Genomic DNA, 72,089 nt, shown 5'->3' with positions numbered 1-72,089 from the left:
CATTCGGGCTAGCCCTGTCCCCTCGCGTCTTTACGAAGGTCGTCGAGGCAGCCCTTGTTCCCCTCCGGGAACACGGGGTTCGCATTCTGAACTATCTCGACGACTGGCTGATTCTAGCTCACTCTCGAGATCAGCTTTGCGAACACAGGGACTTGGTACTCCGCCATGTAGCCCGTTTGGGCCTTCGGGTCAACTGGGAGAAGAGCAAACTTTGCCCCGCGCAGAGGATCTCTTTTCTCGGTATGGAGATCGACTCGGTCGCCATGTCCGCGCAGCTTACGAGCGAGCGCGCGCAGTCACTGCTGACTTGCCTGAGACAGTTCGAGGGCAAGAGTGCGGTTCCACTGAAACTTTTTCAGAGGCTCCTGGGGCATATGGCATCTGCAGCCGCGGCAACGCCGCTCGGATTGCTTCATATGAGACCGCTTCAGCTTTGGCTTCGCGACCGAGTCCCGAGGTGGGCATGGCAACACGGCACGCTCCGAGTACCAGTTACTCCGACCTGCCGTCAGACCTTCACCCCGTGGGGGAACCTCAGCTTTCTACGGGCAGGAGTGCCTCTGGAACGAGCTTCTCGGCATGTTGTTGTAACGACAGATGCCTCCACCACGGGCTGGGGTGCCATGTGCAATGGACGTGCTGCCGCGGGCTCCTGGATAGGACCCCACCGCTTATGGCACATCAATTGCCTCGAGTTGCTGGCTGTACAGCTCGCCCTGCGCCGCTTCCGAGCCGTGCTCTCGGGCCAGCATGTACTAGTCCGATCAGACAATACCGCGACTGTAGCGTACATCAACCGTCAAGGTGGTCTGCGCTCTCGCCGTATGTCGCAACTCGCCCGCCACCTCCTATTTTGGAGTCAGAAGCATCTGAGGTCGCTTCGTGCCATCTATATTCCAGGAGCTCTGAACTGTGCAGCCGACGAGCTCTCACGGTTTCAGCCCCTCCCGGGAGATTGGCGACTCCATCCCCAGTCGGTTCAGCTGATTTGGGACCAGTTCGGGGACGCACAGATAGATCTGTTTGCCTCTCACGACTCGACCCATTGCGCCCTGTATTATTCCCTGACCGAGGGCACGCTCGGCACGGATGCACTGGCGCACAGCTGGCCGCGGGTCCTTTCTCAGGGACGGGGCACCCTATGGCACCCTCGTCCCGATCTTTGGAACCTCCACGTGTGGCTCCTGGATGGGACGAGGCAGGTTTGAGTACCCTGCCACCAGCGGTGGCGGCTACCATCACTTCCGCCAGAGCGTCGTCCACGAGACACCTCTACGCGTTGAAGTGGAACCTCTTCGTCAGCTGGTGCTCTTCTCGCCGAGAAGAGCCCCGGAGTTGTTCGATCAGTGTTGTGCTTTCCTTTCTTCAAGAAGGGTTGGAGCGAAGGCTGTCTCCCTCCACCCTTAAGGTCTATGTCGCCGCTATTGCCGCACAGCATGACCTTATAGAAGGTAAGTCTTTGGGGAAGCTTGACCTGATCGTCAGGTTCCTGAGAGGAGCGAGGAGACTGAATCCTCCTCGCCCTCCTCTCGTACCCTCTTGGGACCTCGCAGTGGTCCTAACTGCCCTGCGCAGTGCTCCCTTTGAGCCTTTGCAGTCAGTCGAGCTAAACTTCCTATCTATGAAGACGGCGCTTCTGACTGCATTGGCCTCCGTTAAGAGGGTAGGGGACCTGCACGCATTCTCCGTTGACGAAGCATGCCTGGAATTCGGGCCGGCGTACTCTCACGTGATCCTGAGACCCCGGCTTGGATATGTGCCCAAGGTTCCTACCACTCCCTTTCGGGACCAGGTGGTGAACCTGCAAGCGCTGCCCCAGGAGGAGGTAGACCCAGCCTTGGCACTGCTCTGTCCAGTACGTGCTCTTCGCATCTATGTAGACAGAACGCAGTGTTTCAGGACCTCAGACCAGCTCTTTGTCTGTTATGGTGGGAAGCTGAAGGGAAAGGCTCTCTCCAAGCAAAGGTTGTCTCACTGGATAGTGGACGCCATTGCTTTGGCATACCAGCAGCAAGGTCGACCGTGCCCCCTTGGTGTGACTGCCCACTCCACCCGGAGTGTGGCATCCTCTTGGGCTCTAGCGCATGGCGCCTCGCTAACAGACATCTGCAGAGCTGCAGGCTGGGCGACACCTAACACATTCGCCAGATTCTACAATCTCCGAGTGGAGCCTGTGTCCTCTCATGTACTCGCTTCAACCAGCTAGTACCGGACCCGCTCAGGTGTCTTCGCTTGCTCGCCATTCCACTCTACGGACTGGATACGTGCGATATTCTCCTCAGGTGAGCTTCTCCGAAAGCCCTGAGTTCCTCCAGCACTCCTGACGTCGGCGCCAGTGTCTCTTGCCTGCGCGTCGGCTAGGTGCCTCCCGTGTGCATGGTACCTCCCGGAGCTACCCCCACATGTGTATTCCCACTGTAAGCCTCTCTGAGCATGTGTCTTTCCCTTGGCAAGCCACCTTGCCACCCCTGGGGTTGAAATATTCCACCTGCGGCTGGACACCCCAGTGATTCCCCATATGCATCCCTCGGGTCATATGTGTATTCTTAAGTCCCCCCCTCTGGGTTGGCAGTAATTGCATACTTCCCTAAAGTTCTGGGATATGCTCCCCAGTGTACCTTGGTATTCCTGTGTTAAATAGGAGTCCTTCGTCCGTGCTAGTCTCACGACAGGGATCTCAGATTTACGCAGGGCACTGGAAGACAGCTGAGAAATGGCGTGATTAGACTGGTATCCCCATTCGTCGTCATCCGACGGAACTCGGAGTGACAACGAAAGGGAACGTCTCGGTTACGGATGTAACCCTCGTTCCCTGAGTAGGGAACGGAGACGTTCCGTCTGTCTGCCACTTCCGCTGTGCCGCGGGGATCGCCTGAGCTCAGTCTTGCCGAAAACATGCCGGTTTGCTGCCAGCGAGCTCCTTAAATACCCACGAGGTGGGGCGGTGCTACGCTATGCAAATTCCGCAGACCCATGGCATTTCTTTGCCATTGGCTCGTTTTGTAGTACTCGAAGTCGATTGGCTTTCCAAGCGAAACCCCCATTCGTCGTCATCCGACGGAACGTCTCCGTTCCCTACTCAGGGAACGAGGGTTACATCCGTAACCGAGACGTTTTATGTTACATTTAATGTTGTTAAATTAATGTTTATTGCATTTTTTAAATTTCATGTGTTACCATGATGCTGTTTAGTGTTTGTGTGAATGACACTGTGCAGCTTCTTTATATTAGTATTAACTTTCGGAAGAGCTACTTGTGATGAGCTTTGATTTATCATGTGACTTTCACCATTGCTGTGATGATTGTTGTTTTTCAGTGTATTACAATGGTACAAAACAGATATCAGTACATAAATAGGTTGGTAAATTAACATTATATCAGATAATGAAATATGGTTTATTACTGTAAATTTTAAGTTAAGTCTGTAAAACCAATAACGTCTGTACCATATTTTTGACGGTAAAGTTCGGGCAACCACTGCTGCCGGTATTTTACCGTAAAAATGGCATTTTATTTTTTACAGTGTACGTTTTAGAAAGGGTTAGGTTTAAGGATATGGTTATGAATTGCATTTTCAGACAGGAATGTTGTCAAAATATGTTGACCCAGGACATGAGTCTAACTCTGTAAAATCAGAACGTGCTTCCATGTATCCCATTCTCTTTTTTTTCCCGTGATTTTTCTGTGATATTTCACTCTCTCCCTAAAATAAAAAGTCGAAAAACTGCTTTTTTTTTTCAGCAGAAATTCAGCTACTTTTGAATTGTGGAATGAGTAGTGGCTTACAAATAGCAGAAGACAATAACATCACATAATAGATGCAGTTATGAAATCATGGGCCACTGAAGCTATATTTATTTGGTGTCTTTTCTCAGCTAATTTGGATACATTAATAAGATTGTGATACATGTTATGGATTAATCTGCATATAATTGAGTTCACATTTTTGAATGATTGACACCCATAATAAATATACATTCAATTTAAAATCATCTTATAATTTCATTCGAATCTCAATGAAATGTGTAGTACATTTCCAATAATGCTTGTTTAACCTCCCATGTTTGTATTTTGTATTTTGTATTTTGCAGATTTGCTCTCTTCTCTGGGGGCAGATTACATTGAGTTCTTGCTCATTACAGATACATTTTCACTGCCTGTTTCGAGACGGTAACACAGGATAAATGACTCTGTTGATGGTGTTAAGCAACAATGGTAGGTTTACTCTTGTGGACTCTAAACACTTTAGGGTTGTGTGTCATTTGTCAAATGTTTGGAGAATGTTGCTGAAGCAACACTGCTTTACCATTACCATGAGGAGGGGGTGCAACATATTATCCAGATCTATTATCCGTATCTAAACATATCACATTCGCTAGTTTTCATGGTTAAATAATTAGCACAGAGAGGAGAAGGAAGTCAAAATGTGGTGTACAGCCTGTGATGGAGGAGAGAGTCCAGACCCAGCTTGGCTCTGAGACCCTCCCTTTTCCCGGGGCAACAGTAAGTCTGGATTTTTGGATGCTGTAAGAATTATTAGTAGTGAGGTAAGCAGCTGTCATGCATCTATTGTGTTGCAATTGGCCACAACATGCTTTTTCAATGACTCCGCAAGTCTTAGTATTACACAGGCTTCATAAAAGTTTGTTAGATTCATCCTGTCCTAAGAATGATCTTTGATAAATTGAGTTAAATGCTAACCAAGCCAAAATTTTATCAAATTATAATAAATGATTTTAGCAAATGACACCATTGTGAAAAGTTGAAGGAATGGACAAGTAATTGAGGTAGTGGCTATACTGTGCAGTGAGAAATGTGCATATATGGCCCTGTTCACACCTGGTACTAAGATGTGTTTTGGTCGATCGGATCACAAGTAGACGAGGGAGACCCATTCCTGTTTACACCTGGTGTCTTAATCCGTCTCTTTTGTCCACTTTCAACCACTTCTGTCCTGATTTCTTCGAGGGGAGGGTCTATGGGTGGAAAAATGTATGTTTTTTTTTCCAGATCTTTTGATCTAATGGACAAAATAAGCTTGCATAAATAACATACTGTATGAACGCGCCCGAAGACGACGGAAAAACATACGGAAGCATCAGCTTTAATTTCTGCTCTGATGGACACAAGATCCCTTGAACCATGTGAGTGTGTGTGTTAGAAATCAGGAATGGTGAGTGAACATTGTGCTTGGTATGTTTTTTGTCTTCAAACCAAATTTAGGCCTTCAGCTGACAAAGTTTAAATCCCATAATGGTTATGCATTCAGTCAGTAGGCAGAGAGCAGGCGGTCTTTTGAGGCTGTTCGGACGATTGGACCATATAAGCGACTACAGTATGAAAGCAATCCGGTCGAATATGTTTTCGGCCCTGTTAACACCTGGTATTAAGATGCGTTTTCATCAAGTGGGCGACACTAAATGCAGGTGTAAATGGGATTTTGAGCTTGTCCACTTTTGACGACTTCCAGAGGTAGTCGAAAACGCATCGACTGGATTGCTTTCACAGTGTAAACGCTTATGTAATCAAATGCATTCGAACAGCCACAAAAGACCGTCTACTCTTAATGTGTAAACAGAATGGGATGCGCACTAGCCAGACAATTTACACTTTATCGTCTAAAGACCCAAGTGGGGTTTGAAGATGAAAAACATACCAAGCACGATGTTCTCTCACCATTCCTGATTTCTAACACACACTCACAGCGTTCGGTGTGATCTTGCGGCTATTAGAGTAGAAACAGAAGTGGTTGAAAGTGGACAAAAGAGACGGATAAAAACAGCAGGTGTAAACGGGAATGTGTCTCCCTCGTCTACTTGCGATCCGACCGACTTAATACCAGGTGTAAACAGGGCCTTCGACTACCTCTAGAAGTTGTCAAAAGTCCCAGTTTACACCTCTGATTAGATCAGATTGATGAAAATGCATTTTAATACCAGCTGTAAACAGGGCCTAAGGGTAAAACGGCTAGTATTTCAGTTGCTCTTTATTTTCCATCCTTTGCGAGTTTTCCGATAAGTCTGAACAACATTTATGGGGGAGGCTTGCTCAAGTAATCGCATAAAGTAAAAATGTAAAGCAAAAACATAAATTAAGGAAATGAAATGACCCCTGCACACCCTGCACTGTCTGTCAAGATCAAGAAGTCTTTTAAAATACCAGGTTATATACACTTTGGCTAAAAAAGCTTTTGCCGTGAGTTATATTACAGCAAAGCCATAAAAATTGTTGACTGTAAGTTTCTATGATGTTCTGTGTCCCTGCAAAGATTATACTTTGTCTTTCGTGTTGCTTTTAGAAATGCTGTTGGACTTCTGGGACCTCTTTAAAAAATAATACCCACACCCCGGTACTGAGAGTGCACAGTACAACATTTCCAAAAACTGTCAAAGCTGTCACATTGCCAAATGGTGATTTGTTCTCTTGTTGGACCTTCTCATTTAATTTCAGCTTGTTAATTTCCCACATTCTTCAAAATACTCTGCAATCATTAGGGACGAGTCAATCATCTCCCCCAGAACACAGTTCAGCTCACATATAACATTAAGGACTAAACTATTACAAGGCTCTTTCTTCTTGTTATCACTTGTTGAATAAGACTTTATTCCATGTGTTCAAAAGAGCACGTAAAATACAGCCACCTCCAATAAAGCTACTATTTTAGTCCCACTGTTTTCTTGGAATGCACATTTTCTGGCTTCAAGATGAACTCCCTTTTGAGCTAAATCCCTTTTGAAAGGCAAGGTAAGATACAGTCCAGTCAGAAGAGCTCCATTGCATTGTGACTCATTCCACAGTGCTTTAAATAAACTCTATCAAGCAGATGTAACTGCTGAAAGCCCAATTAGGTTCACTTCAAAGCAGTGTTTTCAATACTTCCCGTTGGCATATCAAGTTGTGCCAGTGCTTTCATCTTGTCCTGTGTGCCCAACTGATCTCAGCTCATAGACAGAGTCAGGAAGTCATCGGGAACGCCTGTCGCATGAATGTTCCAGTGATGGAGTGAATGTGCTTAGTATCTCAGTAGCCTGGGAAGAGGATCCAAAGACCCCCAAATCTCAGATAAGCCCACTAAAGTCAAACCTGGTCTCATGAGAAATTGCATGAGGTGGTGATATCATATGAATTTGTATGATGTGATTTAAAGTCCCCCTGTAGTCAATGATTGTATCCCTTAAAACTCATTTTTGATCACCAAAATCCTTGGAATTTTTTTTTTGTCATGCCTTAAAATAGCTTGAATGTAACTCTATTCAACCTTGCCTCATTTAGTATATGTGGTTCTTTGAATATGCAAATTAGCCCCGCCTCCACTCACTCACACCAGCTCAGAGATCCACCCGTTGACAGTCACGTTGACCTGATTGGTCAAAAGAGCGATTTCAAACAGTGTTTTTGAGACTGTCTTTGGTTCACTGCAGTTTTAAGGAGAAAAAACACCACATAGACATAAACAACATTAAAAACTTTATTTTAACCACAGGGTGACTTTAAGTAAACGTAGAATATTTAGAAAAATAAAAAGTAAGCATGAAGATCCACTTCTCTCCCAATCTCTAAACCTAATCGTCAGTAGGGCATAAACCCAGAAAAGCATGAATGAGATTGTATGAATTCATACAAATTAGCCACTATGAGAGTGTGTTGAAAAGTCTTTATTATTGAAAACAAAAGGCTTATATGAACCTTTAAATGAAGCACAAATAGAAGCTTAGTTTATTTTACATGAAAAAAAATGTGATCAAATGTTTCAAAAAGTGGCCACCCCTTTCCCAAAGTATGATTTTAGGTATAAAAAAAAAACTGTTTGCATGTTTTAAGAAAACGAACAATTGAAACATGATATCGCTTCTCTTTCCAGACATGACTTTTTAACGCAAAAGCTTCCTTGGGTTACTTCAGGAGTAAAAGCCATGTGAAACTGCTGATGGAGTGTTTTCGTACTCCGCCGTCGCCGTCGCACGTCTCCGTCCATTAGTCGGGGCAGGGAGAGGGGAAATGATGCGGCCCGTCATTGTGTGTCGGCAGAGCCCGAGAGAGATTGCGGGGTCGGAGGAGGTGTTAGGGAGCCTCGCGGTGCTGCCGCAAAGGAAAGCGCCGGCTCCACAGGGGGTTCCCTCCTCCCCACGGGGCCGCGATAGGCTGGGTGGCAGGAGGGCCGTAGCTTCGGGGGGGGGGGGGGGGGGGAGGGTCCCTTCTGCCCTCTCGCTGACAGGATCTGGTCAGTGTCCTGCCGCTGAGGGTCACGGCCCAGCTTAGGAACACAAACTTATCTTCCGTGCATCTGCCGGGCCGCCTGCGCAGTCAGTCTGTCTCCTGCTCTCTCTTTCCTGCAGGGGGAGGTTGGGGGATACTTCGCTTGAGGAGAGTGACAGAGAGGGGGGACAGAATGGGAAAAACCAAGGATCTAGACCCTGCCAAGTCGCTGAGCTACATGGAAAACACGAGCTGCCTCCAGGGTAACAGGCCCACTTCTGAATTTCGACAAACAAAAATAACTCTGGCGACTGGATACGGCCATTCCTCAAGCGAAGTGCACTTTTTTCCCCCCGATCTGTCAGCCAGAAATCCCACAAGTTGAGCAAACTCATTCTGGAACCTGGACTGTCTTTGAGGACTGCTAATTTGCTCTACTGTTACAAGCGAGGAAGAAACTTAATAATACTGTTTTGCCCCAGTTATTTATCATTCCTCTCTCCACAGATGGAGATGACCTTTGAGTGACCAATGGTGAAGCTCAACCCTGGCCCTTTCAGTGACTTATTTCATCATTTGAGCGGCGTATGATTAAATTCTCATGACCTAATGCATTGTAGAATGCCTTGGAACTGAAGTTAATGTTTTCTTCTTTCTCTTTCTTTCTTTATTTTTTTTTATTTTTATTCAACTCCCACCCTTTCCTCAGCAGAGCAAGGGAACGCTGGCTGCGTCTGCCCAGGAGAAAATGACAACGTCATTAGAAGGGCTTGGATTGAGCGGAGAGTGAGAAAACAAATGATTGTAAGCATTGTTGATGGAGTGCAGTGAGTTCTACCTGCCAAAACCTTGTCTGCCTATAACCTGAACCCAGATGAGAGAATTAGGAGATGATGTATGGCCAAGAGCGCGCTATCTGATGGGAGGAGCGCTGTGAAAGGCATGCTGTGGGTCTCTTCTTTTTTAGGAAGCGGTTTTGGTTCAAACTGCTGGTTTTTGGGGTGAGTTTTTAACACACAATGTGAGATGCATAAGCCAGTGACATAATGCAAAAGTAAATTTTCATTAATTTTCACTGAGAGAGAGAGTAACAGAGAGAGAACAGAAAGAACCGTAAGTTGTGATGAAGAACACTGAAAAAGCTGAAAATATAAATTCTTGTTTATAAATGATTTTTATTTGATGATTTGATTAGCTAATTATGAATTGCTAATGATACTTGCTGAGCCAAACTAAGAACACAAGTGGGATTGGGTTATCGTTTGAATTTTAACGATTATGATTCTGCTTATCGATTCCGATTCTTATGGATCCCTAAAACTTAGATCATCATTCACATTGATTCTGTCTTATTGCGAAACATTTCATTGTAGCTGCCACTTACACAAGGAACAAAAATCCACTTACACAAGGAACTTTTGCCTTTGGTTTAAAAAACCATAGCAAAAACAACTAGCCTAACTAATTATTAAAGACACGTAAACACTCAGTAATTAAAAAGAACAAATAAACAAATCAGCAATCGCACAAATAAATACAACTGAACAAAGATACGAATGAAATAAACAGTGTTTTAAGATTTTCAGGTACAGAAGCTGTAATCAAATAAACCCATGTACTTACTATGTACTTATTATAGTAATTATAATTACTGGGTAATAACTAGGTACTAACCCTGAACCTACCCCTAACCCATGTACTTACCTTATATTAGCCAGTACTTTCTAGGTAAGTACACTGTAAGTACACGTAAGTACTGTACTGTAAAAGGAAGCGTTACCGAAATATATACATTACAAATATAGTTACAAAAGATATTCAGTCAAGAACAGCAAGTGGATTCTCTCTATTTCTTTTGTTGTTTGATTAACATTATTATATAGACGGTAGCAGGATTATTAGGCTGCTGTCACTTTAAGAGCTGCACGGATCCAATATACTGTCACACATGCGTTTTTTTGTCAGCTGTTTACATTCACTTTTGACATAACCGACTGCGTTTACGAAGATATTTTGACACATTTTTATGTGTATTTGTCCATTCAAGTGTAAAAACACACGGAAGAGAACTTTGTTCAAAACAGCGCACTATACAGTATGAGAGGCGGCTCTTGTGTGCTCTTGTTTTGTTTGTGTTACACATTACACATTAAAACATCCTTTTCTGTGTGCGCACTATGGGTGTGTGTACAGCACAGAAAACAGCACAGGTCTTCTTGCGCTTGAATGGTTTAAAATCAAAATAAAATACAAAGGAATCAATAAGAGGAACCAAAATTTTAACTTATTAATTAATATCTGATTCCTGACCTTAAGTATTCAAATGAAGAATTGGAAGAAATGGTAGAAATTTTTATGTTTCTCAAACCCTTCAGCTTCAATATTTAATGTGTTCTGACTTAACTAGGGAAATTCCTGTGCATGTCAACAGTAAGTAATGATTTGTTTTGAGTTTTCCAAGAAATAATTACGCTGGTACAACCAGGAAACACTGCAATTCAATTTTAAGAGGGAAACCTGTCATTAAAATGTAAACCGGTAAACCTCTTCTTTGGAAACTGACACCGCATGTTTCCGTTGAGGCGTATAGATCTTCACAGTATCACCAAATGCTACTTGTACTAATCTATAGTTTAATAGAATTAAGTAATGTCTTAACTGGACCATTGAAATAAAAAAGTAACCCAGTATTTAACCATTTTCAGCATCACATGCAGTGCACTGTCCTTGTCACCTGATGTCTGATCATATGGTGCATCATAAATGTTTTTAGCTGTCTAAAACTAGAGCGCACAGACTAACTGGTTAGTTTATGAGACCCATTGAAGTAAAAAACAAAGCAGAGCAGATGTTTTTTTTTGTGGTGTTCAGTCATAAGAAGGGTTAATAGTGTACAGTGGATGAGCAGTGAGTGATGTGCTACAGCTTTAACAGTGTCTTGTCAGAGGGGCTTTAGGAAATGTGGGGCAGTCTGTGGTTAGTGGTCTTTTTTGACACAGGTTGATCCTCTGCCATATCCAACTTGTATTTCACATCGTGAAACATGAAACAAATGACCTTTTCTACCCTGTTTGTGTCATTCCTGAGCCTCACAGACTCAAATCCAGCTTAATCACCCTCCAAATGTTTAATCAGTGTCATATATCATCAGGAGAGATATTATCAAATGTGTAGTTTTGTAAAATTAGACAATCATGTTCAAATGTTACGTGTGGACTTCAAGGAAAGAAAGTTAAAGTGGAATAGAAGTCAAAATAAAAAATGAAAACGCGGCAAAAATGGACAGAAATGCATTTTCAACCATAGAAATGATTAGAGATGATGTTAGGTAACCTTCGCTATCTCACGACCAATTTGTCCGAATTTGACGAGTGATTAAAAGATGGCTAATTCGTACGAATTCGTACGACCTCACTCGTACGAATTTGTACGATTTGTCTAAACCCACGTGATGGGTAGGTTTAGGGGCGGGGTCAGGGGTAGGTCATTCGTACGAATTCATACGAATTGGGCAACTCGTCAAATATGTACAATTTAGCAAAAATCATACTAATAATTATGCAATGCTACGTTCACACCGGACGCGAATAGCGCGTCAGGCGCGAGTGATTTCAATGTTAAGTCAATGCAAAGACGCGTTACGCGCGTAAAAAATTCCTGCGGCGCGAATGAGGCGTAGAGCGCGGCGCGGTAGACGCGAATACGCCTCATTCGCGCGTCAAGTTCGCGTGAATGGCGCGAATTGAGCGTCTGGCGCGTTACGCGCGAATGGTGCATTTTGTGCATTCGTTTGACGCGAATTCGCGTCTGCCGCTCGAGTTGAAAAATTTGAACTTCTGCGTCAATTCGCGCCGCGTTAACCAATCAGGAGCCTAGCTGCTTGCTGCTGTCACGTGGTGAAGTATCTGGATGCTTCAATAAATTATTTTCTAATTTGACGGTGGTTCTAATGTAGTTCTAATGCACAACAAAGCAAATATTTTATCACATAAAACTTGATTTCAATATAGGCCTATGAGACATATTCATTTTGTATTGAATGCTATTTATTCCATATCTAGATTAGGCCTATATGAAATATTATTATAATGTAAAGACAACCAACATTCGTGTCTGGACAGTGATGTGTGTGAGAGAGAAAAAAATCACAGGACAGATTAATCACTTTTGGAGGCTGGCTCCATTTATCATCAAAACAAAAATAAATGACAGATTAGGTGGATGAAGGCGAGGGTGATCCTCGCTCCGATGCGGGACAACAGGTCATCAAGCTGGGCGCGGGACAGGCGGAAATACCGCTGACAGCGGCCGTCATCCAGGCGCAGCTCCTGGAGCGAGCAAATGGTGAAACTCGCCACACTGGGTTCGCCTTTGAGGGTCTGGTGGACACAAATACGGCGACGATGACCCCTACGCCGCCGTTCTGCTCTCGTATTAAGAATATATGCTATTCAGAGCAAATACAGAGCGGTGACTCTCTCGATGAATGCTCGATCAACATAAAAAAAGATGGCCGCCAACGGGTTTCGATTCAGACGCGCGTAAATTTCGCTTCAAAGTTTTGTTTTTTAATGGATTCAAAGTGGTCAAGCGTATAACTAGACGCGGTAGGCGCGAATTTGACGCGCTATTCGCGTCCGGCGTGAACGTAGCATAATTCGTACGAGTGAGGTCGTACGAATAGGCCTATTTCACAAAAATGGCCGCCGAGACCGGAAGTAGGGTAAACTCTTTTCCGGTGAAAGCGCTAGCAGTTACAGTCGGAGGACAAATGCGGAGACTAAAAGCGGTTGCTTACCTTTTTATGTTTCAACCCAAAGAAGAAACAACCCTATTGATCACTTCACAGCTTTTCGTGTTTTGCGGGTTTTCATGGAACAACCGGGGAGAAGTTAAATCACGCCAGGCGCGTGTGAAGGAGGAAGCAGATGTTGAAATGGAGTGTTGATGCCGGTTCGGGACTGATGCCCTGACAAAACATGTTTATATTGCACTTGATTGTTACCCGATTTGCACGTCATGCACTTTTATTTATTATTATTACCTGTTGGCAAATTAAAATTGTTTGTAGAAGTTGTTTTCTGTAACTTTCTTTCCTTTTTACCCGGGTGCGCTTTGCCAGGCCTGCTGTTTACTTGTGCAAGCAAGGGCAGCTGGGACATTTATTAAACGTATAAAATACTTTCCAAACCGTTACATATAGTCTTATAAATTCAGACGTTTGTGGTTTAAAAAAATAAACATATTGGAATCATTTTTAAAGTTGTTTGAACACGGAGCAGTTTTTCCCGTGAGTGGGACTGGAAAACCCGGAGTGGATCAGGAGCGGAGTGATAACAGAACGCTTCTGTGCAGAGAGGAACGGGCTTTTGCTCCAGTCCAGGCTTTGATCACATCTCCCTAAGCGGGTGAACACCTCGTCCTTCCGACCCATTCGAACTAAAATTAAGACATTTATTACACTATTTGAGAAATATAAGCATATTTACGGCCTTAAAATAATGAAAAGGGTGATTAAGACATAAGGACAGGGGGAAACCTGATATTAACGGAAGTCCGTCGTAGCGACGGATAACTTTAATCCCTGTATATATTTTTTAGTGTATTACTGAATATAAAATTACATTATATATTAGTAAATCTATTCTCACATTTTAAAATATATGAAAATTACTTGTTTCTATGCAAAAAGTGACTTGAATGACATGTTTCATTCAATATATTGTAATATATTAACACCATATATTATTCTGTATGTTTTCAAATAGACTGTTAAACCATTTCATATATTGATCATTCATATAGGGAATATTTTCTTTTCATAAGGGGACCCCAGACAGTTAAATATTGTTTTGTAACATGATTTTTTTTTAAAACATGTAAAATCAATCACTTCATTTATGTTTTTAGTCTAAATATTTTTTTATTTGCCTTAATTTCATTATTAGACATACTAGCAACGTTAGGTCAAATTCACTGTAAAAATGTACAATTCTTAGTTTCATTCATGGTAACATGAAAAAGGAGCCATAATCTAGTAGTGGAAGATTGCTGCAATCTCCTGGACTAACACTTAATAACATGATTTTTTTTTAACAAAAGCCACTAGATTTAACTCATAGCCTACAATCAGACATCATTTCAATTTATTTATTTATTGTTTTTCGATATATTAACGTTAAATGTGAGCTTAGTCATCAAGTGTCATGCCAAAAATGAATGGAACTTTTTTTATGTAAGCACTAAGCAAACGTCAAGAATTTGTCCAATTTCGATCTTTTCACAACTCCCTGAAAACTATCACCAAAACGGACAACATCTGATATTCTTACTTTTGTCAGATAACGTTATATGAATGACTGGGAGAGAAAACAAGCTGTTCAAAGTCCATTTTGAAAATGAATGGCGATTCGGGCGGGCGGCGCGACCAGAAGTCTTTTTGCCGTCTGTGTCTGGCGTGATTTAACCTCTCCCCAGTTGTTCCATGAAAACACGTAAGACACGGAAAGCTGTGAAGTGATAAATAGGGTTGTTTCTTCTTTGGGTTGACATAAACACCATAAAAAAGGTAAGCAACTGGACTAAACCGCTTATAGTTTCCGCATTTGTCCTCCGACTGTAACTGCTAGCGCTTTCACCGGAAAAGAGTTTACCCTACTTCCGGTCTCGGGGGCCATCTTGTGAAATAGGCCTATTGTTACGAATTAGCCATCTTTTAATCACTCGTCAAATTCGGACGAATTGGTCGTGAGATCGGGTTGGATGTATATAATGTGGTAATATCTAAGTTAAATGATTTAAATCAATCCAATAATATGATTTAATATCACTGTTTACGTTCACTTATGACATAACCGACTGTGTTTACAAGAATATTTTGACATTTTTTAGTGTATTTGTCCATTCAAGTGCAAAAGTAACATATCTTATTACGCCATTGAAAGTATTTTTTAAGGGTTAGATCAGGTATAAATAACTTCTTAAAGGGATACTCCACCAGTTTTTCTTATTAAACTATGTTATTCCCTTAACTAAGACGAGTTGATACATACCTCTCTCGTCTCAGTGCGTGCACTATATCGCTCTGTATTGCCGCAAAACTATGTTAGCACTTAGCTTAGCCCATGCATTAAATATGGGCCAAGCAGAGAAGCGACCAAACACTTCCACGTTTTCCCTATGTAAACACAGTTACTCGAGTAGTGTAACTTGACCTGGGCTGGTGACACAAAATAAACCGTTGCGCTTTTCTAAGCGTTTAAAATTGATGACTATATTGTATGGCGGAATACCATAACAAGTGCTTTTGAGCACTTCGACTTGGCGCAATAATATCTTCACTCGTGAAAAGTCCCGGCTCCCGCTTCCTCTCCCCCTCCCTCTGACATTTCCGTCAATACAACCAACGTGACTTTTACTACCTGTGCTGTGCTATTAGCAAACTGCAGATCATTTGCAATGGCGGACTTTGTAGATGATTATGACTTCTTTGTAGAAGACCCAGAGCCATATCTGTTTGAACCCGAGTACACGGAGGAGGAATTAGCTCTTATGGACCGTGAGAGGCAAGAAAGATATGATCCAGAACAGACCGGAGCTGGCGAAAGACCACGGGCAAACAGCAATTGGTGGTGCAAGTGTGACTGTTGCGAATAGATGCCGACCGAAATTGAGATCCTGTGCTGTTTAGAATGCTAACTAAGCTAACTAGCTTCCAACAACCTGTTACTTCGTCAACTCCGCTCGAACTACTACTACCGGCGCATGTCACGTTGGTTGTATTGACGGAAATGTCAGAGGGAGGGGGAGAGGAAGCGGGAGCCGGGACTTTTCACGAGTGAAGATATTATTGCGCCAAGTCGAAGTGCTCAAAAGCACTTGTTATGGTATTCCGCCATACAATATAGTCATCAATTTTAAACGCTTAGAAAAGCGCAACGGTTTATTTTGTGTCACCAGCCCAGGTCAAGTTACACTACTCGAGTAACTGTGTTTACATAGGGAAAACGTGGAAGTGTTTGGTCGCTTCTCTGCTTGGCCCATATTTAATGCATGGGCTAAGCTAAGTGCTAACATAGTTTTGCGGCAATACAGAGCGATATAGTGCACGCACTGAGACGAGAGAGGTATGTATCAACTCGTCTTAGTTAATGGAATAACATAGTTTAATAAGAAAAACTGGTGGAGTATCCCTTTAAGGTAAAAATTGCCTTTTAATAATTTTAACTTTTAATACTTTTAATATAAAAGGTGATATAAGAGTTGATATAACCCCTGATATAAAAGGTGATAAGTAATTTACAAATACATGTCAATTAACTCTCATTAGAGTATTAGTAGATTGTGCCAGACTGATAGGGTTCGAGTTAGTAGAACGATGTTGACACGTATATCGAAGTTACTAATAGACTGTAGAACTGTCTGTTGAGAAGCATCAAAATAAAGTGTTAGCAGATATTACGCAGACAGTCTACTAAGACTCTAATGAGAGTTAGTTGACATGTTGGAAGTTACTTTTAGTTAGAAGAATGTCTAAAGTGCACTACTGATTCAGAATACTTTTCCTGCATGTACTGTATCTGCTAAGTTTTATGATGGTTCCATGGAAACAAAGCCATAACAAAAAAGTTTTTTCACAGTAACATCAACAAAAATTCAGTTTAACAGATCTCACATTGTTCGCTCACCGCATCAGTGTGTTTCATGAATTATTGTGGCCGTTAAACACGGCTTGATCTAATATGGGGAAGCTTTAATAAAAACGTCAAACCACTTCACGATTTATGAGTCATTGTGATGATCTATAACTCCACTCACACCTTGAACTTGTAGGCTAGGACTCCTTGTAAACTTGCTAACATTTAAAAAATATCTCAAAAACAAAGCACACTTTATTTCGATAGTCCACTTTAGACATTCTACTAACTATAAGTAACTTTGCAACTACATGTCAACTAACTCTCATTAGAGTATTAGTAGACTGTCTGCTTAATATCTGCTAACTCTTTATTGTGATGCTCCCCAACAGACATGATACTACCGACTGTAAGTAACTTTGCAACTACCCATGTAGTCTCAAAGTTACTTATAGTCAGTGGAATATCTAAAGTGGACTATTAAACTAAAGTGTTTCCAGAATGCATTCCCTAAACACTGCTTCTAAGCATCGTGATCTGGGGGAGAGGCTCAGATGAAATAGGGGGTGCTCGAGCTCAGCGTACATTCTGTCCTGGCTGCCTCTCTCAAGGCTAGTTGGGGCGTCTGCTGCGCGGTTTCCACCCCTGTCCGTTCAAGCAGGTGCCAGGCACGGTGAGAGGCTTCAGTCCTGCAGCGCTGACCCAGGACGCCCTCAGCCAGCCCGTGATGGATCCTCTCCTCCTCCAGAGACCTCCTCCTGAGCTGTAATGGGCTGGAGCCTCACATTCCTGTTTATCAGCGTTTGCGGTAAATGCATACATGTGCACAAACACAGCGAGATTAACACGGTGAGCTGATGGAAGTGTATACACTAAACCGCAGAGGCTCTCTGTAGAAAAAGGGTTGTAGAAATTATGGGGCATTTCATTAGCAGCCCCCAAGGATTCACATCAGATAATACTCTGCTTTAAAGTGCTGTAAAAGTAATAATAATGCATTTCAATGAAATTGTAAGTGACATATAGGGCCCTATCGTACACCTGTCGCAATGCAAGTGTTTTTTGCTAGTTTCAGCCCAACGCAGTTTTCATTTTCACGTCCTGCGCCACGTTGTTTAAAAAGCAAATGCATTTGCGCCCATCTGTGCGCCCATGTGCGTGCTAGTCTGAAAAAATGAGGTGTGTTCAGGAGCATTGTTGGCGCATTGCTATTTTGAGGCGACTGAAATAGACTGCGCCATTGACCAACTGAAACCTGGTCTAAAGTCAATGGCGCGATATATTTATTTTTTGTTATTTAAAGAGCGCATTAGTAATATGCGCCTATACTGTAGGCGGGTGCAAAACACACATACACTTTGTCCCGTATATGGTCTGCTCTTTAACCTCGCGCACAAGAAGATCCGTTTCCTCTCTGGAGAAGCGTTCAGTTTTTTTGATTGCAAATCCCGCCATGTAAATAGCGAATCCGCCATGGCGCGACCGCAACTGGCTTTTAAAGGGAATGGGATATGAGACTCTGATTGGTTTATTGCACGTTACACCCAAAACACACCCATTACTCTTTAAAGGGATACTTCACCTCTGGAAAGATTAATGTGTATTTAAAATGGGTCATTTATGTAGAAGAAATGTGAAATTATTTTTGAATTTGGAGCTTTCTAGACTGAGAAAAGCCAGAAAATGTATTTTTGGCTTATGTGGATGAAAGACAACAACTCCCAGAATGCACTTGCTTCGCTGCCCTAGGAGGCCACGCCTACCGGTAAACAGAGCGCAGTAGTTAAACAACAAGTCTAGGCTACTAGTGAGTCTCCGTGATGAGTCTGCACGAAAATGTGTTTCGAGATCGCCCAGAATGTCCGGGATTCGGCTTTTGCGTTCTACAGTCGCCATTCATCATGTTTTACTGTGGCGAGCAGACGAGGCTAGGGCCGCGGGAGGACGGCGCGAGGCCGGTGGCGTGATTACTGATGAGCGACACCTGTGTGACGCACTGGTCTCGTATCTCTCACGGAGGAGCGGGAATTTTCTTAGCAATGTTAAAACACACATCAACCGATCGTTTGTTTTTAGCGTTCATGTTAACACTACATTCAGATTCACCAATCGGAATGAATTCAGTTAGATTGAAACAAAAGGTGTGCAATGTAAACAATGAATGGCGACTGCAGAAAGCAAAAGCTGAATCCCTGACATTTTGTACGATCTCGACGGCCGGACATGTCCGGGAAAAAGAGGATGAATGGTAACCCCTATTACTCAGCTTTCTCCACAGAACAAGAGCCTGCTAGCTTAGCTTCCAAAGTGAGATCCCACTGACTGAGTAAGATCCCACCCTCTATGGGCGGGTTGAGAACATGCGGGACAGCTCCTACTACTGACTGTAGTCTTTAGCCTCTGGCCAAAAAATCCTCCGATGATGCAAAATGACGATTTTTGCGTCATCGGAGGATTTTTTTCAGACAAAAAATACATAAATCTCTTGTCTCGGGGGAAAATGAGGGGGGAAGCATGGTAATTTGAAAATACTACAGGTTTTCTACTAATACAAAGCTTAATGCTAAATCCTGAAGTATCGCTTTAAGAGAATAGGGACAACCCTTTTAGAGCATGCGCTGCGTCGTTAAACTAGCAAAAGCGGATTCGGACACGCCCGAAGTGCGCTTGCGCCGTGCGCTTTTGACCATGCCCTTAGTTCATTAAAATAGGGCCCAATGTGTTTTGTAGCACATTGCCAGGGATTTACTTCTGAGCTGTTTTTAGCATGTTGGCTATAAAGCTGATAGATGTTAAAAGGCAGTGACAAAAATACTCTACTCAAAACTGAAAAGCATAAAATAGTGCTAAGTGCAATTAAAAATGCTTTATTTTGCCCGATGTGTTTGCAATAATCTAATAAGCATGAACATATAGCACATTGTTAGCTTAGCATCATGCTAAGGCCAAGCTTTATTGAACTCATTTGTGATGCTCTTGTCTTTAGGCTATATCTACATTAATCCGGATACATTTGAACACTGCATTTCCTTTTCAAAACGCTCTCTGTCCACCCTAGCATTTTCAAGCATTTTCCAAAAGTTTCTCATTAACACTGAAACATCGCTAAATTCACCCGACTGCGCATGCGCAAAACCTCATAAAAAGCTCACTGAGATGATACAGATGAAACAGACAGACAAAGTTCTCATGCCATTCTTCTGGCAGGATCATTTTAGCAAAATATCTAAATTAATTCTCACTCCGTCTCTATATGTTTGGTCTAAAACGCAACCGCTCTCATGTTTTGCTGCAGGACAGCAGTTGCGAGAATTTTTTTGCAGGACTGCGATATGAAGAGTGTGCAAAGTAACATTTCTTTAGCAACGGTGTGAAAGTGAATAGTCAAGTCAAGTCATCTCCATTTATATAGCGCTTTTAACAATGGAGATTGTTTCAAAGCAGCTTTACAGAGATAAACATACAATTTACGGTAACAGAGATTGTTTTGGTTTTATAGCGATTTTGAATAATGTTATTTCCGGCTAAAGTTGGTTTTGATTGATTCACTTCCAGCAAAATTATCATATATAGCACATAACAGGAACAATAGCGGTCAAAACATACATATCTATCGGTTCAATAAGCGTCACATGACTAAACATGCGGCATCGTTTTCAAATACCTCAGTTTTCACAGTCCACACTACAATGCGAAAACGCCGTTGTCATATTTATCCACTTGGGAAAGCGTTTTCAAAAAGCTCAGTTTCCACAGAACAAAAATGCATCTGAGTGTGGACGGGAGGCAAAAACGTAAAGAAATAGAAATGTTTTCAAATCTAGTGTGAACAAGACCTTATAGTCGCTGCTTATGTTAGAGCGTTCAATATCGATCAGTTATGGGTCATTGACATGGTGCTTATGTTTTATCATATCTGTTAATTGATTAAAAAAATAGGCTACATGAAAATGCATATTACACATACAAAGACTTGAATACACCTCTTATATAATAAGCACTGCAACATTTTTAATAAAGTGCAACACACTCTAAAGACAATTTTACGATTTGCCAAATCTGTATGAATTTGTACAACCTGCTAATGTTCAGTGTTGGGGAGTTATTTTTTTATTAAAAAAAAAATAGATACAATGTACTTAACGTGTTCATATTGTATTGCAAAACACTTTTGCTGCAGTTGTAGTGGGATACGGGAAAGGTTAGGAACATGGAAATTATATTGTGATAAATGACGTGATGAATGATTTACCCGACAAGGCAAGATTAGTTCAGGTCGTAAAATGTTGTGGTGCATTATTATGGATTAATAAGTCACGTGTAAAAAATAAAAAACTTTTTAAAATTATATTTAAGAAATAAGATTAAGATATGCACACTCGGAGTGTAATAAAATATGTTTTTCTTTTTAAATTGCACAAATAAGTGATATTAATTAAGTACATGTACTTACTATAGGGTAAAGGTTAGAGTTTCGTGTTAGTTACTTATAATTAAGCTAATGTACTGTTATTACTACATGTACATAAAGTGTCACTAGAAACAGATATCATTTATGTCCATAGCATAAGCAGGACAAGTTAAAAAGTTTGAGCATTAAAAATGATGCATTAATAATGATGCTTACCTTAGAAATCAGCTCACGTTAGTGTCAAAGGACAGGTAACAGGTAAAGGACGGGGGCGTTTACGATCAAACAGCTTTCAACAGAGATTTGGAGTGAATGAATCATTGATCATTCACAGATTGTATTTGAGGGGAAAAGGTCATCATGGCATAAAAGTCAATGGAACGTATTGCTTGGATTTCTACAGAGCACATATTTTAAGACACTAAACCAACATGTTTGACACAGTTCTACACACACACACACACAGTACAGTCATCCCCGTGGCCGAGGAATGCACAGGTCTTCTTCCTCTCTACTTGCTGACTCATAATAAGCTCCTTCCTCTTGTATTGAAGGACTGCTGTTCTTGCATGGGATTTTCCTCACGGTTGTAGCTGCGGTTACAGTAAACTTGGAGTCGATACACTGACCTTCCCAATGAATCAGCTGCTACTGTTTTCACCTCAAACTTCCCCCATAAATCCTCCACCATGTTTCCTCTCAGCCACCCAAACGTGGCCCCATTCGTGGCCCTTTATTGTTTCATCCAGTGTCCCTATCCTGCCGTGCTTCATTTTACCTGAAATCAAAATATTCTCCAAATCGTTATTCTACTAAGGCTGGGTTGTGATCTTTTCCTTCAGAATGGGGGTCAGTGTGAGGTGTTTTTACTCTACAAGTGTAGAAGTCTCTTGAAAGCAGACGCCAGAATGTCTCTTCTAAATGTGATGACTTGAATAAACAGCCAATATGAAAACTGAAGTGGAGCGAGTGATATTAATGGAGCAGGCTTGTGGAACCACACGTGTACAAAGGGGTTTTCAATATTTTAGATGCCGTGAATCATAGGCGCCGATTGGTCGAGCAACCACAGAAAAACACGAAATAATCACCATTCATTTTAACCAATCAAAACAACCGATTTAGATTCTGGAACCTCTCTGATTGGTGGATCCTCACTGGGTCGTAATACAAGTCAAGTCACCTTCATTTTAATAGCGCTTTGAACAAAATAGATTGCGTATGTGATAATAGGAAATTACAGTAACAGAGATTGTTTGGGCTTTACAGCAGCTCTAGAATAAAGTTATTATCCAGCTAAAGTTAGTTTTGAGTGATTCACTTCCGTTGCGAAGATCATTAGTCATTAACTTCAGCCTTCTTATGATGTAACGAGTACATCAGGATTTATGGGAAGTGTTCCCGGTTCCGGCTGACCTAATTTATATAATACACACAGTTCTACCATTATACTTAGCGTTACAACACAACAACCTGACAGAAAAGCTTGTGCTTTCTGTATGTAATTATTATTATTATTTATATCAGTCTTTTATCACTTACTTATTCATTTATTATTTGAATCTTTTTTTCTGTAAACTTTCCACACACTCCCTTGCAAGCTTTCTTTGAGGTCGCTTGATGGTCATGAAGACAGTCGCCTATGTAGGCAACCCGACACCTCGGAACAATTGGCAACTTCAGTGTCTCCCACCAAACCGCGTCCTGCTCGTTCTCTTCAAATGAGTACAAATGAATGTTTTCATTTTGAGCTGAACAGTAAAGTATGTTATCACAGGCCCGCTCTCCTCCATACAAGAGAAGAGAAAACAAATACAGATTCAAACCGTTTTCAAAAAATGCCGTCCCATTATGACTAAATTGTTTGAATGTTCTAGTTGTGCGCAAGAGTGACGGTGTGATTAATTTGGTCAGCTCTCATCTGACAGCTTTATGACGTGCCTCGGTTACCGTCATTTCAAGAGGTCACAACATGATCATTAGATTAATAACTTACATCACGGGGAAATGATTGTTTCATTTATTCTGATGAATTATATTTGATCTAAACTCAGCTCCACTGCTAAAATATTTTTCTGTAATGTTCTGGATGCTGATTTTTTATTTATTTTTTGTCCATTTTTTGATGTAGTGTCTAATGAATGATCTGTAGTGCTTATATTATTGACTCGTGTGTGTGTGTGTGTGTGTGTGTTTGTGTGTGTGATCTGAAAGCACTGTTTGATTTTGAGTACAGGTGAAATGGTTTTGAGGCAATTGTTTGAGTTTGCCAGAAGAGAAATGTGTCTTAGCAATTGTGAAAAAATATTTCTAATATGGAATTATTAAATTCCAGAAGCTTTTGTTGCACAACCTCCTCGAGCTGTGAAGTTTTGCTTGCTGTTACACACACTCTGATTGTTATTATTTTCTGTAGGGGGCTTTATAATCAAATAAAAGTACTTCCAAAACTTAATTAAAATATGTTTTAAAGTAAAATATGAACCTTTAGGAGAAACTTGTCAGTTTGATTTTTTTTTAAATGATCTTACATTTTTTAAATAATCTAATTTCTGAGGAATTCAGACTCGTGCCAGGAACATGTCAGACTGTGTGTGTGTGTGGGGGGGAGGGGGGAGAGAGTCCCCATAAAGATAGTAAACCAGACTTGTGTGTGTGTTTAAAACGCGTCTGTCAAGTTCTTAGAAAAGTATTCTTCATATATATTCATTCATTCAGTTTCATGTAGTTTTGGGGGGGGGGAAATATACCATTGTCAAAAAAACAAAACTGTTTAATAACATGACTGTCATGTGTTGGAGCCATCAAGTAAAATTTACATTTACCTAATGATTTACCTTATTAAGTGTACACAAATTAATTATTATTTTCATAAATGTCTTTTTAAGATAAAATCCACATTTCAAGACAATTTCTAACCTTTACAAGCAGTCATGTGATTCTGCAGGAGTCCTCTTGTCATTTCCTTTTTTTAGTTTTAAAAACTGTATATGAACTGCATTTTTTCTTTTGTGCCGAAACATCATTGACCCATTTATTATTTTAATTTGTCTGGAAAGAGGATTTGCACACTTGTTCTTCAAATATTTTTCCAATACTTGGTATCCATCAACCCAAATTGTGTGTTCGGCTGAAGTGGGCTGATGTAAATCTCTCCAGTTTGAGGGCCGGGCCTGACCCGTACGGTTGGCCCCCATGAGCCTTTGTTTGGCAGACGCCTCCGCTCCTCCTTTCATCCTCCCTTGAGATAAATCCCTGGCTGGACCTTCATACATCACAGCGGAGCTGCTGCGTTTGATGTGGGGCTGCTGTGGCCCACGGGTGGGCTGGAGATGGACTTCCTCACAGTTCTCGCTCATCAATCCTGCGGTCTGACCGCTCATCTCCACCTCTGCCCTCTTGACCACGGAGAAGCAACAACAAGAACACTCAGCGTCAGACGGTGTGACGTTAGGGCAGAACAGGCTATCCGTCACTCCGATTTGGCTCCTGAAAGTATATAAATCTCCACCTAATTTGGTGACTTCCATTCATTTCCAACAAAACTGACTGACATTATGTGGCTCCTTCAATTATTTTTGTCACACCCAAAAGCAAATTTTGGTACAGTGTCCTTGTTACACGTGTTACATTTAGTAATGACTATAAATGATGCATAATTACATGCAACTAACCCTAAACCAAACCTTATAGTAAGTACATGTAGTTAATTATTATAACTTAAATGTATAATTACACTATAACAATGACACCTTAAAATAAAGTGTAACCAGTACCATTAGTTAATGTTAGATAATGCCTTACCATAACATTAACTAACAATGAATGATTGATCTGTTACAATATATTAATATCTGTTAATGATATGAATTAAAATATAACTGTTTATTGTTATTTTGCATCACCTCAGGTCCATTAAACAATATGATAACACTTTACGGTAACACTTTATTTTATAGTGTCCTTAGCGTTACATGTTACACATTACTGTAGTAACTACAAATTATGTATAATTATACAAGCAACTAACCCTAATCCTAACCCTATACTTGTAGTTAATTATTATTAGTCAGTACTGTATAATTACGCTGTTACAAGGAAACCTTTATTAAGGTTACACTTTATTTTAAGGTGTCATTGTTACAATGTAATTATATATTTAAGTACTGACTAATAATAATTTACAGCATGTACACTCACCTAAAGGATTATTAGGAACACCATACTAATACTGTGTTTGACCCCCTTTCGCCTTCAGAACTGCCTTAATTCTACGTGGCATTGATTCAACAAGGTGCCGAAAGCATTCTTTAGAAATGTTGGCCCATATTGATAGGATAGCATCTTGCAGTTGATGGAGATTTGTGGGATACACATCCAGGGCACGAAGCTCCCGTTCCACCACATCCCAAAGATGCTCTATTGCAGGGATGGGCAACTTCGGTCCTGGAGGGCCACTGTCCTACAGAGTTTAGCTCCAACCCTGAAAAAAAATCACCTGCCTGTAACTTTCTAGTGATCCTGAAGACCTTGATTAGCTTGTTCAGGTGTGTTTGATTTGGGTTGAAGCTAAACTCTGTAGGACAGTGGCCCTCCAGGACCGAAGTTGCCCATCCCTGCTCTATTGGGTTGAGATCTGGTGACTGTGGGGGCCATTTTAGTACAGTGAACTCATTGTCATGTTCAAGAAACCAATTTGAAATGATTCGAGCTTTGTGACATGGTGCATTATCCTGCTGGAAGTAGCCATCAGAGGATGGGTATGGCCATAAAGGGATGGACATGGTCAGAAACAATGCTCAGGTAGGCCGTAGCATTTAAACGATGCCCAATTGGCACTAAGGGGCCTAAAGTGTGCCAAGAAAACATCCCCCACACCATTACACCACCACCACCAGCCTGCACAGTGGTAACAAGGCATGATGGATTCCTGTTCTCATTCTGTTTACGCCAAATTCTGACTCTACCATCTGAATGTCTCAACAGTAATCGAGACTCATCAGACCAGGCAACATTTTTCCAGTCTTCAACTGTCCAATTTTGGTGAGCTCTTGCAAATTGTAGCCTCTTTTTCCTATTTGTAGTGGAGATGAGTGGTACCCGGTGGGGTCTTCTGCTGTTGTAGCCCATCCGCCTCAAGGTTGTGCGTGTTGTGGCTTCACAAATGCTTTGCTGCATACCTCGGTTGTAACGAGTGGTTATTTCAGTCAAAGTTGCTCTTCTATCAGCTTGAATCAGTCGGCCCATTCTCCTCTGACCTCTAGCATCAACAAGGCATTTTCTCCCACAGGACTGCCGCATACTGGATGTTTTTCCCTTTTCACACCATTCTTTGTAAACCCTAGAAATGGTTGTGCGTGAAAATCCCAGTAACTGAGCAGATTGTGAAATACTCAGACCGGCCCGTCTGGCACCAACAACCATGCCACGCTCAAAATTGCTTAAATCACCTTTCTTTCCCATTCTGACATTCAGTTTGGAGTTCAGGAGATTGTCTTGACCAGGACCACACCCCTAAATGCATTAAAGCAACTGCCATGTGATTGGTTGATTAGATAATTGCATTAATGAGAAATTGAACAGGTGTTCCTAATAATCCTTTAGGTGAGTGTATTTAGGATTAGGATTTGGTTGAGGGTTAATTGCATGTAATTATGCATAATTTACTGTTATTACTATGGTAAGCACATGTAACATTATGTAACAAGGATACTGTAAAATAAAGTGTTAGCCAAAATAAAGTGTAACACTTTATTTTATAGTGTCCTTGTTACACGTTACATAGTTACTGTAGTAAATACACATTATGCATACTTATACATGCAACTAAACCTAAACCTAACCCTAAATATGTAGTTATTATTACTCAGTACTTAAATGTATAATTACACTGTAACACAGACACCTTTAAATAAAGTGTAACCCACTTTACAATAAGGTTCCGTTTAACATTAGTTAATCTTAGCTAATTGGAACAATTACTTATACATTATTAAAATCAAAAGTTCCATCTGTTAATATTATTTCATTGATCTGTGCTACATTTGTTATTAACTATACTGTCAATAAAGATGAATAAATACTGTAACAAATGTATTGCTCATTGTTAGTTAATGTATTAACTAACGTTATGGACCTCATTGTAAAGTGTTACCAATAATATTAACAGATTTGATTTTAATAATGAAATTAAAATGTAAGAAATTAACATTAACTATTATAATAAATGCTTTGGAAGTATTGTTCATTATTAGTTCATGTTAACTACTGGGTAGTAACTGATTATATGTAATCTGGATTACATAATCAGATTCCTAAAATGAAATGCTTTTTTACTTTTTTTAAACTCGTAATCAGACTAATTACTTTTTTATTTATTACATGATTAATAAATATTCACAAAATAGCAGTAAATTATTCATAATTCAATGATTCTCCCTAATTCTCCTAAATTTCCTCCCTAAATAGGTTCAGAAAGTCTTCCAGTTTTGATTATTCTATTCAAATCAATGTCATAAACGAGTTAAAAGTAATCAAAAAGTAATCAGATTACATTGCCTAAAATGTGTAATGTGATGGATAACAATTTTCCTCATGTCAGCTGTAATCAGTAATGGATTACGATTAGTAGCCTAAGTAATTACAAATGTTAACAAACAAAACCTTAACCTTATTGTGAAAAGTTACCCACATTTCATACTTTACGTTTGAATAATAAACCGCAGTCGCATCACATGAGTCACATTTTACTCCCTGAACCCCTCTGATAAGAACAGACACACTCATAGTTCTGATAAAACACTTTCACTTTCCGTTATTCCAGCTTCATATTCCAAAACTATCAACAAAACATTAGTTCCCTTAACGTCTTTCTCATCCAATCAGCGTGAACGAAGCGGTGTCCACACCGTGTGCATCATGACTCACAATGAGGTGCCAAAATCACTCGAGGGGGAGGAAGCCCCACACAAACACAGGAAGTGCTGCATTTCACACACAGGGACAGAGAGTCTGAGGTCTGAGCTCTGCTCCACTGATTTAGGGATGAGATTAACCTGGCTGAGAGTTACTTTATTGTTGCCCGTGACAGCGCAGCCTCAAAACCCGCTGTGAAAAGTCCTGTTATTTTGGTGCATTATGAGACCGAGGAAGTAATAAAACAGCACAGAATGTGCAACCAATTGAGGATCTGTCAAATTAAGAGTGGAAAGTGAAAGTAGCCTGGGTCTTGTTTTATTGATGTTTCATGTAGATCTGTCGAACACAATTAGCCTTTCCGATTTTTCTCGTCCCCTTGAAAAACCGTGGCTGATTTCGCGCCAGGAAGACGTTACACGGCTTCTGTAAGCTTATGTATTTCTTCGCTTGAGTATCTGTCATTACCATAACATGGTTAACTCAGCATGTTAGAATAATGTCATTGACCTGAGTGCTTCTGACCGAGGAAGGTTATCAGCGGGGAAGAATTCAGAGCAGACGACAGAGACCACACACACCGATACTGAGCACGGATGTTATTCGCAATCTCATTCCAATATCTCCATTGATTTGGCCAAATTAGCAGAGTGGAAAATTATAAAAACAAGGCAATATGCCAATGTTGTTCTTTGTTAGATTTTTTGACACATTTTTTCTTCATATTATTGCGAAGGTCTCATTAATTGCCTTTTATTTATCTTGTCTGTGGTAATCTCTCTCTCTCTATCTCTTTATATATACACATTATATACACACAACAATATACACACGAGTAGTTGAAAAGTAACATGGACATGAACTTTTGTGTTCTGACATCAAGAATTTAGGGTAAAATGTAGGCTATATGTGCGATAAGACAATCCAGACAGCAACATAGTGTCGGCCCAGATCCGGCCCACATCTGGTACGTGTTGAATCCACATGTCCATAACTAACTTTAACTGGAAAATAACTTTATTCTAGAGCTGCCATAAAGCCAAAACAATCTCTACTTTAATTTCCTATTATCACTGTAAAGCCGTCTTGGAACAATCTACATTGTTAAAAGCGCTATATAAATGAAGACGACTTGACTTGACGTGTACCAGATGTGGCCCGGATCTGGGCCGACTCTATGTTGCTGTGCGGGAAATTATTTATAAATCATATTCCATGCAGTCTCCCAATTAATATGAGCTCATAAAACTGTTTAATTAAAACAATTTTGGGTTTACACTTGCATGATGTCAACTAACCCTAAACCAGATCCAACATAAAACACGCAGTATTCCCAAACAGCACCACACTCTTTTCACCTCATTTCCTCAATAATGTCCTCCTGTGAGCTAGAGAACTGATTGAGTCAGAATTCCAGAGTATCTGTTACAAACGGCAAATGAACTTGCATTTCTAATATTTCATCACTGGTTTATATCACCTCCCTCATTCATTTCATCACTGGAATCTGTCTCACGGCATTTCCAGGGAGAGATAAATCCTTTTAAGGGCGCTTAGAAGACACTCTGGCGCCACCCAGTGAAGACCTTGAAGAAATGATCAGAATTAATAAGCCATCCAATAGCTAGAACTGAACAAGCAAAAACATCCGTAACGCAACGTCACACACTATACATTTTTAATTTATTTTGTTTGTTGTGTTTGTTTTTCATCCACTAAATATGAATGCCATTTTTATCATGCAATATAGGCTACACTTACATGCTAATTTATTAGGTAGGCCTTCACTTTGCCAGTATCGGGTTGGACCACTTTTGCATTCAGAATTGCCTTAATTCTTTGTGGCACAGATTCAACAAGATACTGGAAACATTCCTCAGAGATTTTGGCTCATATTGTCATGAAAGCGTCACACAGTTGCTGCAGATTCATCGACTGCACATCTATAATTTGAATCTCCCGTTCCTTCACATCTCAGAGCTGCTCTACTGGATTGAGATCTGGTGAATGTGGAGGCCATTTGAGTTTAGTGACTCACTGTCATGTTCAAGAAACCAGTTTGACATGATTTGAGCTTTGTGACATAGTGTGTTTATCCTGCTGGAAGTAACTGTCAGATGATGGGAACACTCATGAAGAGATGGAGATGGTCAGCAACAATACTCAGGTCGGCTGCTCATTTAAACAATGATCAATTGGTACTAACTGGCCCAAAGTGTCCCGAGAAAATATCCTCCACACCATTACACCAGCAGCCTGAACGACTGATACAAGGCAGGACAGATCCATGCTTTCATGTTGTTTACGCCGAATTCTGACCCGACCATCTGAATGTCCCAGCAGAAATCAAGACTCATCAGTTTCCTGTTCTCAGCTGACAGGAGTGACACTGTGTCTTCTGCTGCTGTTGCTCTTCTGCTTCAAATATGGACGTGTTGTTCGTTCAGAGATGCTCTTCGGAAGACCTCGGTTGTAGCAAGTGCTTATTTGAGTTACTGTTGCCTTTCTCTGGCATCATCAAGGCATTTTCACCCACAGAACTGCCGCTCACTGGATATTTTCTCTTTTTCTGCCCATTCTCTGTAAACCCTAGAGATGGTTGTGTGTGAAAATCCCAGTAGATCAGCAGTTTCTGAAATACTCAGACCAGCCGCCCACCAACAACCATGCCACGCTCAGTCACTTAAATCACCTTTCTTCCCCATTCTGATGCGCAGCTTGAACTTCAGCAGATCATCTTGACCATGGCAGTGTCTGAAATCGCATACTCTCATGATGAGTAGGTACTTATTTTGAATAAGTAATTAATTCACGACCACTAAAAAAGTATGTTCTATAGTAGGCTATGAATGTGTGTATTATGAATGGAATCTGTACACACTACATTCGCCATGTTGTCATTATCATGTGAACTACCAGTGTCAGTTATGTCACTTCACTGTCATTCATATCCTGTGGCCTCTTGGGATATTAATGTATCTATCATATGCGCACTTCAGAATCTCACTGGATGAAGTAGGTCGTCTGGGTACTTTTTGCCAACTCTTTTATGAGCACTGTGAATTCAGACATACTTCTTTTGTCACATACTGTTTTTCTCATAGTAGAATATAGGGAAGTATGCGATTTCAGGCCTATATGCACTGAGTTGCTGCCATGTGATTGGATGCTTAGACATGGTATGGAATTAGTATGTAAAAAAAAAAAACTATAGAGGTCAATGGGGTCTGGTTACCGACACTCTTCAAAATATCTTATTTTGTGTTTAGCAGAAGAAAGAAATTCATTAGGTTTGGAACAACTTGAGGGTGAGTAAATGATGTCAGAATTTAATTTTTTGGATGAAGTATCCCTTTAATGACCAGTTGAACAGGTGTACCTAATAAAGTGGACGGTGAGTGTATAACCAGACATTTAACTTGATCAACACTAGATGGTGCTGGGATGTTGAAAATAACTGTTTTCAGTCTTTCAGTGCAGAAGTCAGTCAGTAAAAGTTTGTTCTTGATATAAATGTTGCCATCATGTGAAGTTTAGGTAGTTCATTTGGGTTGAAAGTGAAATAAAAAACTGGAGTTGGAGCTAAACTGTGCAGGACAGTGGCCCTCGAGTTTGGACATCCCTGGTCAGATTTTACAAGCTTACACTTGTGAAAAAGAAGTGTACTTAGTTGTATTGAATATGCATTTAAGCCTATTCAAGTCTTAAAGTATAAAACATTTTTAAAGCCTCTATTCCAAGATCATATAATATTAATAAAATAAAGGCCACTTAAGAGTACTTAAAGAGTGTAGCCTAGACGTTCACAATATTTTTATTAACACACTTCAGTACATTTTTAAACAGTACATTATGTAATAATGTCAAATGAAATGCTTCAAGTATATTGTAAACTATTTAATAATCAGCTTTGCCTTTACTCTTATGATGTCTTGCCTTTTATATAGTAGTGTGATATTTTATATTACACTTAAAGTCAATATATTTTAAATGTAGGCTACTAAATTGCAAAATCATCATCATAAATGTGTAATGACAAAGTATATTTTAGTTTACAATGAATGCTAGTCAGTACATAGATAAATACATATCCAGGTACACTTAGTGGGGAAATCCCAACTAATTATTTTTCATATGAATTTAAACTATAATACATTTCATTCAATAACAAGCAGCTCAATGTTCAAAAAAATATTATATTCAGTTTGCACATTCTGTTGAAATATATTATTTGCGTAATAAGTTAAAAGTATGCTAAAGTGTACTTCTTTTTCCAAAGTGGCCAGCTAATATTCAGAGCTAAAACACAGCTACATTTTTCCAGCAGATTATAATGTAAATAAATTATGTAAAGAATACCCAAGTTAAAATTTAATATGATTAGCTAAAAGTTTTAATAATGGAGCAGGTCTTTTGCCCGTTGTTTTGGTCTATGAACTAGAACCTCACACATGAACTAGTGCAACACACTTGAAGGGGGAATTGAAATGTTAGGCTATTTAAACGCACAATACGACATTTAAAGAGCATCAAAGATATCGTGCTAATTCGGGGTTATGCCTGAAATATTTACGTCTATGTCATTTTTATTTTTTAATGTCCTGTCCAAGTAGCCCAATAGGGTGGAGCAAAAAATGGAAGGCATGGGGGAAAACACGCAGGCTGTGTTTCAAAATGTAGTGAGCCGCCTAACTTAGGCAACATTTTATAGCATAGTGGTCGTGCTCAGAATACGCTCGGCTTTAACCTTTTTTTTTACAGTCTATGGCTTTAACTAAACGACTGCTGTCTAGAATTTCGATCCGAAAGCGCTAAGAATGCTGTCTAGATAGGCGACTCGCGACGTTTTGTAACACCACCTCGTTCTAATGAATCCCTATTGGTCAGACCAAAGCTCCTGCTGCCACAATACTGCACACACGTGACCCAGCTTTTCTGTACACACACACACACACACACACACACAGTAAAACACAGCACAGCAGGCACTTAAAAGCCAACGCCATGGCGTTTTGACCACCAATTTCACCCCACATCCAAACAATCACCATGAACCCTCTCCGTTGACAAACACGCATTATCCCACGCGTAATGGCGAGCGCGCTGCAGATGAAGCCCTCCAGTTTGGAGCACACACGGAAGCGCGCGATAGATCCACGACGGAGACAAGCTGCACTCTCATTCCTCAGCAACATCTCTCTGGACGGACGACCGGTGCAGGATGACGGGGAGAGTCAGACCGAGGACGAGGACAGCTCGAGGACTAGACAGAGCCTGGTTTCTGCAGTGGGCCAGCAGGCATTGGCCGAGGCAGCGAACCAGGCTCTCAGCAGTGCCCGAGCTGCTGGTTTCATGGCTGGGATCCCGGCCTCTGGTGCTCCTCCTCCTCCTCCTCCTCCAGCGTGCGGTGCGGGTGCGGATGGGGATGTGTGCGGTGCTCAGGTGCTCCAGGCCGTGTTCAGCTCCCCTTTCTCAGCTGTCCCACCGGCTACGAGAGGGAGACTCCAGACGTACACTCAGGGAATCCTGCCCGTGTCCTACTCCAGGCAGTCCAGCCAGAACTACGGCTGTCTAGATGGAGGGCAGATTGCCAACTCTGCCCTGGAGCTGCAGAGATCCAGGTAAACTTATGGATTGAGATGCGGGACACGTCATTAATTACAGCAGAATTAACATGCAAGTTGTTCATTTTCAGTACTTGCATATATACCAACTAATCTAATCCATTTTACTGAGCTCACTTGTAGAATGCATTGATATTGTTGTGCATAAATATTCTGTTATGAAACCAAGTGGCATTTGTGCTGACGTCACTTTTTAGTAAGTTTTACAGATACTTTGTTTTAACCAATTGATGTCCTCAAGTTCAAACAGGTGTAGATCCTCACATAAATAAAGTATGAACACGTTCCACGAACCTCTGACTACCACAAAATGAGTATACTGTTTAAAAAAAATTGTGGGGGCATTTTGCATTTTGCTTGTGTGAAAAACAAGAGAGTACCATTCTTTCTTTAAAACAAATGTAATTCAGTTTCATATTTAAAGGTATAGTTCCCTCATGTCGTTCCAAACCTGTAAGACTTTCGTTCATCTTCGGAAAACAAATGAAAAACATTTTGATGAAATCTGAGAGCTTTCTGTCCCTCCGGTGAGGCGCTTCAAAAAGGTGACTATGGCTCTTCAAAAAGTTCATAAAGAGATTGTGAAACTAATCCATATAAGTTGAGTGGTTTAATCCAAATTTTCTGTAGAAACTTGATTGCTTTATATGATGATGATGAACAGATTGAATTTAAACTTTTATTCACATGTGTGCGGAGTGCGGACATTCATCAACTCGCACATCAGTTGTGGTAAACAGAAGCTCAATCATGTTCACTTGACGTGCGACAACCAATGAGGTTCATTCTCGTGTTGCGCAGATTGTTTAGCTTCATCAAGAACCAATGAGATTCATTCTCATGTTACGCTGCACGTTTGTGCTTCTGCAAGAACCAATGAGATCCATTCTCGTGTTACGCAGCACGTTTGAGCTTCAGCAAGAACCAATGAGGTTAATTCTCATGTCACGCAGCACGTTTGAGCTTCTGCAAGAACCAATGAGATTCACTCTCGTTACACGCAGCACGTTTGAGCTTCAGCAAGAACCAATGAGGTTCATTCTCGTGTTACGCAGCACGTTTGAGCTTCTGCAAGAACCAATGAGATTCACTCTCGTTACACGCAGCACGTTTGAGCTTCAGCAAGAACCAATGAGGTTCATTCTCGTGTTACGCAGCACGTTTGAGCTTCAGCAAGAACCAATGAGGTTCATTCTCGTGTTAAGCTGCACGTTTGAGCTTCTGCAAGAACCAATGAGATTCATTCTCATGTTACGCAGCACGTTTGAGCTTCTAAAAGAACCAATGAGGTTCATTCTCGTGTTACGCAGCACGTTTGAGCTTCAGCAAGAACCAATGAGGTTCATTCTCGTGTTACGCAGCACGTTTGAGCTTCAGCAGGAACCAATGAGGTTCATTCTCGTGTTACGCAGCACGTTTGAGCTTCTACAAGAACCAATGAGGTTCATTCTCATGTTACGCAGCACGTTTTGAGCTTCTACAAGAACCAATGAGGTTCATTCTCATGTTACGCAGCACGTTTTGAGCTTCTACAAGAACCAATGAGGTTCATTCTTGTGTCACGCAGCACGTTTGAGCTTCTGCAAGAACCAATGAGGTTCATTCTCATGTTACGCAGCACGTTTGAGCTTCAGCAAGAACCAATGAGGTTCATTCTTGTGTCACGCAGCACGATTGAGCTTCAGCAAGAACCAATGAGGTTCATTCTCGTGTTACGCAGCACGTTTGAGCTTCAGCAGGAACCAATGAGGTTCATTCTCGTGTTACGCAGCACGTTTGAGCTTCTACAAGAACCAATGAGGTTCATTCTCATGTTACGCAGCACGTTTTGAGCTTCTACAAGAACCAATGAGGTTCATTCTCATGTTACGCAGCACGTTTTGAGCTTCTACAAGAACCAATGAGGTTCATTCTTGTGTCACGCAGCACGTTTGAGCTTCTGCAAGAACCAATGAGGTTCATTCTCATGTTACGCAGCACGTTTGAGCTTCAGCAAGAACCAATGAGGTTCATTCTTGTGTCACGCAGCACGTTTGAGCTTCTGCAAGAACCAATGAGGTTCATTCTCGTGTTACGCAGCACGATTGAGCTTCAGCAAGAACCAATGAGATTCATTCTCATGTTACGCAGCACGTTTGAGCTTCTACAAGAACCAATGAGGTTCATTCTCGTGTTACGCAGCACGTTTGAGCTTCTGCAAGAACCAATGAGGTTCATTCTCATGTTACGCAGCACGTTTTGAGCTTCTACAAGAACCAATGAGGTTCATTCTCATGTTACGCAGCACGTTTGAGCTTCTACAAGAACCAATGAGGTTCATTCTTGTGTCACGCAGCACGTTTGAGCTTCTGCAAGAACCAATGAGGTTCATTCTCATGTTACGCAGCACGTTTGAGCTTCTACAAGAACCAATGAGGTTCATTCTTGTGTCACGCAGCACGTTTGAGCTTCTGCAAGAACCAATGAGGTTCATTCTCGTGTTACGCAGCACGATTGAGCTTCAGCAAGAACCAATGAGATTCATTCTCGTGTTACGCAGCACGTTTGAGCTTCTACAAGAACCAATGAGGTTCATTCTTGTGTCACGCAGCACGTTTGAGCTTCTGCAAGAACCAATGAGGTTCATTCTTGTGTCACGCAGCACGTTTGAGCTTCTGCAAGAACCAATGAGGTTCATTCTCGTGTTACGCAGCACGTTTGAGCTTCAACAAATTAAATCTGTTCATTATATAAAGTAATCATGTCTCTTCAGAAAATTTGGACTAAACCACTCAATTCATATGGATTCGTTTTACGATCTCTTTATGAACTTTTTGGAGCATCAAAGTGGTAGTTGCTTAGCAGTCAATGGAGGGATGGAAAGCTCTCAGAAGAGCTTCATTTGTGTTAGGAAGATGAATGATAGTCTTACAGGTTTGTAACGACACGAGAGTGAGCAATTAATGACATTTAATGACATGAATTTTTGGGTGAACTATCCCTTTAATATATTGAATATGATCGTGTTCATGGATTTGTAAGTGTGGCATAAGTGTCTAAATAGTTTTTGGTGAAAAACGCAATTCTATAATAATAATAATAATAATATTAAATGGTGATAGACCTGCAAAGTTCTAACATTTGCACTTGCATTGCAACATGATACTGTAATGTAAAAAAACCACACAAAAAACAATTACGGTCTATAGTTTTCAAACTTTATAAATCCAGACAATAGATTACATCAAATGTACACCTGTGCAGTTGGTCCCAGTTTATATCAGGTCTCTTTAACTACTATGTACTTATGTAAAAAATAATAATTGTTTGATACAATGTACTGATTGTGTTGTATTGCAGAAGTGTCACAGTGGGATACAGGTATATTCTTAGAGGAATACACATTATAAAAGCTGTGAAGTGAGGGATTACCTAGACTTTATTCAAATAGGAGATTAGTTGCTATTGAACTAATGGCCCCATTAGACACATTAAACACACTCCCTGAAAAAAATCAATAAACTCCATTCAGACTTTACTACAGTACATCCTTCATTAATATCCTAAGTGACCTTCATTCTTAGAGCTGAAATGACACCATTTGCATGGGTGAATTTTTCACTTCAGCTCTTTCGCAGTGGGACCAAAACATTTAAACAATATATCTTTCAATACAGATTAAATAACTTTTAGTTAATCAGCTGTGGTTACATTTATTTCTAATGGCCCTCTAAAAGCAGTAGTAGCAGTAATAATCCTCATATTCTGATTCTGAACTATTGAGATGTGAAGATCCCTAATGCTTCTCTTCGAAATGTCCCCGTTGAAGAAAAAACACACTGCAGCCAGTATCTTTAAAGTCCCGGGATCATATATTTAGCATGATCATAGTGACAAGTGTGTCTAATCGCAGATGAGCAGGTGGTGACACCGAAGTGTCTGCACGGCACACTACTTTCAGTTCCAACCAGCAAAACCACAACATTTCAATCTCAGCCGAACAGCCACGACGGCGCTACTGTCTTTAGCTCTAACTGTTGCTTCAGAGGCATGCAAAGCACAGCCAAATCGACACTCATTAACGTTCGCGTTACAGGATCGCTTACTTTCTCTTTCTAGCATGCATCACACACACACATCTTCTGCACCTGCTTTGTGTGCTTTAATCTGAACATATCAACATGCTGTAAGCGGAGACTCTAGAGGCCATGCTTGCAAGTTGGGCGTCCTTTGTTCAGTTGTTTTGTTATTGAGCCAGAGAGACAGCAGGGAAGGTTCGTTGTTTGTATAGGAAAGTGAACATACGACATATTACAAAAATTTGATCCAATGCACAACTATTTTTCAGGATAGCAACTGTTTTAGAGCTTCACTGTGGCACTGGACTGACCCGAGACCTAATTCTTGCTTCATTTAATGATTATGTGTGTCCTGTTGGTTTAGTTGTGCAAGGTGGGTCAAAATGCACTTCATGACCTAACATCTACATGAACTGGTTTTACTCCAAACTAATTTAATATGTCTGAATAATTCTGTCTAGGGTTCATCAGTAAAATGTTTAAAGGTCAGATCAGATAGAAAAACCTCTCAAAGGTACACTTATGAAAGTTTTGGCACTCTAGCAGGTAATAAACAAAACTGCCACGTGTCTAATAGAAAAACACTGTAGCCGGAGCTACTTCTCTCTGTTTATATAGTGCGAATATGAACACTTATTATAGGCGTCCCGTAGTTATTCAGGATAAGACAAAAACACAGTTTGAAAGATTGATTCATGTACTAGCTCATTATATACATTTTGGGTTACACTTTATTTTAAGGTGTCAGTATTACAGTGTAATTATACATTTAAGTACATTTGTTTAGGGTTAGTTGCATGTAATTATGCATTATTTATAGTTATTACGATAGTAAATACATGTAACGTGTAACAAAATACTGTTAAATAAAGTGTTACCAACGTTTTTACACAATTTTTACATAGTGTATCTTTAAAGGTATGGGTCACCCAAAAATTAAAATCATTTAAAAATAATTTTTAGAACATATTTAGATTTTTTGTGATATTTAGCAGATTATTCATACTGTAAAAACAACAAAACAAAAGGATCATAAAAGTAGTCCACATTACGTGTTATATTCTGTTTTTTACTAGCTTTGTGGTAATTGAATTGCTGTTTTTATAATTTTGACAACTTTTACTTTTAGAAAATGGTAGCACAGCTTATATGCAACTTTTCTCATTTATCTTCAAGATGAAGGTGCCATATTTAAAGTAAGCCATATTTGTTATGAGGACAGTTGCATTTTCACACTCGCCTGCTGATTTCGATAATTCACACAAATGTGTGTACTTTTTCTTAAAGGTGAAGTGTGTAATTTTTGAGCTAGTAAAAACAATGATTGTTTTCAAAAAGGTTTCCTGAAACAATCCCCTCGTTTAACAACTAAACTCATTTCTTCATCTGACCATGTTTACACTTTTACTGTATTTTAACGTTAAAGTACTGGCAACTACATCTTTACCGTAAATTTCACCGTTTTTTGTTTTACTGTCATAGTCGTCTCCTCATATTAAGCTCAGATAGGAGAAAGTATTTTAACTATTACATACTTGAGCTTTAAACAGTGTGGAACTTGTTCTTAATGGGCAGCTGCTGGAAACAAACACTGGTTCCAGGCAGGATGCCCAGTCTCTGCCCCGACTCGGTTCCCCCTCTTCCTCCCTCCACTCCCTGCCTCTGACCTCCACTTCCTCTCCCAGACCCCCTCCTGCATGGGCTGCCACTTTCCGCCAGGAAGAGCGAAACCTTTAGATGCACTGCCAAGAGCAGCCTGTGAAGAGAGACTGTGCAGAGTAGTCGTGTCTCTCATGTGCTGGCACATGCCTCCGAAAAACATGTAGGCGCACACACCCTATACCATCCTGTTCTTCAGGGCCTTGTGTCTAAGCTACCAGCCGGTCTGCCTTGATTGGGCGGCCCAGACAAAAGCATTATCAGGTCTCACTGTGTGAAGAGTGTGGTGTTACGTAATTCTTGCGCTCTAATGGGTAGCTAAACATCTGTGTAAATGGTCTGTGTCTTTCTGGTGCCAACTGAATCTTGCCTGACGACTACAATAGTTCTCCAAGACAACAAAGTAAAGCACTCCAAAAATTTGCAAGGGATTAGCAGCCATTTCCAATATTTCTGTATTCGTAGTTTTACCGGGAAATCAATGCAGGACAAGTCTTTTCCTGCCTTAGCAGAACAAATCACTGAAGAAAAAACGGTAACTATGAAGTCAGTTTTTGTTTTACAGTAAAAGTTAGTGTTACAGTACAGAAACTAATATTCAGGAATATCCTGTGAATTTATTTTAGAACCCACAGAGGGACACATTTATGATCTACTTTGTCCTAAAGATCTTTGGTTTTTCTTTTTCCACATATTGTGAAATCTTTTAAGCATTGCACCTAAATTATTCTTAACCAAACATTGACATTTCTTCCAGACTCATTATTGGATGTGTTCCATAACCATTGAAAAAGGCCATGTTTTGGATGGACCGTGTCCTTTTCCTTTCTATTGTGCGGTTAGCTGGCATTGCTGAAAGATTATGCTGACATTTTTTTCCAGTGAAATAAATGGAGTTAGAATAAGGGTTTAAACCAGTATTGGATGTGGTGGAAATTGCAACCAGGCAAATGTTCGCCAAGACATGATTTATATATATATATATATATATAAAAATAAAAAAAAATAACATGTGCTGTCGTGGCTTGTTGCATTGCTTTTTTCCTGAGAATTTTTCAGGAACAAAGGACTTTTACAGGATTAAATCCCGCACTTAAAACAATGAATGGTGCTATTTTAAAGATTGAGTTCAAGGAAATGCTGTTGTGTAATAATGGCAAGCAGATGTGGCAGAAATAAAGGATGGGTTTTCAGTCACTTGTGTGTCAAGTGTACATTCTCTTAATTTACACAAAAGTACAGCAAGGTTTTTAAACTCTACTTCTAGAAAATAAAGAATGTGCATCAGGTATGTTTTGCTTTGTTTTTAATATATATATATATATATATATATATATATATATATATATATATATATTGTTATATTACAATGCTATTATACTGTATTTTGTGCTGGCAATTAGCTTATTTTGTTGGAAGTAATAAGCCTAACAATGTCACTTTTAATATCTAAATGTATTTGTATTGAATTCCAACGTGTAAAGACCAGGGCTCAAAGACAATCCTGATCTTCCCACACGTATTTACTTCATTACAGAGCTGCACGATTCTGGATAAATTGAGAATCATGATTTTATTATTTGTTTCAAATAGAGATCACGATAAATAAAATGTAATTTACTAGAGGTTCTGACAAACTCTATTTAGCAGTCTATTTAATATGTTTAATTAATTGGAATGAATTATTGAAAAAAAAATGGGTTTGAGTGAATGATTCAATGATTCACTCATAAATACTTCACTTGTTTCATTACTGGATGAATCAGCGTTTCTGAACGAAGCTCTTGAATGAATAATAAATTCAGTGACAAATACATTTTTAACAGTGGTGACGTCAAGTCACCTTCATTTATATAGTGCTTTTAACAATATAGACTGTTTCAAAGCTGCTTTACAGTGATAATAGGAAATTACAGTAACAGAGATTGTCTTTACAGCAGCTCTAGAATAAAGTTATTGTCCAGCTAAAGTTAGTTTTTGAGTGATTCACTTCCGTTGCAAAGATCATTAGATATTAACTTAGATATTAACTTATGACAATTCAAAAGCTACCCGGCTTTTGAATCTCTAACATGACACCGTTCTAACAGAAAACCCTTAAAGGTGAACTAAGTAACTTTTTTTTACCTTAACCGAACAGCTTTGGAGTCATTGTAATGTTTATATTACTGATTTCGTGTTGAATGGTGGTCGTCTTGCATCCCCTGGTGCCTGTGAGCCGCAAAACCACCCTTGCAACTTTGCGGCGAGCCGCCGGCCTCAGTGTTAGGAAGTATCGTGTGATATCAGGTCTCGCGAGGTAACGAATTGCTTTACGGCAAAAAATAGATCTGATAAAATTCTGATAAAATGAGCATCAAACAGAAATAACCCGGCGCCGTATACATGTGGTGTTGGGCGCGCGCAGCTCTTAAAGGGGCCATACCTTATTTCCACTCGTTACAGCGTCCATCCTACTGAACAGGTACCGGTGTACAGGGGGAGGGGATCCGGCCGTGAATGCGAGCCATCTCTGCGTGAGTGCTATTCACGACAGTACAAGTACTCCACAGCGACTCTAGGGGTCGCTGTTTGACAAAAACGGAATTCCTACTTGAAACTGGTTCTAAGGTGCAAAAAAAAAAGGTAATCCAAAACTCTATTTTGATCGCTTCCATAGACATCAGGGTTTATTTCCGAACTCTAAACTTTTTTTCCAGTACTTCCGTTATAATTTGAATATTTGTCGCAGATATTTCAACGCAGATTTGAGCGTTCAGTTTAAAGCAACACCAAGTAACTTTTCCTCTGCGGTCGCCCTACAGGTTGGAAGCGGAATTGTCCATTACTGCTGTCGTAAATAATTTAGCCTACCGCATCCTACTGTCGCACGCACGCACATGCTCTGTTTATCCAGCACCGGCTTTGGAATCATGATGACAATTCAAAAGCTACCCGGGTGCTAGGTATCTTACATGTAGTTGTAGTCTACTGTCGAGTACGCTCCACCTATCGGCAATTGTAACGCTTGCTGTAAAGCAAGTCAGATTTGTAGTTTTCTTATGTCTCATTCGGACTACAGAAACGCGACCCGATCTGGAAATCTTACATAGCGTGGATATATCAGATAAAGGACTGCAAAGCGGTGGCATAGGTGCATTTCACCATGTCACGACTTGATGAACCACTGAAACGATTTTGAAAACATTATTTTAAGGTAAAAAATCTTACTTAGTGTTGCTTTAATAGACACAGGCGGATTGTTGTCATTTAGGAATGAGATCGCGTGGGTGTTTGGATAGAGATCGCGTTTTTTAAATTATACATTTTTTACGTTAATCGTGCAGTTCTACGACATATGATGGCATTCAAGTGCATCCATCTTGTAAATACAATCTTTCCGACATGACTTGAACATCATCTAACTATGAGTGGATGACGCTTGTAATTCCCTGGTATAAACTGAGCAAAAGTCTTTGTTATAGCCTTGTAGATTGACAAGCCTTTCATAAACATTAGACGTGTTGTGTATTGATGTTTTGACTGAAGTAGTTTAGTTTGGTCTAAGCATTGTTTTCTTACCATTCCAATGCTGTTAGGCAAATTGAGATGTTCTTAAAGTAATTTGAAAGGGGAGTGAACTTTAGTCTGTGCGATCAACCAAATGTGTTTTTGAGGTAACTAGCTTTCATGCCAACAGTTTACTAACTTCGACTATCTGCCAAAAATATCTTCTTCGAACTGAAGATCATTCCTTCAAAACAAGGAATGTTTTTTTGCTACACTAAAGCATTTGCCATTTTCTTTTTGAAGGACCTGATGTGTAATTTATCTAAAAAAAAAGCTGCGACTTAAGTGTCCGTCGTTCCCATTTTTTTGGTTGCACTTGTAGTGCACTGCGCCTCACTTTTTTTCAGAACACACTATTCACTCTACATATACTACAAAACGGCGTAGAATAGTTTTGTGAAATATGTGAAATGGGACGCACATACTAGACACTATAATAGCGCACCCTGGCAGCAATGCTGAGAAAGCAGCGTGAAGTGCTGTTGTTTTGAACACTTTTTGGAACACAACAACATACCTTGCATTGCTATTTAGGACTTGAGTATGTTGTGTTTCCTTGGGAATGTGACCCAACTGACAGTGGTTGAAATACACTGGAGGGAAGTTTATTTAGATCACCATGTGGAGTAAGTTCGAGGTGGTGTTGTGGGCAGCCTGTGCTGGATTTGGTGCTCTCTGGTGTTATTGTACAAGGCAAGTTGTTCACTGCTGGTGAAGTTCAGTTGCTTTCTACGAACACACCGTGGGAGACATAAACATCTTGTGAGAGTCAAGGCTCACCTTACATGTTAATGCACCTTTTGCCTTATTCTCTGATGAACGCCAATCACAGACTGATTATTCCACTTGCTGTAAGTGTTCATGTAACTGTCATTGCCCAGGGTGACACTAATGCTGCTTTCCATTTACCACGGAAGAGGGATGTCTGTGCTGGGAATGATACAAGTTGACTGTATTCCTGTAAATAGGTCGGAAAACTAAGACTCGTTCAGGCAAACCTTTGTTGTGCTTGCTTTTTCAGAAAACAAACACATAAAAAGTATCTGAAGTATCATGTCCACAAATAGATGTTGGATATTACCGTGTGCACCACTGAGTTTGAGGGTGTTGCCATGTTTGGTTCGATTAAAACGAACCCTGGTGCGATTGCTCTGTTAGTGCGGTTCATTTGTATAAGTGTGAACGCTGCCATCTGAACCCTGGTGCCACCAAACAAGTGGACCGGAACCGCTGAAAAGATGAGTCTCGGTCCGCTTCCAAACCAACTCTGGTACGGTCCGATTGAAATAAGAACACAACACGGACCAAAGACATGTAAACTAACCAAAAACAGGATATGATGTCACAAGATGCGACTCTAAAAAGGACAGAATGCTCAAGCATACCTGTTTTTTCACGATAATGCCCATTACAGTTCGGTACAGGCATTAGATCCGCATCTTGCTGCAGATCTTCGTTTGTTTTGGCATCTTTTTTTATGTTCGGTAAGTTCCGTCGCGAAATAAAACCCGAGCAATCAGGTTGTGAACATATCCCTCTGCCTTTAGGCTTGGTATCTCTTTAGGTTCGGTGTTAAAATGCCAATATGAACGCTAAGCGACAAGACATAATTGTTTTTGTTTTGGTCCAGACCAAACGAACCAAGCAAACCAAACTACAAGTGTGAACACACCCTGGGACAAAGATCAAAACAAGTGCTAATGAACAATAAAGTACTGCTCAGGGGCGGAGCTAGACTCTCAGTACAGTGGGGGCGGAGCTTCATCATGGGGCCCTCTCTGCTACCAAGTCATTTTAAAATTAAAACCGTAAAAAAACCCCGTAAAATATCTGATGAATGCATATGTAATAATGTGTCACTTGTTGAGCCAAGTAAGCTTATATGTTAAATCTCGTTCTTTTCAGAGAACAGTCTGTTTTCTTTCGTTTTGAATTGTTCTGTAAAAGTACACATTTCAAGCTTTCTATAGGCTAGATATATTTCTCAGGTGTGTGAGGCAAGTAGGCCTACTCTGTTTCGGTTCATTTATGACTCACAAGACGAGCTCCAGTTCGCGCGCCGGCGCGATTATCTATCGTCTGCTATATTTACTTCTTATTTATTAAATCCAGGCAATTGGTTGATGAAACATTGATTAAAATTAAGATACAATTAATACAAAACGAAATTCGCCTTAATGAATGGCTTTGTACTTTATGTTTGATGTCTCTGGGAAAGTTTTAAAGCAGTCTTTCAGTGCCGCTTTCAGAGCGCTCACGTCCGTAACGGGGAACTGTCTCGTAACATTGTTTTTCCCTCATAAATGCGAACACAAAAAATAAGACAAAATGAATATTTTATTCTGTGGAGAGCCAGCCCTTCTTCATCCGGTGGGTATTACTTTTTGTACTTTTGCCACCTAAAAGTTAAAGTTTTTTTGTGTCACGTCCGTGTATTTCCCTCATATTAAATATAAAACGCATGTGTAGACTGATATTTTTCTAATGTCTGGAGTCTGGACTCCTTTATTAAGGAGGATAAACAGACGTTTCAAAATGCATTTTCTGAGAATTTACATTTCAAGTTTTTTTACCAAATGTCACGTCCATAATGCTGGAATTGCCCAATTTTAAAGAAATTATCCTCAACTAGTTTTGTGGTGTAGTGTAGGTCTATGTATTTTATTATGTTAACTTTAAACAATAGCCTACTAATAGTAATTTAAAGATGTGATTGGATCTGGACGGGAAGGATAACGCTGGGAATTGGAGTGTGTCGCGATTCTGCCTTCTCACTCACATTTCGGTTTCATATCGCATATCAGCCATCATTTCTACTGAAGAAAATGATAAAAAATAGTAACGCACAGTAATTTGGATCAGTAATTTTAATCTAATTACTGGTTTGGAAATACTAACGCGTTATTACTCGTTACTGAAAAAAGTTACCGGCATCACTGCTGGCGAGGTACCCGTTCCTGTCCAGTGACGCAAGATCGGCGGCGTTTGAGGGGCCCCTAATTGGCACGGGGCCCTGGGGCGGCCGCACCCAAGCACCCACGCTATCTCCGCTACTGGTACTGCTGTTTCACTACATTTAATGCACTGAGCAGCCATAATGGATTCTGAAGTCGGGGGTTGTTGCAACTCCAACTTAAGGGGCGTTCCAGTTAAAAGTTCCTACTGGGAACTATTAATTCCCCACTTACGAGCAGAGCAAGTTCATGGAAGTCTCAGGCCGCTTACTGCCTACTAGAGGAAGATCTGATGGAGTGTTTGATGAATAGAAAAGTAGAAGAATAATTTTGGGGGTGTGGAAAGAGCCAGTTTCAAATCGGTTATACATCAAATTGGATTTCTCTGAGATTGTCAGGTCAACAGATGCCTATGTCAGAGTGCAAACATTATGTTCTCAACTCTTGGTTGCACAATGGAGCAATATTTTCGCAAACCTTCGCATTTTTTCTTTGACTTTGGAGTCAGTATGATTTTCTAAAAGAAGAAATTACTTTTATTTAGCAAGGATGCGTTAAATTTAAATGTGCAAGTTAATAGAAAGAAGAGTCGAATCAACTCTACATGCAGTGTACTTTCACAGAAGTCACACTCTTATCAGGTGTCTGTTATTGGTCTGAATTCAGAGCTCTTTTGGCAGGAACACAAGCATTCATCAGCCCACGTTTCTACAGATACAGGTCAACAAGGAACTGTTATCTGCCCCTGAAAAGCAAAAATCAAGAACTCAAGCTCAGAGTGTGTAAAAAAACAACTTATGATAATGTCTTGAAATAGAAACAAGTGTTGCTTATTAGGCAGTTTCTCAATCTCCCTGGTGCGTTGTACCTTATCAGCAGACTAATATGTGGCCCTTATTACCTCAGCATGTAAGAGGAATGTGTTATGTGAAAAATGTAACCGAAATCTGTGCTGGAGCTGAGACTTATCCTCTTACAGGGGCTTGTTTCTGGAACATTCTGTGTGTGATCTCATATTACATCAGAAAAAAAAGTCAAACACAAAAGGTTTGGTATTGATGGCGAAACTTTTAACCTGGATTTGAAGTAATGCTCTAATGTGGTTCTCTTAGTCTGGCAGTGTGCTAATTCGTAAGTTGGTTATATGTTTGACTCAATAGGTGGTGTGAGAAAAGCTGTGCTATTTTTGTACATGAGCCTATTGTGTGGCAACAACTGTAATGAATTGATTAATTGTTAAGTGTGTAGGTCTAATAATGGCATATGTAATGCCTGATACTGATTACGAAAATCCTATAAGATCATTACAAATCACACTGTACGACATGGATCTAATAAACTTGGATACGACATGTATGTAGACTATACGATGATGACACCGATTGAATCGTAGACTACAACACAAGTTAGTATAGAAGAATAAAACGTCATCCGCCTGCGCTAGTGGTAAACATATAAAGCAAGATGAATCGCAATTGTGGTTTATACGTGCGCGGAAAAAAAGAGGAGAATATATACGCGGACATGGCTAGGGAAAAGAGGCCAACTTGACATGCAAATGGAGCTTGAGGTAAGTAGTTTTAAGTTTTAGAGCCATGTCGCGTTGATCAATACACAATTTCATGTTGCGTTTTTATTGGCTAGTCAATAGACGTGGGTCGTAGGAGCCACGACCACAGAAATCAAAAATCGTACAATCACTAGTTCGAGTCCTGCCTGCAACACTCCCAATTCCCATTCCATCAAAAGAGGCGAAATGTCCTAACCTTTGTCATTCAAGGAATATATGAAAATGTGAAGTTATTACTATAAGTTTACGTTCGTGGCTGTGATTTGAATGAATGGAGCAGAACAAAATCTCACCGTTGTTGTTAATTTGCAGGCGGAGACTAATATCCCAGCGCTCTTCACTGGAGACTCTTGAGGATATTGAGGAGAACGCCCCTCTACGCAGGTATTACCAGTAGGACCATTAAAGTTTTGTGCAGACACTTCTCAACAGTTAGAGACATTACATTCTTTGATTCTGCCAAATTGTGGTTAATTATTGCTAGGGTTACACATCTTATTATTCCTTCAGTTAACATTAGATAAATCTCTATAAGTGATTTTAGTGCTGTCCAATATGATTTTGAAACATTGCACAAAGTTTATATTTAACACAATTGTTTTATTTAATATTTAACGAGACTGGTTTCTTCAGACAAATTCTGGTTTACTAGAAGTGTTTGGAGGGAGTTACACTAGGAAAATAACGATGTACAATAACAGTTAGTGTAAGAAAAACATAAGGTCATAAGTCAAGTCTAATTTATTTATATAGTGCTTTTCACAATATATATTGTTTTAAAGCAGCTTTACAGAAAATGATGTGTAAATTATATTAATATCTTCATGCCTTAGTCACATTTAGCAGATTAGAGAAGGGTGATAATATTGTATAATGATACTAGTAATCGAGCAATTGCAATATGCCATGTATTATGTATCGCCCTACGTGAGTATACTGTACATAAGCAGATCGAGTTGGACATACTTATATATCCAACTTTGTATAAAGAGCTGGGCGATAGTTAAATATTGTGACAAAATAAAAAAAGTCAGGCAGCCGAAATTTCAGTAGGGATCAGTGATTTTTTTTTTTTTTCATGAACAATGTTGATGTTGCTTTGTTTCATCTAGATGCCGAACTTTATCTGGTTCACCCCGACCAAAGAGTTTCAAGAAGGTCCACTTCATCAAAAACATGAGACAACATGATATGCGCAATGGAAGGTATTCTTACATCTACCCAACAACCCACACACAGACATCTCGCCAAGAGCAGCACCCACACGCACCAAGTGTTCGAGAGATAGACTCCCCCTGAATTTATCCATAGATTTCACAGATTTTATTACAAAATTATTTCCCTTTTTTGATGGCATTTTGTATGCAAACATAATATTTCTTCCAATTTAATAAAGTCGTGTCATTTGGGTCACGGTGATTTCTTCAAGTTATACATGTTCCTGGGTCAACATATTCCTGTCTGAAAAGGTAGTCCTAACCCTACCCTATAACCTTATATAACTACCAATAAGTTATCCCTAGAATCAGAGAGAAATGATTGGATGAATAACACTGATGTAGGAGCACCTGACCCCTGTTGTAAGCCTAAACTTGACATAAATCCTCAAATCTGAAATGTCCTTCCAGGATCAACAAAGATGTTGATCCAGGAACATGTTGTACTTGGTGAAATCACGTTCACGGTGTGTGTGTGAGTGTGTGAGAGAGAGAGGTTTTTTTTTGTTTATCCCTAACTGACCCTCTGTTCTTTTAAGATTCAGACATTCTCTGAAACCCAAACATTTTAGGCATGTTATTAGTGGGTATTTTATTATTATTATTTGTGTTTAGTGTTTGCCAGATGCTCTCTTTTATCTGAATTTGAATGTGAATGGGTGTGTTGTAAAACAAGAGGTTGTGACCAGCATAGTTTTTTCTTAAGGCTTTTATAAGTATCTATCAAATACACACACTTGCAGTCTTTGACTTTTGTTTTGTAAAGCTTAACTGCAGTGTTTGATGCGTGAGAGAGCGAGAAAAAATAATATTTTTTTCCAGCTGTGCTTTGATCCATTATTTAGTTTATTTTGTGCTTCAGATCAGTTATTAGCAGTTCACGAACTTCTGAAGGAAATATAAGAACTTGAAAGCCTTGGCATAATATTGCATTCTTAAATCCTTTGTTTGTTTGTAAATATATTCAGTTTCTCAGTGAGGTTTTAGTTTACTTCAAAGAGTGTTTGCCTTTCTTTCTTTTTTTTTTTTTTTTTTTTATCTTTGTTGCGTAATTCTTTCATATACATTCCTGCGTAATATATGACATACTATTAAATATAATTGAATTGCTGTGTATCTCTTTGCCTGTGGTCCTGACCTCTATATTGACAGAGTTCACTTAAATTAGTTTATGTATCATTTTGTCTTTATAGGATAGTCCTTATCAGTGGCAGAAGATCCTTCTATAGTGTTTTTTCTGTCCTGCCCTATCGAGATTGTAGCCAAACAGGGTATGTATTCCTCAGCATGCAAATCTTCTATTCATTATCAACCTTTTTTTATCCCTTCACTTTTCCCATCTTCTCATTTTGATTATTTTTTCCCGCCCTGGCCATTAAGAATGGGTCCACAATTAAACGTTTAGCATCCTCCTTTTAAATAATCATTTAAAAAGATCATACTTCTCTTAAAGTATGTACGCCGAAAGTGTACCTCAAGTTTTTTCATATATTTTTTCATCTTTTTTCTCATTATTCAGTAGTTTTTACACTCTATGCACGGATTGTTTGTATTAGTATTTCATAGCTGTCCAGATTTTTGGTAGTAGGTGTTTAATTTCAATTCATAGAGATTGACCAACAAGCTTGGGCATGCTTTACATAGACCTCACCCTTGACTTTCCCGCTTTTTTTTTTTTTTACATTTTTTTTTTCAAGAACAGGCTTTTTAAATGCTGAATCTGCTGCTTTTCAGCTTATTTATTTAAGGTTTAATACATCTTGCAATCTGCTTTGATATTTAACTTCTAATGGGTTGTTTTTCTTACCTACATCTTAGCATTGCCTGCTTTCCCATTGTTTTAAGCTGAAGGGTGTAATTTATTGCTGTACAACTCAACAACTCAAGCCATTTATAGGTTTATTTTCTTAAGAAAAGTGAGAGCTCTGTGGTGGTGCGTTAATCTGTTTGTTTGAGTACCCTGACCAATCCAGCACAGCTCAGCCAATGGTGTAAATTTGAGGAGGGACTTTCTGTTTGACTGACCAATAGAAAGTGTTCGGGAAACCTGTCTGAAAACAGTTACTTTTGCACTCACATTTGGTGACGCTAATAATTACACAGTTCATTTTTAAAACCGTTTATGCTTTATAGAGTGTAAGCCTATTTGATTTTCTCTTAACCTGAGTAAAGTTTGAAGAACTGAACAGTTCATTGAGCATAAAGCCCCGTTCACACTACACGCGACTTTGTCGCTGCAAGTCGCCAGGCGCTGGCGATGAGGTCGCTAGTGGGCGTTCCCACTACTGGTTGACTAGTATGACATCCAAAAGACAGCGAATCAGCTTTCTTGCCATCCATCACTGCAGGCCCAGGGGCTGAGGAGAAGGATCACGTGCGCTCCACTCCTATTGGTTGTCGCTCGCGAAAATCGCTCTTCATTTGCATAAAGTAAAAAATTTCTCAACTTTGTCGCGTCGCTAGACACGCCCCATCTAGTCGCGCGTGTCGCCGGAAGTCGCCCGCTCACCATTGAAATGAATGGTATCGCGTCGCTTGGTCGCGTGTGAACGGGGCTTAAGAGTGGAGACGCACGAGTTGTTTTCTATAACTTGAGGGCATCGCAGTCATTGGATTAATTACCATCTGAGATTAGGCTCTGTGGGGGATGGTGTTTGACCTTAAGTCAAATTTTATTCACATACTTTTATTTGATCAATAATGAATAACGACTGAACGGCTAGATGTTGCACTATTCATCACGATTCTATTTATTACGAATGAAACCTGTTCATTTTAATGATTTTAAAAGATACAATGAGACAAAGAATGCATGCTTTGTGAAACATTGTATTTGAAACTGGGCAAAGGGCAGCGTTAAATCCCTTTAAACCTTCTTTATATGACTACACTTGCTTTTATTGATGTACAGTGGACAATTGATAAAAGCTTAGTAGAGATAAAAGCCTCAGTGTTTTATAATATATGGTATATGGGTAAATTCAGTGTCTTGCAAAAGTCTCAGACCACTATTGAAAATGCATTAGTTTGCACTATGCATTGCAAAGTTTATTATTGACATAACAGTTTAATTGAAAAGTTTAATTAAAAATGAACATTAACACCAAGATGAAGTTTGGTTAGTCCCTGGTTTGTTTTAATGGCAATAAGAGCAGACGTGAACTCAAACACTTGATATTCTAATGGAAGAAAATAAATCTGACGTTTTCTACTAAGGGATAACATGGTCAATTGTCATTTATTTTGAGATTTTAGTCCTAGAAATGCAGAATGCTGCTTTGTTTTCAATGTAGTCCAATACATTTCGACCCCCATGTATATAACTGAAACCACCCTGTTTTCAATGTAGTCCAATACATTTCGACCCCCATGTATATAACTGAAACCACCCAGTTATGCTGTCAATATGATGAATTGCTATATTGAGCATGATTTAGTCCATTGATGTTTTGGCTTGGCGGATTGGCAGTAAAGTGCACAGTATTGACAGAGCAGTCTAAGTGGGGTTTCCTGAATGTAGTGCCAGTTAATGGACATGTTGTGCTTGCATCAGCGCCACCAGTGGCCGAGGAGCGACAGATCCTCCTGTATTCCTGATGGAATGTTAAACTAAAACACACACAAGGTTCATGTCAGCAAGCTGAAGGAACGAGTCAGGTGAACTGATCATTCGGTTATGGGATGGCCAAGAGTGTTTCTTACACACTGTGGATCTAGAGGTTGCCATGGACTCCTCCTGAAAATCTGGTTTTGTCTTTAAATATTTATTCAAAAACTCTCTAGGGCACCTGTTCATATTAGTTCTTGCCTAATGCTTTTCCATTGACTGAGCTGTTTGTAGGGCTCCTATTACCTATAACTGCTGTCTGTATCCTCACGGGATCTGAGTTTATTGATGCATCACTAAACATCTCACAAATACTGTGCTAACGCCTGTCATCTACTAATACGACTTTGCTTCTAAGTCTGCACATGAATCAATGAGTTCTTCTGCAGTATTTTTGGTTTATTTGGCCATCGCACTTGGTAAGTTGGTCTGTCTCTTGAGTTTTGTTTCTCTTCTTTGGTTATACTTTATGAGTTGACAATGTCAACGTTATTTGCAGATAAGCTAGATAATGTAATGTTTCTGCTTCATATCATCACATGTCAGATAATAATCAAATCTTCTAGTGTTTGCCAAACAAAGTCATGATGTTCGTAGAATTTATTTCGATAATTAAGCTTCATCAATGGGAGAAACTTGTTGAATGACTTCAAAGTGACAGTTAGTCTATAACTGTGTCTTCTGGGTGCTTTTTAGACACTCGGTTGTTGTTGTTTTTCCTTTGAGGCCTTTAGCTATTTAAAGGTAACTGAGCATTAAAGAGTTTGAATTAACCCTCCTGCAGTTATTTTAATAGCATTGATCTAGACCAATACCAATTTCTCCCTGTCATGTCAATGGCTAATAATAATAATATTTTTTTTTTATTAGTCCTGGACCCTGACAAACAAAATATTTATAAATGTATGTATTATCCATTCATCTTGATCATTGGGGCATGAAACAATAATGCAATGCAATTGATTTTTTACTTGATTGGTTTTTTTGTGGTGCCACTGTTTGATTTATATGATTCATTTAATTCAGTAAATAATGACATTTATCAAAATGATTAAGTGTATAAAATGCTAATAGAACAAACACTGTTTAGTATAAGTGTACAGAATTTGGTTTAAAAACAACACTTATACTATATTGGTTTCTTTCATCCTCTTAAAGCCAACATTTTTAAAAATTTAAAAACCTTTAACCTTAATAAAAGAATCCAGCGGTGCAGGTTATTGTGGCAGATGTAGTGTCAGGTTTGCCAGTACAGACTGATGTGTGTGCGTGAGGCTCTGAGCTGTTCTCTTGCCCCAGCAGGGATGTGAAGCCAGAAAGCGGGCGCCAGCGACACCCCTCGGGTGGCATCAGTGCCAAGGAGATGGTGATCGGCCTGGAGGGGGTTGAATTGGGTGCAGATGGCAAGGTTAGTGTACAAATGATTTTTTTTTTGTTAAAGGTGAACTAAGTAACTTTTTTACCTTAACCGAACAGCTTTGGAGTCATTGTAATGTTTATATTACTGATTTCGTGTTGAATGGTGGTCGTCTCGCACCCCCCTGGTGCCTGTGAGCCGCAAAACCACCCTTGCAACTTTGGGCCGGCGAGCCGCCGGCCTCAGTGTTAGGAAGTATCGTGTGATATCAGGTCTCGCGAGGTAACGAATTGCTTTACGGCAAAAAACAGATCTGATAAAATTCTGATAAAATGAGCATCAAACAGAAATAACCCGGCGCCGTATACATGTGGTGTTCGAGGCGCACATACAATACAGACTGCCGACAGTTAAACAGGGCGCGCAGCTCTTAAAGGGGCCATACCTTATTTCCACTCGTTACAGCGTCCATCCTACTGAACAGGTACCGGTGTACAGGGGGAGGGGATCCGGCCGTGAGTGCGAGCCATCTCTGCGTGAGTGCTATTCACCACAGTACAAGTACTCCACAGCGACTCTAGGGGTCGCTGTTTGACAAAAACGGAATTCCTACTTAGTGCTGCTTTAAGTGTTATTAAAGAATATAAAATATATATATATATATATATATATATATATATATATATATATATTATATAAAAAAGAGAACATGACAGAGCTCGTAATAAAACAAGAATCAACATTGCCTTGGCTTTCGGAAATGGCGAGAACTGAGGGATTTGAAATTTGTTTTGAATGCGACGCGGATTTTTATTACTCAACAAATAAATTGCCATGTGTAGAGTTCATTGTAAACATTATGGATTGTGAAAGGTCATTTCATTATGGTTGTTTACACTGTGCTAAAATGTATTTTCAAGTACCGTGTCTATTAATGTGTACAGCTACAGTTACGTCTTCAGCTAGTCAGCTTGAGATCCTTTCAATCTAAACTGGTTATGTCTCTTTAGCCTAGAAGTGAATATGTTTTGTGAGCAGTATGATAACCATATTCATCCGCACATAACCATATTCATCCGCAGAGCCGAAGCACAACCAAAACAATGTTCTTCCACAAAATGCATGCAGTTTTGTTATTTAACCTCTAGAGGGCCAAGAGTCACATAGATTGTCCGAATCTTGAAATAAAAAAATGTAAGGCATGTGGTTGAAGGAACACTGTTTTCATCTTCCCTTGTATAGTCATTTTACGGCCTCTTTTGTGGCTATTACACATTCTTAATCTTTGATCATATGTTCATTAAGATTAATGACACTGTAAATCTCTTGGCAGACAGTGTCATACACACAGTTCCTGTATCCAACCAATGTCCTGGGTCGTCGAAACACCATCGACTCCACGTCGTCTTTCTCTCAGTCTCGCAATGCCAGCCACCGCAGCCTCAGCCTGGCACGTGCCAACAGTAACCAGAGTAGCCTTGATACAGGTGTGTGTGCCAACAGCTTGTCATGGCTCTTTCATTTTCCCTCAAGCTCCCTAATATGTCCCGACAAGGGGCTGCTTGTTCACTTTAATGAGCATTTTGGTAAGACCTTAGTTTAATAATGTGTTGTTTATTTTTTCGAGCAAGGTCATGGACCTTCTTGATTAACCATATTGAGTGCCCTACCAAAATAGACGTCCTCTGTTCATACGCTTGTATCTGAAATGTTGCTGTTCTAAATGTATTGGCTACATAACTAAATTGTGTTCTTGTTTAGACTATTATTAAGCAATCGCAGCATATGTATAGTCTGTTTATTTTCCCTCTCTTTTCTCAAAGGGAATGAACTGGGAGATTTTAGGGACTATGACCCAAATCTTCTGGATGACCCGCAATGGCCATGTGGAAAGCACAAAAGAGTGCTCATCTTTCCCTCGTACATGGTGAGTTATGTCACGCAATGCAAAACTTGACCGATTCATATGTGATTTTTTCCAAGTCTGTCTGTATTTAGTGGAAAATTGCTGTTTTGATGCCAAGGGCCCAATATATGATGATTCTAGCGCTGTCAAATCGATGAATGGCATCTAACATAAACGTTTGTGTGTGTGACAGGGAAAAAAAACACATGCTGTGTTAATTGCGTTAAATGATTAATCGCATTCGTTAGTGCTGTCAAAATTAACGCGTCAATGCAAAATTCGTTAATTTTTCAGTTTAACGCATTAAAAGTATTTCAGCATTCGGTTTTTTCCGTCATCCTTTGGCTAGCATACATTATACGATTACACTCTTATTTATGCAAATGATTTTAAATCATTCAAGACAAGACACAAAAGAGAATGCATTGCGGTACTGGTGCTCGTCTGTGAAAGACTGTGAAACACACACACACACACTCGAGCACACAGAAAGCCACTTTAGACAGTGCTTGAACGGACAAAAACACACAATTATACCAAAATGCCCGTTTTGTCGATTATCCTCGCAAGCACAGTCTTAAATGAGTTAAATGAAGTTCAAGTCTTAAATGAATGTAAAGAGTTGAGAAAATGGGATGCGTGTCAGATCCACATCATGTGCGGCAGGTCTTAAAGTGACAGAAGCCTAATAAATCTGCCGGTGTCTGTCATTAAATGGAATAGTTTACTTAAAATTTTAATTGTTGTTTCAATTTTAATTTTGTTTTTCAAGTTGTTTCAAACCTGTATGAATTTCTATTGCCTAAGGATAATCAAAGAAGAAGAAAAAAAAAAGAAAAAAAAGAAGATAAAACACACTCACTGCTCTTGACTGAAGACTGTGAATTGTTTGAGAACTTTCTTAAATTTCTGTATATATCCTACCCGGACATCTTGAAGCACTGTTTACATGGGTCAAAAACAACGAAAACAATATCTTTTTGTGCATTTTGACAGGGTAAGTAAAAATCTGAGCTGGTCTGACAATAGAAAAGTTGAGCCCTGATATATTGAAGGGCCCAGATAAATGTGATATTCATTTTAATGGGTTTGTGTAGATTGTTTCAAGTTTCTACATTAATTTGGAGTTTAAATTATTAATGCAGAAATTATTACAATATAAAAAAAAACTTTGTAAGGTGCAATTAATCGCGATTATTTACCGAAAAATATGCGATTTAATTTTTTTAATTGATTTGACCGCACTAGATGATTCTCTTTCCTAAAATAAAAATAGTATACATATGATAATCTATATAATAAAAAGCTTTTTTTTATGTAAAAAAGATACTATTATACAGTTTGGGGGGGAAATAACAAGCCATTATGCAGAAAAACATTTAATAGTTTCCAAAAATTAAATAATTGGCTGTTATACTGTCATTGTACTAAGGCCAAAGTGAATTATTAAAATATTATCAGAAAGAAAATTGCTGTGCATTAAATTGACAGCATGTCCTTTTTTTTTTTACATACAATTATTATTATATAACAATATATGCAAAACTTAATTAATGAAGTTTTTAATAAATAAATGTAATAAATATATTAAGTTAACATGTTAACTTACCCCTATTTTTTTATTTACATCTTTATTTCAGATGTTTTCTTAATTAGGATAAAAAAGAAACAAATGTTGATATACATTAAGAGTAAAGAAATATCAGAAATATTTGATGTGAAATATTGAAGTCCATATTAGGATGGCTGATGTTTGATCTGAACACAATATCCCGGGGCTGTTTCTCAAGAAAACAAACAAAAAAAAATGTCAGAATCTCAATCTGTTAAACTCACTGCCCTCTATGAGAAACATCTCAGATATAAATGTCATTTGTGTTTTTTCTTTCATATGGAGTACTTAAAAAACAAAACAAAACAATACAGGTCATGCTACTAGTGTCACTTTTACTGGTTACCGTCACAGGCACATTTGCAGTGTGAACTCGAATCCCTAGTTGGCAGTTAATTAGTAACTTTGTTTAGCAGAAATTCCAGACTGATGACCTTGAAAAATAGTTTTTTTTCTTCCAAACACTGGATATGAATATAAATATGGGCACCAGCTTCACTGCAGGCTATGCCTTTGCTTGTCTTCATTATTTTATTTTTTTCTTGGCAACTGTTTTTTTCAAATAGCAGCTAGCGGCTAAAAGTGATTTTTATCAGGTTTACGTAACAGAAGACTCAGCTCTGTTTGTGTTTTTGCATTGTATAGTAGACACATACTTTGAACTGGAAAACAGTTCAGGAGACAGCCTTGCCCTTCCTTCTATTGGTTATTCAATGCCTCGTAACAATCGCTATTGTGTTCTATGAAGGAAAGTTTGCAGCAAGAATGTATAAACAGAGTATTTAGCCCTGGACATTTACATTATCATCATCTCATAAGTGTATACAACAATAAACATTCACTAAAGTATAGATGTTATGATTATAATAAGCATTAAACTGTATCTCTAGGAGGAAAACCTCTAATCTTGAATCTGCAAACTGTTTATAGAACAAAACCAGACCACATCACATGCTTTGGGCAAATGTTTCAATGACCCGGTGGAAACGGTCTCTTTCACCCATGTGATGTGTGTGTTCTCTCACATGTCTCAATGAATATCCACACTTCTTTACAGACCACAGTCATTGAGTATGTCAAACCCTCCGATCTCAAGAAGGACATGAACGAGACTTTTAAGGAGAAGTTCCCTCACATTCGTCTAACGCTGAGCAAGATCAGAAGGTAAGGAAGCTGTCGAACTATCGAAGGTATCTAACCATTCTGATGATTGCTCATACTGTACATGCTGAACCTTTCAAGGCAAGTTTACAATTTGGCAATGACAATTAAAGCGCGAGAACTGAGCTGTTACTTTCACCTGTTGGACAATTATACTAACATAAATGTATCAAGATGTAGGCAACTAATATTGGTCAGTCGCATCCGACATAAAAGATCAGCGAATGAAACGGTCATTCACCTAAGTTGATGGTGTTTGTGGTCAAAGGTGTTTGTGGTCAGCAATTTGCCTTGACACAAATCACTTTATTTGAATGTTTTATTGATATAACTTGACACTGAGTTATTAGAAAAGAAATGCATAGTGTCACCATTGCATAACATCAGGAACTGATAAATTTTTTTTTAACCAGTTAATTGAAAATATGGAATGCCATGTCTGCCAAAATAATAAATAAATACAAAAAGAAATGTAAAAAAAAAATATTATATATTATTTTATTTAATTATGTATAATTGTATTTTTCCACATTTATTTCTGTGTATTTATGTCTACATTGACTTATTTTTACTTTTTATTTAGTTTTTACAGTTCTTTGTCTGTATGGTTACAAAACGCGACCGCAAATTCAGTTCACATTCGTGTTTCCTAATTTTGCATGCACAACGTGACAATTCAAATGCTTAAAATATAAAGCATATTTCACAGATGCTGCTCATAGATACTGATTAATCATCACACGTCTTAGACTGAATCATCAATTGGAATTTGTTCAGGATTGAACTAAACAAAATGTGCTCATGAAAATGCAGCTAGTGAAACACACACCACACGCCATACATTGTAGAAAAAATTGCCCCATTACATTTATTTCCAGGGACAATTTTTTTCTAACCTTATTAAATGGTTGCGTCATCATGCATGTCAAATTCTTAAATTTAATCAAGAAATTCAATTCGAATAATAAGGGACTAGGGCTGTTACCAGTAAATTAGCATTTATACTTTTCTTATTAATGTATAATGTATTTTTTTTACATTTCTTTTTGTGTTTATATATATATATATATATATAATTTATTATTATTTTTTACATTTCTTTTTGTGTAATATATATATATATATATATATATATATATATATATATATATATATATATATATATATATATATATATATATATATATATATATTACACAAAAAGAAATGTAAAAAATAATAATAAATTATATATATATATATATATATATACATACACTACCGTTCAAAAGTTTGGGGTCAGTGAGAATTTTATTTTTATTTTTTGGAGGAAAGAAATCAATACTTTTATTTATCAAGGACAGAATCTTTTGTAACATTATAAATGTCTTTACTATTTCAAACAAATGCTGTTCTTTTGAACTTCCTATTCATCAAAGAATCCTAAAAACAAAACAAAAAAAAACTACAACTGACAGACCAACAACTGTTTCAACATTGATAATAATAATAAATGTTTCTTGAGCATCAAATCCTCATATTATACTGATTTGTGAAGGATCATTTGACACTGAAGACACTGACACTGGTGATGCTGAAAATTCAGCTTTGATCACAGGAATACATTACACTTTACTATATATTCACACAGAAAACAGCTGATTTACACTGGAATAATATTTAATACTATAACTGATTTTTGTTGTATTTTTAATCAAATAAGCGCAGCCATGGTTAGTAGAAGAGAATTCTTTTAAAAGTATTTAAAATCGTACCGACCCCAAACTTTTGAACGGTAGTGTATATATATATATATATATATATATATATATGTATATATATATGTATATATATATGTATATATATATGTATATATATATATGTATATATATATGTATATATATATGTATATATATATGTATATATATATATATATATATATATATATATATATATATATATATATATATAATTTATTGTTATTTTTTACATTTCTTTGCATTTCATATGAAAAGAACTAGTTTGCAGAAATGAATTGTACTTCCCATCACTACAGGCAAATAACAAAAAAATTGTATCTAGTTAATAATATGAAATGTACGCTATCATTTTGAGCTGGAGGCACAAAGAGCCATTTATGGAGAAACATGGTTTTTAGGCCAATTGTCATGTTTTTTTTAGCTTTCAAATGTTGTTGTTCTTTAATGGGGTGTAAGGGAAGTCAATAATATTTTATTTGTAGTCATCAATACAATATTTAAAATTATTTAAAGGTGCAGTAAGTGATTTCTGAGGAACAGTTGACATTTAAAAAACCACGCCCCTCCCTTCATTGCTCCGCCCCCAACACACACAAACAGGCAATGCAAGAGTGGATGTTTCTTTATCATAGCAGAAGTGAAGCAAAATAAAGCGAAAATGCCAGATGACCGACAAGGAAGAACAAAAATAGTATATATAAGCAAGAGTTTGTTGTTGTATCAACAACTGTATCAAATGTATAGGCAAGACAAGTAGTTTGTTTAGGCATGGTTGGTAGGGAAATTACAAACCTGCGCACACATATTCAAACGAATATAACTATAGAATCAATTTTTAATGCGCATGTGAACGCCATCCGGTCACAGGTTCGCGCTTAAAGTCTGTTTAGAGAGAACGCCGTCGTCTTAGTGGCCCCTAATGCAATAACAAATGATAATTTTGCTGGAAGTGAATCAATCAAAACCAACTTTAGCCGGAAATAACATTATTCAAAATCGCTATAAAGCCAAAACAATCTCTGTTACCGTAAATTGTATGTTTATCTCTGTAAAGCTGCTTTGAAACAATCTCCATTGTTAAAAGCGCTATATAAATGAAGATGACTTGACTTGACTTGTTAGTCACAAGCAGCACACACTCAAAACTAATGTTATTCGCGTATAGAGAAACAACCCAACCTCGATTTCTTTTTTTTAAGAAATCGCTTACTGCACCTTTTAATGTTTAGAAAAACTTGGATTTGAATGATTTAATCATTATTTGACATTTTCTCGTTTTTAAGACGGCTAGCATTTAAATAATATCTTAGCAGTGCTTTGGTGTAGAATAAAACAAAACTCAATGCATTTCTGGAGCAGGAACATAAACACAATCATTACATCATTTCTACATATTCTACAATATCTGGAACTTTACCAAATCTTACATTGATAATCCTTAGAAAGCAGTGAGGAAATGAAATAATTCAGTCATGCAATCAAGATTTAATCCTTAACACAGGGCTTAATTCTTTTCAGAGTTCAGGAAAGGTTGGAAGTAAACCAACCCAATGGCTAAATCATTATTCACGCGCTGCAAGCGTGAATGCACAAAGTCCAAAAACTGCTGCGAGAAAAACTTTAACAAAGCAGGTTATTGTTTTATAAAACATCTCTTTGTTTCTGATGGGCTGCTAAACTGAAAGTGTAGGATCAATTGGGGCAGAGGTCTTCAATTCTGCTTCTGGGGACCTAATGTCATGCAAAGTTTATTCCCAACCTGCTTTATGTGTGTTTTAAAGTCATCCTGAAGAACATGATTACCTCCTTCAGGTGTTTAACTAGAGTTGAAATTAAACCAGGGGTGTCAAACTCAGCTCCTGGAGGACCACCATCCTGCAGAGTTTAGTCTCAGCCCTGCTCCAACACACACATCTGTAGTTTTCAAATAAGCCTGAAGGACTTTATTAGCTGGATTAGGTGTGTTTCAGTCTTACATATCGTCTAACTAGGGCTGTGCGATTGACGATATATATCGGATGGACGAAATAAAAAGTCTATCGTTTCATATTATGCTCTATTTCGTGGTGTTTAATTCGTAATTTTGTCCTTCTGAGGAACCTGTTACTCGGTAATTTATGGTCATACGGATAACCAAAACTGGTCAAGAAATGATTCAAAACTGTAAAATCTTATTGTAAAATACAGGAAACGAGCACAATGCCGTTTTCTGCAGTCTCGGTTTCCTTTCCGTGAACTTTGGCCCCCGTCACAATGAACGGGGAATGCTCAGCGAAATCTTTCCTTTCGTTTAGTTAATTCGTAAGTTAATTATTTAAGTGAAATAGCCTATATTTCTCGGATAGGCCTATATATTAGTTTTATATATTTAGTTTTATTCTGTTTTCTCCGTTCACAGAAGCGCTTTAAGTGCGTGATGTGACGTTGTGTGAATCCATGTTCTACACTATTCTGCAATTTCCGCTGGTTTCAAAACACACAACAAGCTGCATATGACACGCCATTCATATTCACTGAAATGTAGGCTTAATTGTTTGGCTGCAGTTGGTGACATATACAGTATATCCTCGCGAAAACTAACGCCAGTGCATTGCCATTGTGACTTAACTTACCTATGACGACTTGACAGCTGAGCTTGACAGATATTTTCAAAATAAAAGTCAATCAGACACATAGAAAGTTAACCAAACCATGTCTATGCTATGCTGAGCTTATACCGCACTTCTCACACACGTTTTTAAAAAGGCTTTGCGTCAATATCACATTTGCACAGTATGTACTATTTGAATTCGTGATTGGTTGAATAACTGCCAAATTAAAATATTTAACAGAACGATAAAATAACGTTGTTATTGTAATGTTTACATTTGACATCGTAATCATTTGTTTTTCAAGTGTTTTGTATTTCATTCATATTTTATATTTCCACATTCTTAATCAAACATTTGCCCAGAAGTTCTAAATAAAGGGAGAAAAATAATCACGTATGAATGAGTACATTTTTGAGTAGCGTATATACTTTTAAATGTAGAAAAGAAATGGTATTTTCCACGTGGTTAGAACCTGAAGAATAACAACAACTTTAATAAACCTGCCAAGGTACCACCACAATAACACACTGTTACTCTAAATATCATCATTTTTTGACATTATCGGACACCCCTAGTTGAAGCTAAGCTCTGCAGGGATGTGGAGCAGGGTTGAAGACCCCTGATTTGGGAGATATCAAGAGTTTCAGCAAATTGTATTTGATTCATTCCCTGATCTCTTGTACAGGAACTAGAGACAAGCCTTTTAAGGTATCAAAGTTTCTAAAGTATTGTAAAAGTATTTCCAATCTCACATGACATCTGAGTAGCTTGAGTACAGATGAGTATGTGGCCTTCTGTTGTGTGTTCTAGCCTGAAGCGAGAGATCCGTAAACTGGCTCAGGAGTGCGGCTATGAGGAGTCCACGGTGGCCATGGCCTTCGTTTACTTCGAGAAGCTGGTGCTCCAAGGGAAACTCCACAAACAGAACCGCAAACTCTGCGCCGGCGCCTGCGTCCTGCTCGCGGCCAAGATCGGAGGAGACCTAAAGAAACACGAAGTCAAACACCTGATCGATGTGAGTTTATCTTTGCCCATTGACTCTTAGCTACAGCTACTCAACAGATGTCGTTTACCAAACATTTCTTGTTTGTCTCTTATAACAGACTATAATGGGGCCTTTGGGATTAAAAATAGACACATGAGCATTCTTTAAATCTGGTTACTGTGCATTTTTGGATGTTTCCGTGTTGCGTAACGATTGCCATTACATAACAAGTACCCCTGATCTCTTTCCGCCTAGAAACTGGAGGAGAGGTTTAGGGTGAACCGTCGAGAGCTGATCGCCTTCGAGTTCCCCGTTCTGGTGGCCCTAGAGTTCAACCTGCATCTCCCAGAGCACGAGGTCATGCCCCATTATAGACGCCTCCTGCAAAACTCCTAGCGAAAGCCCCCATCAGGGGAGTTCTCCTTCTCTCCTGATCTTCTCACCCCCGAAGCCCCCTACGCACATCGCCAACGTCCACTATCATCTCCAGATGTTGGGAAGAAGACACTATTCCACTGTTCTCTTTTCAGCCAAAGTGACAGCTCTATATCGAACTTTTGTTTTCGCTCTAAGAAGCTACTTTCTAAAGGGAATAGCTATTCCTAGACTGTTGATTTCTCCGCTCACTAAGTGTTCATTTATTTCCCAACTTACAAGTGTTTTCGTCATTTGCTCAACCCCCGTGTTACTCTAAACTAGTATGCTGTTGTTTTCTCCATGAAACACAATCGGAGAACTTTTGAAGAAGCTTCATGTTTGTCTTTTCCATGCAGTGAGTTTATAGAAACATGCGTCCTTTCAACTTGCGCTCTATTCTAAGGGTGTATTCACACCAGGAAAGTCCGATAGTTCACTTGCTTTGGTCCGGACCAAATAAAAAAAAAAATTTTTTTTGGTACGGTTCGCTTTCATACTGCTCTTTTTGCAAGTGAACCAAAATTTGTAAACAAAACCACACGTGTTCTAAGGTCGTCCATTCATTCCAGCGATTAGACTAAAGAGAACGCTCTGTATGTGAATGTCCTGATGCACACACTCATTCATTCATTCATTCCATTCCAATGATGCACACACGACGCGCAGAAAGACGCGCTACAGATGTAATGTAGTAGGCTACAACAGATCACATTCCCATAACGCAACTCCGACTACGGAAGCCTGTTAACTCAAAGGCGCAGTGCTTTCTTGCAATTGGGTCGGTTCATGTTCACACCGTAAACGAACCGTACCAGAGTTCGTTTGGAACCGTACCGAGACCACCTCTTCAGCTGGGTCTCGGTTCGGTTGTTTGGTCCGCACCCGAGTTCGATTGCTGTATTCACACCTGCCCAAAAGGTCCGCACCAAGGGGGGAAACGAACTAGAGTTCGATTCAATCGAACCAAACAAGGCAGGTGTGAATACACCCTAAGTCTTCTGAAGATTTCAGAGGGATGGTTCACCCAAAAAGGAGAACTATTCCAAACCTGTGTGACCTATGACACCTATTCTGAACTGTTTTTGCCCATACAATAAAAGTCAGTGGGATATGCCATTGATTTACATAGTATGGACAAAAAAAAAAAAGACGACATTTTTCAAAATATCAGCTTTTGCGTTCCAAAGAGGAAGGGAAGTCATAAAGGTTTGGACTGACATGAGGGTGAGTATAGATGATGACAGAATTTATTTTTGGGTGAACTATCCCTATACACGTTATTTGCTGAAAATCTCTACTGAAATCTTTGTTGTGTTTCATGTAAATAAGAACTGCATACTGGCTGGGATTACATTGAGTAAAACGAGTCGAGGGTGAGTGAATGATGACAGAACTTTCATTTTTAGATGAACTTTTCACAAGAACTGTCTTTTTTTTTTTTTTTATGCAGAACCAGTTTGGACTGTTTGATTTTGCATTCTTTCCACAGATTACAGTATTCCTGTATTTTTCCATTCTTCACATCTTCCTTAATCCCAAAGTTTGACACTCTGCCAAATCTGACTAGTTTTGATCGCTCTTGGTTGAAAGCCTTAAAAAAAAAGAAAAGTCGAATGATCCTGAACTCGTGCAAGTATGTGACTGTTCTTCGCTGGCGTTTCCTTATGTACTACAAGTGCACTTTTCAGGTCTTGTGTATGGCTGACCTTTATGGCATCTGCAGAAGCTCTAGGTGGAGGGGTCTTCATCTCATTTCTCATTTGAATTCATTTCAGCCAGCATTCCCCCTGTTCGTGTTACCACCAAGCAAAAATATGTTGCAGTGGCATCTCGAGTGGGGCTTTTATACAGTTCTTAAGGGGTACATTTACGTACCCCTGTCGTTTTTCTACCCTTGTGCATTGACTTTGACAGTTTAGTGGTGTGGCTCGCTGCACTCATGGTTACTGTGTCCGTGCTCTATGTTAGAGTGTATTCTGAGCACATTTGTAGTGCTACACTGTATGAAGCAACATCAGGTCATACCGCTGATAATCAATGCTAACTATTTGGCCTAACTAGGCTCAGCAGTGGCGGGAATGAAATCTGTATGACTAATATGCTACGGTGTTGACTAATGCATGCACACCAAAGCAGTGTTAAACTTGCGTTTGACTTGTAAACGCTACTTTTAAAAGAGAATGTTTGATTTGATGATTATTTTGAATCCGTTTCCGCTGAACCAGATATTTTCTATCACCATTGGTGGTACAGATGCTTTTGCGTGTAAGCTGAATTTTAGCTACGTTCATAATCCTGTATGTGTGTTATGTTCACTATGCACTACGCAATTCCATAGATCAGTTATAAACTACAGTTTGAAATTGATGCAAAATAAAATCCGTTCTAATCAAGTATCTAATAGCAGAAGGAATCGAACACTTTTTTTAGAACAGTAACTTGCATTTAACCACTAAATTGTAAAATGAATAATGCCTAGAATGTGAAGTTGTGTGTGTATATATATATAAAAAGAACAAGATTTGGCCTTGTGAAATGCACTTTAGGATTGCTAGCAAGTGACTGGGATGGATGCCTAAAACCGACGAAACATTTGTACGATGCAGATACATTTGTGTAAATATGCTGCTTTGCTTGTTCAATAAAAAGCTACATTTTGAGAAATGCTTTCAGATACTTCATTTTATGTGTGTATGTTCTGAAGAATGCTTCAATATAGCAATATATTGCTGTAATTTTCTTAGGTGCTCAGTTAGACCATTCTGTCATTTTAAATATTTAAACCAGCTTGAAAAGTAGCCTTTGACCCTTTAATTCTGACATTTAACTTAGTTTTTGACTACAAATTTTTTATTATTATTTTGTAATATTGTGAGGAAAACTTTTGGTTTCTGCATTTTTTTTAGTTAAATGTTTATATGATCCATGTGCCTAATTTAATTCCTTGGTTATAATTAAAGTTATTAAAATAAATTACCCTGTTTATTATTATAAGCTAGCTTAGGGTAAATGTTCACATCAACTATGTACTAAAAACTGAAAAGTTTTTAGTTCTAGTTTTTCACATACAAATGACAACATTATAATTTCCATGAAAACAACCAAAAACGCTGTATTATTCATGCCAGACCAGTAGATGGCGATGTCACTTTGTAAAGAAAGTTTTTGTACTTTACACGGAGATAACAGTATAATTTTCAAAAACTTGCACTTTGAATCCCGTTTTTAAAAGTTTGTGTTTTCAGGCCCCCAAAATGCTGTTTTCGTGCAAAACCCATAAGTTTTCAGTATTTAGTTGAAAACGGTGTTGGGTAAACTGCCCCAAAATTAACAGATATTGTAAAATATAGATAGGCCTTAAACCATGAACCATGGTGCAGGGTTCATTTTCATTAAACAAGAAATGCTGTGGAACTCCATTCTTTACTTTCTGACGAAGTTTTGGAAAAAAAGGAGAACTACAGAAAAAAAAAAAATCACCAACATAACCTTCTTGGTAATTTCAACATTCATACTGAAACTTTCAGCTTACATCATCTCACGTCCTTCAACACTCAAGCTTCTGTTTACAACACACTACAGTCTCATTATCTTACAGTTTATCTTGATATGTTCAACTTCTTCCTAATACCACAGTGTGTTCTTCCTCCCTCCTACCAGGGACCACGTTTAGCTCTTTGCCTGCCGATTAAAATTCACCTGCCATAAAACTGTATTTTGCATTATTTCTATGACATTTACAATTATTTATTGTTAGGTTGCATTTATTCAAAGCAACTTACCAATGTGCAACATCACAAGCAATTTGTCAGGTAAAGGTCTTTAGAAAGGTCAACAGAGGTTTTCTTTAATGACTTGTAAACCAAATTTCCTTACTAAAGCTATTTTTATGCATTTGATGCTTGTCGAACATAAATTTTTGCCAATGCTTCTAACTTCACAAGAATGTTCCATTACTCTACCCGTTTTCACTTTACTCTGCTTGAATTGACTCCAATTTATCAGCAGATTCCCCGAACTTTCTCAATGAGACTTAATGCCCTCTGTCTCATGGTCTCAAAGCGTTCAGACATGCTAATTCACACTCCACACACAGCGTAAGGAGATACAGTCTGTTCCTCAACTGACCTTCTGTACAAGCCCTACTCCCTCTTCACGTGTATCCGCTACATTCCCTGTGAGTATCTTCAACAATGCTGCACTACTTGCGTTTGGCCACTGCACTTTCTCTCATGTTGTACCTCAAATGCACTGCACTAGCAACCAGGAACTGCCAGAATCAAGTTCAAGACCGTGCCAATGGCATTACCTAATGCTACTTCCAATCCTTCATCAAACCGTACACCTGAGCCAGGTAAATGTACTGGTTATTCTGGGTCGATTCGCAACTCTTTCCCATTTGTCCATGCACGTGACGGGAACTCCTAAGGTGATAACAGAGCACAAGCGACTCACCAGTTACACATTTCACACTCACACTAAAATCAAAACACCCAAGTACGCGACTGCAGACATGAATGCTAGTCCAATGCATTGCAAGTGTGTGGTCCGGTTACATAACTTAGTGTTGCAGTAATGGCGCTTTTCCACTGCATAGTACGGTTCGGTTCGGTTCGGTACGGCTCACTTGTGGTGCTTTTCCACTGCATGGTACGGTACGGTACGGCTCGCTTCGGCTCGCTTTAAATGGTACCTGGTCTCTTGAGGTTCCAAGCGTACCGTACTGGTACTAAAATGTGACGTAAAAACACTGCAGATCACTGATTGGTCAGACAGAATCGTCACTACCAGCGTCATTGGATTTGCGACACGAGACACTAAACCCGCTAGATTTAAATAACCAGTAGACAACTTTAAAAAGAAATGGCTGAATCGTGGTCAGTGGACGAGGTGCAGACGTTCCTCTCGTTGGTTGCCGAGGAGCGGATCCAGCGAGAGCTGGATGGGGCAAAACGGAATGAAAAAGTGTTCCAAGAAGTAGGTCAGCTCTTAGCCGCACACGGCTATCACCGGACCTACAAACAGTGTAGGGACAAAATAACGATCAGTCCCACCCACTTTGAAGGGGTACTAACTGCGGTGGAAAAGCAACTGAGCTAAAGCGAACCGAACCGTGCCGTACCGAGTAGGGCTGTCAACTTTAGTCGTTTAGTCGACTAATCGGTCGATGCCGTCTTGGTCGACTGACGTTCTTATTGGTCGACCAGTCGCTTTTTTTTTTTTTTTTTTTTTTTTTACCAATAGAAAGAATTTTTCAATGATTTACTCCTTGATATTTATTCCTTTATAAGCAGTTATATATTACTGTATTCTAAATATAATTAGCCTATGGTTTATCCCCAACTTTAAATGCTTTAATTTAGGCTATTTTGTAACAGCGCCACAGTTTAGCGCACACACATAGAACAGTCGGTTCGCACCTGTGGGTGGCTGCGCTGCTGCTTCGTGCTCAGTAAGGGATATAGGTAGTTTAGCTGTATTCATTCAGTTAGAACGCTACTTGTTTCGGTTTTTATGTTTTTATACACTATATGTTTTTATCTCGATGCGGCGTGGACGCACTTGGAAAAAAAAGAGCGCGTCGCACCGCGACCGCGTTGCTTCCATCATGAGCGGGCACACCGCGCGCCTACATTTGAAATCGAACTTGAGCGCGCAAAAGACGTGAGCAGTCCCGGCTTTATCATGCTGACTTAATAGATTGTGTTTTCTTGATATGTTTTTGTTTTTATTTGTACACTTGACGCATTTGAAAATAGCCTAAATAATGTAACAAAACGAAAATAAACCTATATGCGGTCCTACAATACAGCCTATTATTATTAGGAATGTTTTTTAGGCTCTTTGGTTTTTTGTGTGTGTTTGTTTTAAAACTCCTAGATTGGCTGGACAAAAGTTAACCCATAGCTTTGAAAGTAAAGAAGAATATAGGCCTACAGCCTGTATAAACGAGAGCTTTTGTTAGGATTTTTCATTGTGGCAGATAGCAGTTATATTTTTTGTAGCGTGTGGTGTGGTCAGGTGCGCGATTGTGACTGTAACTTATAGACCTAGGAGGACAGAGCTCCTCACTTTTTGCAGTTTTTCAAAGAATTGTATTATTATTATAGTTGTATGTATTTTTGATGTTTTTTCGTTGTTGTTTTTTAAATGCTCTATGACAATTGTAAAAAATTGTTCAATCAAAACATCGCGTTTTTTTTTTTTTTAGTCGACTAATCGTTGCGCAGGACAAGACTTTGGTCGACTAAGGATTTCTTTGGTTGACTACAGCCCTAGTACCGAGTCGAGTCGTACCACGCAGTGGAAAAGCGAAGCGAGCCGAACCGTTCCGCGCCGAGTCGAACCGTACCGAGCCGAACCAAGCCGTACCAGCAGTGGAAAAGCGCCATAACAAACCCTGAGAACTCAATGGAGAGAGATAAAGTTACCTTCAAAAGTAAATGCTATGGAGTGTTATTCAGGTATAGTCAAAAGTTTAACTTGCTCAACAATATTATCTTGAATATGTTGCTACAACAGTAGTTGACCTTACAGAAAGTTGACTAGTAGAAGATGCATGTGCACTTTAATGGCCTCTTCTATTTTAGGACAAATAAAATGGATCTGCGCGGACATCAACAGACTGAGCTGATGCTGAAAAATTCAGACACACTCTCCGCATAACAGAGCGGAACACAAAGTATACTTTGGACTTAGGATGCACATTTACGTATATTAACATGCACAGTTGTAATCGAGCAATAGCTGGATTTTGCTAAGTTGAGCCACAGTCATCAGTTTAGACTGTGGCTGACTTAGGTCAGGGGTGTCCAATCTTGCTCCTGGGGGGCCAATCTACTGCAGAGAAGCTCCAACCTGCCCCAAAAACACCTGCCTGGAAGTTTCTAGTAATCCTGAAGACCTTGAACAGCTGGTTCTGGTGTTTAATTAAGATTAAAGCTAAGCTCTGCAGGATAGTGGCCCTTCAGTTTGACACCCTCGTCTAAGTAGTCAAATATTTGAAGGAATAAATACACATTGTGTGTCACTTGTAGGCTGTACAATGCCAGCCAATGCCAAGGACACTTGAAGTCTGAGTTAACCTGTATACATGCTGGATGAAGCCCAGCTAGACCCTGTCCCAAATGGCACACTTCAAGTGCCATTGTAAGTCCGCAAGACCACAAGTACTGTCGCATACATGTGTCCATGAAGTCCACAAGACGGTAGGGCAGGGGTCTCCAACCCTGCTTCTGGAGATCTACCTTCCAGCTGACTTCAATCCCAACCCTGCTCTTACACACCTGCTTGCCATTTTCAAGTAACTCTGAACAATGTGATTAGCTGGTTCAGGGGTCTTTGGTTGGGGTTGGAATTGCAGGACTCGGCAGGACGGTAGGTGTCCAGGAGCAGGGTTGGAGACGCCTGCTATAGCGTGTCCTATTTGTCATGTTGAGTTTCAAAAGAGTGCTCATGAGTGCCCTCTTTGTGGCCGTTACATGTCTTCAACCCGACAGTCAAAGCGGAATTACGTATGTGGACTCGGAGGAAGACAACGAGAGATTAGGGTGCCATTTGGGACAGGACCTAAGCCTTTGCAGTCTTCCTCCAAGTCCACACTTTCATGACGCAATGCCACTTTGGTTGTCAGGTAGAAGTAGAGCGCAGTCTCGGGAGTACCCCCCAGCCTGCAAGGGGCGATGGGGGTATGTGGCGAGCAGGACGAGGTTGAGGGACGGGAGAGAACGGTGTGAGGCTGGTGGCGTGATTACTGATGAACGGCACCTTGAGACGCACCGGTCTCGTATCTCTCACGTAGGAGTGGAATGGTAAATGGACTGCATTTATATAGCGCTTTCACAGACCCAATGGCCACCAAAGCGCTTTATATTTTGCCTCACATTCACCCATTCACTCACTCACTCATACACCAACGGCGGTGT

At 39.4% G+C, this 72,089-nt stretch overlaps 1 protein-coding gene across 2 annotated transcripts; it reads left to right on the top strand.

The window, feature by feature from the left end:
• The first annotated feature begins 33,085 nt into the window (after nucleotides 1–33,085).
• cables1 (Cdk5 and Abl enzyme substrate 1) lies at nucleotides 33,086–64,561 on the top strand. 2 transcript variants are annotated; one of them, XM_056264633.1, is made up of 10 exons: nucleotides 33,086–33,779; nucleotides 47,885–47,956; nucleotides 48,685–48,777; nucleotides 49,983–50,060; nucleotides 53,699–53,804; nucleotides 55,087–55,240; nucleotides 55,577–55,680; nucleotides 58,329–58,435; nucleotides 63,573–63,777; nucleotides 64,003–64,561. In XM_056264633.1, exons 1-10 carry the CDS (start codon nucleotides 33,250–33,252, stop codon nucleotides 64,141–64,143), a joined length of 1,590 nt encoding a protein of 529 aa, XP_056120608.1. In that variant the 5' UTR covers nucleotides 33,086–33,249; the 3' UTR covers nucleotides 64,144–64,561. The 2 variants fall into 2 exon arrangements, with proteins under 2 accessions (XP_056120608.1, XP_056120615.1); XM_056264640.1 differs by lacking the exon at nucleotides 49,983–50,060 and having other exon boundaries at nucleotides 33,089–33,779.
• Nucleotides 64,562–72,089: the final 7,528 nt, after the last annotated feature.

This window comes from Rhinichthys klamathensis, unplaced genomic scaffold (genome assembly GCF_029890125.1).
Source record: "Rhinichthys klamathensis goyatoka isolate OS25496 unplaced genomic scaffold, OSU_Roscu_1.1 h1tg000011l_1, whole genome shotgun sequence".
Classification (NCBI taxonomy): Eukaryota; Metazoa; Chordata; class Actinopteri; order Cypriniformes; family Leuciscidae; genus Rhinichthys; species Rhinichthys klamathensis.
This window is presented reverse-complemented; position numbering and strand designations above follow the sequence as displayed.

Excerpts from the sequence above, each read along its gene's own strand:
- cables1 (XM_056264633.1), top strand. The coding sequence starts at position 33,250 with ATGGCGAGCGCGCTGCAGATGAAGCCCTCCAGTTTGGAGCACACACGG. Across the intron at positions 48,778-49,982 it reads CATGATATGCGCAATGGAAG|GATAGTCCTTATCAGTGGCA; the intron begins GTATTCTTACAT and ends TTGTCTTTATAG. Across the intron at positions 50,061-53,698 it reads CGAGATTGTAGCCAAACAGG|GGATGTGAAGCCAGAAAGCG; the intron begins GTATGTATTCCT and ends TTGCCCCAGCAG.